Source organism: Ranitomeya imitator, chromosome 2 (assembly GCF_032444005.1).
Source record: "Ranitomeya imitator isolate aRanImi1 chromosome 2, aRanImi1.pri, whole genome shotgun sequence".
Lineage (NCBI taxonomy): Eukaryota > Metazoa > Chordata > Amphibia > Anura > Dendrobatidae > Ranitomeya > Ranitomeya imitator.
In genome coordinates, this window is record NC_091283.1 from 487,827,818 (window position 1) to 487,899,906 (window position 72,089).

The 72,089-nt window shown below is 43.8% G+C and overlaps 1 protein-coding gene across 3 annotated transcripts; it reads left to right on the top strand.

Annotated features, from left to right (window-relative positions):
- The first annotated feature begins 4,948 nt into the window (after positions 1-4,948).
- Positions 4,949-48,297, top strand: FAM171A2 (family with sequence similarity 171 member A2). Of its 3 annotated transcripts, none has more exons than XM_069751416.1 (9): positions 4,949-5,153; positions 19,098-19,325; positions 31,800-31,892; positions 37,409-37,573; positions 44,818-44,994; positions 45,091-45,207; positions 45,336-45,453; positions 45,640-47,009; positions 47,120-48,297. In XM_069751416.1, the coding sequence occupies exons 1-9, from the start codon at positions 5,030-5,032 to the stop codon at positions 47,167-47,169; spliced, it is 2,442 nt and encodes an 813-aa protein (XP_069607517.1). In that variant the 5' UTR covers positions 4,949-5,029; the 3' UTR covers positions 47,170-48,297. The 3 variants fall into 3 exon arrangements, with proteins under 3 accessions (XP_069607517.1, XP_069607516.1, XP_069607518.1); XM_069751417.1 differs by having other exon boundaries at positions 5,003-5,153; positions 19,098-19,117; XM_069751415.1 differs by having other exon boundaries at positions 45,640-47,223.
- The last annotated feature ends 23,792 nt before the right edge of the window (positions 48,298-72,089 follow it).

The window sequence follows — 72,089 nt, forward strand, 5'->3', positions numbered from 1 at the left end:
TGTCACAGCAGGATCCTGATCGCTGCTGCCTGTCAAACTGAACGATATCACTAGCCAGGACGCTGCAACGTCATGGATTGCTAGAGATATCGTTCAGTGTGAAGGTACCTTTAGTCTAATGACAGCATTACACCTCCTTGGCATTCTCTCAAGCAGATTCATCGGGTTGTCACCTTGACTGACTTTCCAACAGTGTTAAAAGATTTTCCAGATGTTCTGAGCACTTATTTGCTGCTTTGACTTCACACTAAGTCCAGCTGATTCCAAATCATCTCAGTTGGTTGAGATCGGTGATTGTGCAGAACTCCATCTATCAACTTCGTGATCTCGAACCCCTTACATAGCCTGGAGGTGTGTTTTGGTCATTGTCTTGTTGAAACACCAATGATGCTCCTACTATGTACGAAACCAGATGGGATGCTGTTTTTCCAGAATGCTTTGATAGCCATGCCAGGTAAGTGCACCTTGAATTAGAAACAAATCACCAACAGTGCCATCAGCAAAACACCATCACACCTCCCCTTCAAAGCATCAAGGTGGGCACTACACATAAGGAAACCATCCACTCATGCTCATGTTGACATGTTTGCTGGTACAGAAAAAAAATCTCAAATTTTGAATTATCAGACCACAGTACAGACTTCCACTGATATAATGTCCAGTCCTTGTATTGCTTGGCCCAAACAAGTCTCTTTGTCTTGTTTACAGTCCTCAGTAGTGGCTTCTTATAAACAGCAATTTGATCATAAAAGCTTGTTTCTCTCAGTCTCCTGTCTGTGCATCATTTATGAGGGCTGTTATGTGAGGTGCTGTCAATTTCTGTTTCTGAGGCTTGTAACTCTGATGAACTTATCCTTTGCAGCAGAAGTAGCTCTAGGTTTTCCTTTCCTGGGGCGGTCCTCAAGAGAGCCAGTTTTATCACAGCGATTGATGGCGTCTTGACTGCACTTGGGGACACCTTCAAGGTTCTAGCAATTTAAGCAATTCATGGTAACATAGTAACATAGTAACATAGTTAGTAAGGCCGAAAAAAGACATTTGTCCATCCAGTTCAACCTATATTCCATCATAATAAATCCCCAGATTTACGTCCTTCTACAGAACCTAATAATTGTATGATACAATATTGTTCTGCTCCAGGAAGACATCCAGGCCTCTCTTGAACCCCTCGACTGAGTTCGCCATCACCACCTCCTCAGGCAAGCAATTCCAGATTCTAACTGCCCTAACAGTAAAGAATCCTCTTCTATGTTGGTGGAAAAACCTTCTCTCCTCCAGACGCAAAGAATGCCCCCTTCTGCCAGTCACCTTCCTTGGTATAAACAGATCCTCAGCGAGATATTTGTATTGTCCCCTTATATACTTATACATGGTTATTAGATCGCCCCTCAGTCGTCTTTTTTCTAGACTAAATAATCCTAATTTCGCTAATCTATCTAGGTATTGTAGTTCTCCCATCCCCTTTATTAATTTTGTTGCCCTCCTTTGTACTCTCTCTAGTTCCATTATATCCTTCCTGAGCACCGGTACCCAAAACTGGACACAGTACTCCATGTGCGGTCTAACTAGGGATTTGTACAGAGGCAGTATAATGCTCTCATCATGTGTATCCAGACCTCTTTTAATGCACCCCATGATCCTGTTTGCCTTGGCAGCTGCTGCCTGGCACTGGCTGCTCCAGGTAAGTTTATCATAAACTAGGATCCCCAAGTCCTTCTACCTGTCAGATTTACCCAGTGGTTTCCCGTTCAGTGTGTAATGGTGATATTGATTCCTTCTTCCCATGTGTATAACTTTACATTTATCATTGTTAAACCTCATCTGCCACCTTTCAGCCCAAGTTTCCAACTTATCCAGATCCATCTGTAGCAGAATACTATCTTCTCTTGTATTAACTGCTTTACATAGTTTTGTATCATCTGCAAATATTGATATTTTACTGTGTAAACCTTCTACCAGATCATTAATGAATATGTTGAAGAGAACAGGTCCCAATACCGACCCCTGCGGTACCCCACTGGTCACAGCGACCCAGTTAGAGACTATACCATTTATAACCACCCTCTGCTTTCTATCACTAAGCCAGTTACTAACCCATTTACACACATTTTCCCCCAGACCAAGCATTCTCATTTTGTGTACCAACCTCTTGTGCGGCACGGTATCAAACGCTTTGGAAAAATCAAGATATACCACGTCCAATGACTCACCATGGTCCAGCCTATAGCTTACCTCTTCATAAAAACTGATTAGATTGGTTTGACAGGAGCGATTTCTCATAAACCCATGCTGATATGGAGTTAAACAGTTATTCTCATTGAGATAATCCAGAATAACATCCCTCAGAAACCCTTCAAATATTTTACCAACAATAGAGGTTAGACTTACTTGCCTATAGTTTCCAGGTTCACTTTTAGAGCCCTCTTTGAATATTGGCACCACATTTGCTATGCGCCAGTCGCTATAGACCCCGTCGCTATAGAGTCCCTAAAAATAAGAAATAATGGTTTATCTATTACATTACTTATTTCTTTTAGTACTCGTGGGTGTATGTCATCCGGACCCGGAGATTTATCTATTTTAATCTTATTTAGCCGGTTTCGCACCTCTTCTTGGGTTAGATTGGTGACCCTTAATATAGGGTTTTCATTGTTTCTTGAGATTTCACCTAGCATTTCATTTTCCACCGTGAATACCGTGGAGAAGAAGGTGTTTAATATGTTAGCTTTTTCCTCGTCATCTACAACCATTCTTTCCTCACTATTTTTTAAGGGGCCTACATTTTCAGTTTTTATTCTTTTACTATTGATATAGTTGAAGAACAGTTTGGGATTAGTTTTACTCTCCTTAGCAATGTGCTTCTCTGTTTCCTTTTTGGCAGCTTTAATTAGTTTTTTAGATAAAGTATTTTTCTCCCTATAGTTTTTTAGAGCTTCAATGGTGCCATCCTGCTTTAGTAGTGCAAATGCTTTCTTTTTACTGTTAATTGCCTGTCTTACTTCTTTGTTTAGCCACATTGGGTTTTTCCTATTTCTAGTCCTTTTATTCCCACAAGGTATAAACCGCTTACACTGCCTATTTAGGATGTTCTTAAACATTTCCCATTTATTATCTGTATTCTTATTTCTGAGGATATTGTCCCAGTCTACCAGATTAAGGGCATCTCTAAGCTGGTCAAACTTTGCCTTCCTAAAGTTCAGTGTTTTTGTGACTCCCTGACAAGTCCCCCTAGTGAAAGACAGGTGAAACTGTACAATATTGTGGTCGCTATTTCCTAGATGCCCGACCACCTGCAGATTTGTTATTCTGTCAGGTCTATTAGATAGTATTAGGTCTAAAAGTGCTGCTCCTCTGGTTGGATTCTGCACCAATTGTGAAAGATAATTTTTCTTGGTTATTAGCAGAAACCTGTTGCCTTTATGGGTTTCACAGGTTTCTGTTTCCCAGTTAATATCCGGGTAGTTAAAGTCCCCCATAACCAGGACCTCATTATGGGTTGCAGCTTCATCTATCTGCTTTAGAAGTAGACTTTCCATGGTTTCTGTTATATTTGGGGGGTTTTAACAGACCCCAATGAGAATTTTGTTACCATTTTTCCCTCCATGAATTTTCACCCATATGGACTCGACATCCTCATTCCCTTCGCTAATATCCTCCCTTAAAGTGGACTTTAGACAAGACTTTACATAGAGACAAACCCCTCCTCCTCTCCGATTTTTACGATCCTTTCTAAACAGACTGTAACCCTGTAAGTTAACTGCCCAGTCATAGCTTTCATCTAACCATGTCTCGGTTATTCCCACTATGTCAAAGTTACCTGTAGATATTTCTGCTTCTAGTTCTTCCATCTTGTTTGTCAGGCTTCTGGCGTTTGCGATCATGCAGTTTAGAGGATTTTGTTTTGTTCCAATCTCCTCGCTGTGGATTGTTTTAGAAATGTTCTTACCTCCCTTCTGAGTATGTTTTCCTGGGTCTTCTTTGTTCGAGTAATTACCTGATGAAGCCACATGAGAGGATTCCAAGGGTATGTAAAGCAGTCATCAGAATAAATGGTTGGAACTTTGAGTTTATCACATATTCTGGCTTACTTGACTCATGTTTCTTTATTCCTTTTTTCTGTTTGTGTCTTTTTGTGTTTTTTTCTGCCTTCATCCTGAATCTACAATGTGCACGCTCCAATAAGAACTAGGACAACCATTGCATGAACTTTTCATTGCACGAACAGGTGAAACTTTTTAACTGTCCAGTATACGTGCCAAAAATGGCAGCTAAAAAGGCACAACTCCTGCTGCTGCTGCTGCAAAAAAAAGATGATATACAACTTTGTGAGTCAGACGGCCCCCGACCCGAGCGTGACAACTACATAGAAATACATGATGTCACGCTCAAGTCAGGAGAGCTGACGGCCAGCATGGCGCTGCGATCCTCGCCCGAGTTTTACAGCCATCTGACAGAAAGTCATAATCTTGTTACAATCTTGAAATACAAAAAGGTTAAACGAAGGGGTTAATAAGACTCAGAAGGCTCTAAAACTATGTGCCCTATTACGGTTTTTAATCTGCTTTTCCCACATTGAAGTCTTTGTGAAATGGAGATTTTGTTGGTCATCCCAGTAGGAGGATGCTGCACCTGCTAATACTTTTTACATTTTTTCAGCGTAAATGTTAGGGTTTGACTATAGAAAAACCATCAAGGTATGAGATACATCTTGTCTGTCCAAGAAGGGCATGAGGTTTGGCACATAATAGGACAAGAGCCAATGTAGGAAGGGAGGGGGCACAGTCTTCTCTGGGGCTGAGTTGTATCTATGAGGTTTTGCCAGTGAAGCATTTTTCTGGCCTCAGTGTGTTTATCCATGTAAATCCACATCTGGCCAGCAGATGGTGCTGGTTTTCCAGTGGAAAAAGAAGGGGGAGGTGTGGCAGCAGGAGAGACAGAAAGACAGAGGGAGGGAGGGAGAAGCAGGGAATTATAAGCTGTCTGTGTATGTAGAGGAGAAGGAAGAATGGAGGGGTGATGAGTGGGAGGCATGGGGCGAGCTGTGGATTTAGGGATGTCTTCTGGGGGGCTCAGGAATCCTTGGCTGGGCCTGATGGTGATATGCTGCATAGGCTGCCATGCCAAATCACTGGTGGAGCCCCCAATGCCTCAGGGTAAGTCTGCAGGATGGGAAGACAATGAGCTGGGTGGTAGCAGGGTCAGAGGATGTGCATGGAGCTCAGCTCTGAACATTGATGCATGTTGTGACCCCGGCATGTCTGCATGTATGGCGCCCCCTGAATCAGGCGGTGATTGCGGGCTCCATTGTTAGCATTTCTGGGGTGAGGACATCACAGAATTCAGGGAGCCTGGGCTTTGATTGGAGAGGGTGGATCTGATCTCTGATAGGAGAGCCTACTCCTGATTTTTGATTGGCTCAGACAGATAAATCAGGGTGACCCCATTCTGTGGATGTAGATTAGGGTCCATTCATTCATTTGTTGGGGTGCAGTCCCTGTTGGATGGGGCTGGAGAAGTGCTGGGTTAGGTGGCATACTGTAGGACCAGTTAGGGAGGGGGTTACAGTCTCCGGGGTAATTGGAACGTGTGATGTAATGGGTGGGGATGGATTTGGGGTGTAGAAGCGGCTCTGCTGCCCTTGGATGAAGGATTGTTTATGATTGATGATACATTGTTTGTGTTCTAAGGAGAAAAAATTGTTACATTGTGATACAGAAGGCGCCGCTCTGGATATAGCAGGAAGGTGGGCACAGAAGGGGCAACATTTTACCAATCGGGCATCTTTTACACAGTGACTCACAGCTTAGTGACATATTGATGAGGTAATTCATTCTAAAAGTAGCTCAGGGGTTAATAGCCTTCATATCACATGATGTCCCCTCCTGTAGGGGCTATGCAGCGAGACCCCCTGGCACAATCACATGTGTGGGGAATGCTGGTGGATGTGATTCTCCAGGGACAATCTATTTGTAGTGATATCAGCTGTCCCGGCTCCCAGCTGTCCTCCTGGCAGACATAGTCTGCTTGCAATTCTCTCCAAGGGGCATCTGTGGCTGGTGAAATTAGGGGGTCATCATTTTAGTTATTCATAGGATTAAAGCAGTGATAATAATAATAGCATATGAAAAAATAACCTAAATAAAATAATAGACATTATAAATGCAGCGGAGACCTCCCCTCTTAAATATGGGGTGCCATGGTGCAACGGTACAAATCTGCTAGGCATCCTAGCAACCAATCAGGACGCAGCTCCTACCACTCCAGTGCCACTCGGCATTAATGAGCGCGGGGGGCCGGCGGTTGCTATGCTCTATGGTCACTCACTGACAAGTGAGGATGTTAATAGTTTGCAGATGTATCCCAATGTGTGGATGATACATGTGCACTGGGCAGCTCCGCACGCTGTATAAGTAATAGGGGCCAATGAACGGTTAGAAATCCCAAGAGCCGATGGTTAAGCAAGTGAATGCCAATCCAGAATTCTCCATATATCGAGTTATTGCCACTGATCACTGTGAACCATATGCCTCTAGGACCGTATGTGACGACAGATAAGACCTATCCTAGATTTTGTTGTACATAAAAGGGAACCCTAGGAAAACTTTAAAGCAATGGCACCATAAATGAAAGTTATCACCTACTCATCCTGATCCCAGACCCCTACAGAACCATTGACTGCTCATGGTTATCGCCTGCAGTCATCCAGGTATTCAACTGGGGCACTCCAGAGCCCCAATCACAGGATTGGTGGGGTCCCAGTGGTAAAACCCCCAGTGATCAGCAAATTATTGGTGAATGTAGAATGTAAGCCCCCAAGGACAGGGTCCTCTCCCCTCTGTACCAGTCTGTCATTGTAAATTTGTTTACCGTAAATTATATCTATAACTCTGTATTTTAACCCCTTTCTCATGTACAGCACCATGGAATTAATGATAAATAATATTAATAACTTGCATTTATAATGTTAGTTTTGGCTGCTTATGAAAATACTGCCATGTTTTATCACCCCAAGCAGAAAGGCCTAGTGTTTGTATCCTTCTACTTGTGGAATTCTTCCCCGCTGCCATTGAAGTTTCTCAGGGGAGGAGACTGCGGCACTGCACTCCTCACACGTTAGCAAAGAGCAATGACAACCAGTGATGGGCCTCTTTTTTATGTGCCTCATAGCTGCTGTATGGTTTGCCTTGAAGGGTGTATACGTCTTCGTCTCTAAGCCACGATCTTTATCATCAGAGATCTGTGCCAGGGTAGGGCGGTGAGCCTACCCACCCAAACATCTACCAGCTCTTGGTTGCTGATTGAGGCTTCATGCCTATGATTGTATGGAATTAGCAAAGGCCCGGGGGGTTCAAATCCTCACTACAGTGGAGTACCTCCTTGGGAGTGACTAGGGCCCTCCTCGACGTGGCTATGTTTGACCTGCGGACGGACCTGACACACTAATGTGCTCAGGTAGGCTGACTGGTCGGAGGGGACATGTTGTATTTTCTATGTGTGCATTGCGGGAAGTCTCCCAGGCCTTCTGCTTTGTGTTAGTTGGCATCTGGGGATCTACTTAAGTTCACAACCAGCTATGTTTCATGTGTAAGAGATGTCTGGCTCTACTGCATTATTTCTGTAAGATTTCCGCTTCTAACACACAAAGTATATATTGTGTCTAGTGTTTCTGGCCAGCTCCCAGGCTAATTGCTCATTGTATTTATCGCCTACCTTATTATTTCCTTATTCTTTTATGTTCTTTCCCCCTTTTGTTGTCTCCTTTTATATAGGTACAGATGTATGCACAGGACTGCTGAAAACTTACCATGATGTCTACAGTATAGTTTTCCACAGGAGACATTTGTGTCTTTATATGGAGTCCTTCACCCACAAAATACATTTTAAATGGGATATACGGTTTTATAGGGGACAACCATACTAGCACTGTACCTTTTACTGGTACTGTGTTACTTTGTATTTATATGCAAATTAGGAGACTTCAGTGCACCCTTGGCATGGCCAATAGTTTAGTGATCTCCATCACTGTACCTACCAGTACCAGGTACAGCGCTAGTATGATTCTTATAGGGGCCGGGTCCCTTACAATACTGTATAGCCCATTTAAAATGCATTTGGGGGTGACAGACTCCCTTTAAAGAGGAAAGCCACTTTTCATGAACATGTAATATTTTTCCGTGGTGTTAATGCCACTTTTCTCCTGAATCTGCCATTGTTTTTTCTTTTCTTCATGTGCCTCTCCATTCCTGAGCTATGGCCCCCTTTGTCTTGTGTTTAAATCTAGCCTTTTTAGCCAAGTGGGCATGACTCTAGTAAAGAAGAAAAGATAGTAAAGGATATATTCTCGAGACCTTTTGGTGCCTAATATTTTAGTAACCCCTTATGTCATGGTAGTGCTTAGGGGCATAATGATTACAGTCGCAGAGGTTGTGACCAGGCCTGTGCAGGTGAGGTGAGGGGGCTGCTGACGCCAGCGCAAACTTCAACTGGATATGCGTCCTCAGATGTACATTCAGCTGAAATGTATTGCGAGGCTAGGCTCCATATTCTGCAATACACAATGCGGGATAATCAGAAGCCAGCAGCTGACGTTGGCGTGCACGTGACTGGGGATACATGGCAGTGACGTCATGTGTTCCTGTCGCTTGCACTCTGAAGTCAGCTGCCAGCATCAGAAAAGGACAGTGGATGGGATGTGAGTAGAATATATATACCGGTATATATTTTCTAAAGAATAGCAGCAGAATGGGTGACATTTACCAGGATCGGGGATATATTTAGACCTGGATAGGGCCCAGGATAAGGGACAAATATACGGTACTAGGATGGAGAACATGTGTATCAGGATGGGGGACATATATATACCAGGATAAAGAACATACAGTGGGTATGGAAAGTATTCAGACCCCTTTACATTTTTTCACTCTTTGTTTCATTGCAGCCATTTGGTAAATTCAAAAAAGTTCATTTTTTTTTCTCATTAATGAACACTCTGCACCCCATCTCTCAAAAAAAACAGAAATGTAGAAATTTTTGCAAATTTATTAAAAAAGAAAGACAAATATCACATGGTCATAAGTATTCAGACCCTTTGCTTAGTATTAAGTAGAAGCACCCTTTTGAGCTAGTACAGCCATAAGTCTTCTTGGCAATGATGCAACAAGTTTTTCACACCTGGATTTGGGGATCCTCTGCCATTTTTCCTTGCAGATCCTCTCCAGTTCCGTCACGTTGGATGGTTAATGTTGGTGGACAGCCATTTTCAGGTCTCTCCAGAGATGCTCAATTGGGTTTAGGTCAGGGCTCTGGCTGGGCCAGTCACGAATGGTCACAAAGTTGTTCTGAAGCCACTCCTTTGTTATTTTAGCTGTGTGCTTAGGGTCATTGTCTTGTTGGAAGGTGAACCTTCGGCCAAGTCTGAAGTCCAGAGCACTCTGGAAGAGGTTTTCATCCAGGATATCTCTGTACTTGACCGCATTCATGTTTCCTTTAAAGGCACCCAGTCATCATGCCCCTGCAGCTAAAAAACACCCCCATAGCATGATGCTGCCACCATCATGTTTCACTGTTGGGATTGTATTGGGCAGATGATGAGCAGTGCCTGGTTTTCTCCACACATACCACTTAGAATTATCACTAGTGATGAGCACGCTAGGGTAGTCTCTGAGTATTTGTAACTGCTCGGAGATTTACTTTTTGTTGACACAGCTGCATGATTTACAGCTGCTAGCCAGCCTGAGTACTTGTGGGGGTTGCCTGGTTGCTAGGGAATCCCCACATGTATTCAAGCAAGTTACAAATAGTGATGAGCGAATATACTCGTTACTCGAGATTTCCCGAGCACGCCCGGGTGTCCTCCGAGTATTTTTTAGTGCTCGGAGATTTAATTTTCTTCGCCGCATCTGAATGATTTACATCTGTTAGCCAGCTTGATTACACGTGGGGATTCCCTATCAACCAGGCAACCCCCACATGTACTTTTGCTGGCTAGTAGCTGTAAATCATTCAGCTGCGGCGATGAAAACTAAATCTCCGAGCACTTAGGCTGTGTGCACATGTTGCTGATTTTTTGCGTTTTTTTCGCTATAAAAATGCTATAAAAATGCATACATTATGCATCCCATCATTTAGAATGCATTCCGCAATTTTTGTGCACATGATGTGTTTTTTCCGCGAAAAAAGAGCATTGCGGTAAAAACTGCAACATGTTCATTAATTTTGTGGATTTTTCGCGTTTTTCCCGTTATTTAATGCATTGGGAAGCTCTGGAAAAAACGTGTCAAGAATGCGCAAAAAAAAGCTTCAAAAACGAATAAAAAAAACCCATGCGGATTTCTTGCAGAAAATGTCCAGTTTTGCTCAGTAAAAATTTCTGCAAGAAATCCTGAACGTGTGCACATAGCCTTACAAATACTCGGAGGACACCCGAGCGTGCTTGGGAAATCTCGAGTAACGAGTATATTCGCTCATCACTAGTTACAAATACTCGGAGACTACCCGAGCGTGCTCAGGAAAACCCGAGCAACGAGTACACTCGCTCATCACTAATTATCACTAAAAAAGTCTAACTTCGTTTCATCAGACCAGAGAATCTTATTTCTCGTAGTCTGGGAGTCCTTCATATGTCTTTTAGCAAACTCTATGCGGGTTTTCATATATTTTGCACTGAGGAGAGGCTTCTGTCAGGCCACTCTGCCATAAAGGCCCGACTGGTGGAGGGCTGCAGTGATAGTTGACTTTGTGGAACTTTCTCCCATCTCTCTACTGTATCTCTGGAGCTCAACCACAGTGATCTTGGGGTTCTTCTTTACCTCTCTCACCAAGGCTCTTCTCGCACAATTGCTCAGTTTGGCTGGACGGCCACTGTGCTCTTAGGAACCTTGAGTACTGCAGAAATTCATATGTAACCTTGGCCAGATCTGCGCCTTGCCACAATTCTGTCTCTGATCTCCTTGGCCAGCTGCTTTGACCTCATAATTCTCATTTGGTCTGACATGCACTGTGAGCTGTGAGGTCTTATATAGACAGGTGTGTGCCTTTCCAAATAAAGTCCTAATAGTTTAATTAAACACAGCTGGACTCCAATGAAGGAGTTGAACCATCTCAAGGAGGATCACAAGGAAATGGACATCATGTGACTTAAATATGAGTGTCTGAGCAAAGGGACTGAATACGTATGACCATGTGATATTTCATTTTTTCTTTTTTAATAAATATGCAAAAATTTAAAGGGGTCTGAATACTTTCTGTACCCACTGTATACACCAGGATGGGGAACATATACACCAGGATGGAGGACATATATACCAGGATGGGGGACATATATAACAGGTTGGAGTACATATATACCAGGATCAGGGAAATATATACTAGGATGGGCCCAGGATGGGGGACATTACTACATAATGGGGTGGGCGTATATGTCCTTATAGGATTTAGAATGCTACAAGGGCCCATACATCTGACCAACACACGGGGGGTGGTTGTGCGTGTGGGGGGCCCAGGCCCAGATTTTGCATCAGGGCCCATCGGACTCTAGTTTTGCCAATGGAAGTTCTGCATCATTTCTATACAGATGCAGCAAGGATAGAGTTTGTCATCAGTCATAGATTCTTGCCTGCGCTCAGTGCGTGGACAGACCAGCCTTGTCTGTACGTCAGTGTCAGAGATCTCCTTTGGTTTGGTACTCCTGGTTCTCGGTGATGTTGTGTCTCTTCTTGCTCCTATTTTCCCCCTCCTTCATTTCTCTACCAATTTGTAAGCCCAGCGGATGTGAATGAGGTCGTTACCAGGACAACAGGAAATGTCTGCCATCCCATTCACAGCCATTGAATACTGAGAGACTGTCCCAGGACCTGTCATCTTGTCACACTTCACTTATACATAGATTTTTCTGGCTCCCACAATATACTTTTTCCTGCACAGTCACGTACCAAGCAAAAAAAGAGATGTAAAAAGGAATACAAACAGCTAGAAAGCATCAGGCATAATGTAGTATACAGTGGGTATGAAAAATATTCAGACTTCTTTAAAATTTCCACTCTTTGTTTCATTGCAGCCATTTGGTAAATTCAAAAAAGTTCATTTTTTTCTCATTAATGTACACTGCATCTCATCTTGATTCTTGACTGAAACCCTCCCCCCCCCCCATAAATGTAGACATTTTTGCATATTTATTAAAAAAAAAACCTCAAATATCACATGGGCATAAGTATTCAGACCCTTTGGTCAGACACTCATATTTAAGTCACATGCTGTCCATTTCCTTGTGATCCTCCTTGAGATGGTTCTACTTCATTGGAGGCCAGCTGTGTTTAAATCATGATAGGGCTTGATTTGGAAAGGCACACACCTGTCTATATAAGACCTCACAGCTCACAGTGTATGTCAGACCAAATGAGAATCATGAGGTCAAAGGAACTGGCCAAGGAGCTCAGAGACAGAATTGTGGCAAGGCACAGATCTGGCCAAGTTGACAACAGAATTTCTGCAGTACTCAAGGTTCCTAAGAGCGCAGTGGCCTCCATAATCCTTAAAAGGAAGAAGTTTGGGACCACCAGTAGTCTTCCTAGACCTAGCCATCCAGCCAAACTGAGCAATCATGGGAGAAGAGCCTTGGTGAGAGAGGTAAAGAAGAACCCCAAGATCACTGTGGCTGAGCTCCAGAGATGCAGTAGGGAGATGGGAGAAAGTTCCACAAAGTCAACTATCACTGCAGCCCTCCACCAGTCAGACCTTTATGGCAGAGTGGCCTGACAGAAGCCTCTCCTCAGTGCAATACATCTGAAAGCCCGTATAGGGTTTGATATGATGGACTCCCAGACTATGGTAAATAAGATTCTCTGGCATGATGAGATGAAGATAGACCTTGTTGATGATAATTCTAAGCGGTATGTGTGGAGAAAACCAGGCACTACTCATCACATGCCCAATACAATACCAACAGTGAAACATGGTGGTGGTAGCATCATGCTATGGGGGTGGTTTTCAGCTGCAAGGACAGGACAACTGGTTGCAATTGAAGGAAACATGAATGCGAGCAAGTACAGAGTTATCCTAGATGAAAACCTGGATGACCTCTGCACCTCAGTCACTGCTCATGTGCTGGGACCTCTGGAGGTGACTATCTGAGCCTGACTGTTAGTACAGCGGTTTCCTCCCTTTCTTGCTGACATTTCAATACAGAAAATGTATTTTTTTCTACTTTATTCTGAATCTGCTAGGAGATAAAAAAAAATCATAATTATGAGCCTGTCACTGATGTGATTGTAACTATTTTCTCCAGCATGGCAATTTGAGAGACTGACAGTCATTGTGTTCTTTTTTATGTGCTGTTCATATTACTCACTACTTGAAAACATATATTTCTTAAAGAAGTAGTCTAGTCTTAAACTACAAGTCTGCAGTCACTCTATGTGATTGTAGACTTGTGAATCCTGACATCGCACCCAGTGCGCACTGTGAGGATTCTCTGGTGTCAGCGTCAAGAGCGGATGGTCATGTGACCTCAAGTATGCAATATGCATACTCCCTGCCACAATCCCGGCCTTGCTCAATGGAACTGTTTTGAGCGAGGCCGGACACAATTTAGTCGAAATGTGGCCAGTATATCTTGGCACTGATGCCAGGGAATCCTCACAGCATGCATGCCTGATGTGAGGATTCACAAGTCTACAGTCACATAAAATGACTGCAGACTTGTAGTTTATGACTGGACAACCCCTTTAAGTCCCCTATGGACTAAAGTGGGCCGACCCTGCCGATATTGCTGGGATGGGGTTAACAGTCTTGTGTGTAGAGGGCATCCTAACTGTTTCTTGACAGATGATGTTGGGGGTGATAATGATCGAGCAGTTTGCATTTTTACGGTCAACCCTTTTGTTATTCAGGAGATAAGCCGCTGCCAGAAGTGTGTGGCAGAGGCTTTCTCAGCTCTCATCTTCAGACACATGAACTTTCAGCTAACCAAACTTGTGAATGGGGGGGTCAAGAGATCTAGTTGTTTGGCTGACAGCGATCCAATATGTATGAGGGCATTTAGTCATGAAGAACAGCAAAAGAAAAAACCTCTTTTTGTTCAAATACTGGCTTTCATTGTTCATTCTTTTTTAAACCTTCTTTTTTCATTTTGTTATAAACAAAAAGCTTTTTAATGTCTATTAAAGATACTATTAGATGTTAAATGTTGCATTGCCAGCTATTTTCTACAGTACCATCATGTTTTGTGGCAAGAATCCCTGAATAATCTGTATATCCTTCCTATAGATTTCCTGTTAGGGTCAAGAAATCTGAATCAAAGAAATACACTAAACACCTTGACATATCTGTAATCGATTACCGGTACATTATATGTGATGCTGGGAGTGACCTCTGTTTCCTCACAGACACATTTCCATGCGGCGCTTCATGTTTCTGAACATATCGTCAGGCCTATCAGTGGGGATAGCGGTAATCTCACGTTGGAGGGTTTCCTTCATATTGTACATAATGTGAGGCCTGTTCAATAGACTTTTCCTTTGAAGCCTGATGGTGTGAGATCCGGTGACCATCATGGCCAAAGCCCCTTTGACATTAGCCTGTTGCAGATGTCTGACACCTTACTCCGTCCTTCTGTTACCTCGTCACTCCAACGTGAAGACTTGCTGGCTTCTTCGAAGCTCCATGTACTGAGGAGCACATTACACATTGTTTGGTTCAGATTGCTTCATCCATTACAGAATATTCGGGGTCTCTTTCACGTGAATCTCCCTGTATAATACTTATTTTGAACAAACTGATAGATGGAAAATACACTATACAAATGAATATGTTCAGACAACTTGCAATTCAGATACGATGTAACGTAGATACTGCTCATAGGTGCGTACAATCTGTACAGAAGGAAGGCTGCATTGGTCCATCAGCCTGATTGTGAAGAGTGTAGAGCGGGCTATATAACTGTAGGTCTGATGAATGGTGGACGACATCAAAAAGGGAATTCTAGGAAGGTTGGGGTGCCGCAAAAATTACATTTGACAAGGTAAGAGATAGATCATGGGTAGAGAAAAGTTTACATGTCGGGTATTATTTAGAGATAAAAGGTAATTTATCCCTCCATCAGCTATTTGATTGTGCATAGATGGCTGAAGATGGGAGAACGTGAGACAAAACTAACTGGTAGACATGGCGTGGCAGGGAAATGACTGAAAGACTTTCTTATTCCCTTTTTTTTTTCTTCCCTAAGGCCGGGATCACACATGCGAGAAACACGTCCGTGTCTCGCATGTGAAATCCAAGCTCTGGCGCCGGCACTCCAGAGCGGAGCGTGCGGCCGCATAGCAACACATGGAGCCGCATGCTCCGCTCCGGAGTGCCGGCTCCAGAGCTTGGATTTCACATGCGAGACACAGACGTGTTTCTCGCATGTGTGATCCCAGCTTAACAGTGGTAGTTAACCTAGCACTTTTAGGCTATGTTCACACATTGCGGTTTTTACCGCGGAACCGCGGCGATTTTTTGTCGCTGCGGGTCCGCAGCAGTTTCCATAGCATTTACAGTAACATGTAAACCCTATGGAAACCGCAAACCGCTGTGCACATGCTGCGGGAAAAACCGCGCGGGAACGCAGTGGTTTACAACCCACAGCATGTCACTTCTTTGTGCAGAATCGCAGCGATTCTGCACCCATAGAAATGCATTGATCCGCTTACTTCCCGCATGGGGCTGTGCACACCATGCGGGAAGTAAGCGGATAATGTGCGGGTTATACCCGGGGTGGAGGAGAGGAGACTCTCCTCCAGGCCCCAGGAACCATATTTGAGTAAAAAAAAAAAGAATTAAAATAAAAAATAATGCTATACTCACCTCTGAAGTCTCAGCGCTGCACGCGGCCGTCCGGTGACGTCACGAAGGTCCTGGTCGCACAGCATCTTTGGAACCGGACCGCCGCCTGCAGCGCCGAGGAGATCGGGACGTCAGAGGGTGAGTATATCATGATTTTATTATTTTTAACATTACTATTGATGCTGCATATTGCTGCATATGCAGCATCAATAGTAGGGGTAAAATCCCGCAGCGGAACCCGCAGGACAAACCGCGATAAATCTGCAGGGATAACCGCAGCGGGTTTGCCCTGCAGATTTATCAAATCCGCTGCGGGAGAACCCGCAGGGACAGGACGCAACGTGTGAACATAGCCTTATAGACATCTCCGTTAACTGCCACATACAGTGGCATGTAAAAAGTTTGGGTTCCCTTGGTCAATATTACTGATATTGTGAACAGTTAAAGCAAGTTGAAGATGAAATGATCTCTAAAAGGACTAAAATTAAAAATGACACATTTCTTTTGCCGTTTAGGCAAACAATATATATTTTCATTTTTTACATTTCAAAAATTGCAAAAAGGAAAATGGTACAGTGCAAAAGTTTGAGTTAGTACCTAGTAGCACCCCCTTTTGAAAGTATCACAGCTTGTAACTGCTTTTGTAGCAAGTCAAGAATCTTTCAATTCTTGTTTGAGGGATTTTCATCCATTCTTCCTTGGAAAACTCTTCCTGTTCTGTGAGATTCCTGGGTCGTCTTGCATGCACTGGTATTTTCAATAGCACATATTTTCAATGATGTTCAGATCAGGGGACTGTGAGGGCCATTGTAAAACCTTCAGCTTGTGCCTTATGAGGTAGTCTATTGTGGATTTTGTTGTGTGTTTAGGATCATTATCCATTTGTAGAAGCCATCCTCTAATCAACTCAGCTTTTTTTAAAGATGGTGTTATGTTTGCATCAAGAAATTGTTGAAATTTCATTGAATCCTTTCTTCCCTCTACCTGTGAAATGTTCCCCATGCCATTGCATGAAACAGAACCCCAAAGCATGATTGATCCACCCCCTTGCTTAATGGTCGACGAAATGTTCTTTTCCTGAAATTCTGTGCCCTTTTTTCTCCACACACATACCTTTGATCATTGTGGCCAAATTGTTCTATTTTAACCACATCGGTCATTGCCCTTTCGAAATTAGGAAAGGCCAACCTGAAAATGCTTTGCATACTTCTTATAGCCTTCTCCTGCTTTGTTGCTTCCACCATTTTCATTGTTTTATTGCACAAGGTTATAAGAGGTTGGGTTTTTATAAAGCTGGGAAAGTTTGCAGGGTGTCCAAACTTTTGCATCAGGCCAGTTTCCTTTTTGTAATTTTTAAAATGTAAAAAATAACACATTTTTTGCCTAAAATACAAAGGAAATGTGTTAACTTTAGCCCTTTTAGAGATCATTTAATCTTCAGCTTGCTTAACTGTTCACAATAACAGTAATTTTGACCAGGGGTGCCCAATTTTTTACATGCTACTGTATGGTCATTGCAGAATTTGCAGTGACAGAAATCTACCTCAATAAGATGTTGATACCCACACCAAGAAAATGTGATGGTTTGATGAAAAATGGAGAGTCTATGGCTTGAAGTTGATATACAGTTGTGCTCAAAAGTTTACATACCCCTGCAGAATTTTCGCTTTCTTTGCCTTTTTTCATAGAATATGAATGATAACACCAAAACTTTTTCTCCACTCATGGTTAGTGGTTGGGTGAAGCCATTTATTGTCAAACTACTGTGTTTTCTCTTTTTAAATTATAATGACAACCCAAAACATCCAAATGGCCCTGATCAATAGTTTTTTGGAGAAAAAGTTTATCATTCATGTTCTCTGAAAAAAAGGCAAAGAAAGCAAAAATTCTGCCGGGTTATATAAACTTTTGAGCACAACTGTATTTTAGTACATAGACATTACACTGCTCCTAGCACTTGCTCTGCCACCCTATCAATATGCCAGTCACTAAAGGGCCGCTGTGCCCACCATTGCTCTGCATTGAGAAAATTATTATTTATTATTATAGCGCTATTTATTCCATGGCGCTTTACATGTGAGGAGGGGTTTACAGAATAAAAACAAGTAAAGTAATTTTAAACAATAGAATTCACAACCCTGCCCGCGAGGGCTCACAATCTACAAGGGATGGGTGAGGTTACAATAGGTGAGGGCAGAGCTGGTTGTGCAGTGATTTGGTGGATCGGTGGTTACTTCAGGTTGTAGGCTTTTCGGAAGAGGTAGGTCTTCAGGTTCTTTTTGAAGGTTTTGATGGTAGGCGAGAGTCTCATGTATTGGGGTAGAGAGTTCCAGTGTATGGGGAATGCGCGGGAGAAAGCTTGTATACGATTATGGGAAAAGGAGATAAGAGGGAAGTAGAGAAGGAGATCTTGTGAGGATCGGAGGTTGCGTGCAGGTAAGTAACGGGAGACGAGGTCACAGATGTATGGAGGACACAGGTTGTGGATGGCTTTGTAAAACATGGTTAGGGTTTTGAACTGGAGTCTTTGGGTAATGGGGAGCCAGTGCAGGGATTGATAGAGGGGAGAGGCCAGGGAACAGCGGGAGGGGGAGGGGGGGGTCAGGTGGATTAGTCGGGCAGCAGAGTTTAGAATAGATTGGAGGGGTGCGAGAGTGTTAGAGGGGAGGCCACAGAGCAGGAGGTTGCAGTAGTTAAGGCGGGAGATGATGAGGGCATGGACTAGGTTTTGCAGATTCTTGATTGAGGAATGTACGGATCCGGGAATTATTTTTGAGTTGAATGCGGCAAGAAGTGGAAAGGGCTTCGATCTGTGGTTTGAAGGAGAGATCAGTGTCAATGATTTCCCCGAGGCAGCGAGCTTGTGTCACTGGGGAGAGTGGGCAGCCATTTACTGTAATGGATAGGTCCATTGGGGGTGTCGAGTGAGATGGGGGAAAGATGATGAATTCTGTTTTGTTAATATTAAGTTTTAGAAACCTAGCCTAGAAGAAGGGTGAATTAGCAGACAGACATTGTTGGATTCTAGTTAGTAGGGAGGTGATATCTGGTCCAAAGATGTAGATTTGAGTGCCATCAGCATAGAGGTGATACTGAAAGCCGTAAGAGTCTATTAGCTGTCCCAGGCCGAAGGTGTAATATAATTGAAATATCTAACTATCATCTGATACCATGTTCTGTCTTATCCTATCCATCCCCATTTCATGAACATATTGTAATACATATCACCATGTTTCCCTTTTTGCACCCAAATGAGCCCATATCTGTGTCTTTTGCAGATGTCAACATAAAAGTCCAGGTATACGAGAATGGAGACCTGTCGCCTCTGGCATCTGCTGTGGTGGAGATATTCGGAAATCACAGTGGTCTGGCTTCTGGAGTAACCGACCAGGATGGCATGGCAGTGCTGGGCATCAGCTACAGACTGGGGACCTGGGTTCTTGTAACTGCTAGCAAGAGAGGTTACGTGACCAACTCTGTGCCCTGGCATGTGGACAAACTTCCACGTAAGGCTTGTGAAACATACTATAGATCTGTATGTAATGTTGCTCCGGTGCAAATCCAATGGGTAATATGTTACTGGGACACATACTGTTGAAAAAGCAAACCCTTTGCAGATCATTTTGGCTGGTAGTTTTATCTAACTCTCACTTGGGTTCAGAATAGTAAATGTTGGGATCATTCCGTTTTCACAGTCATTTGATTAATTAAATTAGAATGCAGAATTAAGTAAGTTACGAGGGTGGTCCAGGTAAAATTTGCATTTTGAGTGTGGGCTTAAGGTGATGTTTCATGGCGGGGTCAATCATTTACACCTTCTTGTTTCTCCATCTATCTCTGCCCTTCTCTGGCTCTATGAGACCAGAGCTGTCAGTAAAAGAAGAGGAGAGGTGGAGATAGAGGGAAAACAAGGCCATGGGAAGGTATTTTTAAATGACTGGCCCCGCCGTGATGAACCGAGTGGTGGTACTTAGTCCCTTTAAAACTATACTCCATAATTAAAGAACCCGTAAAAATGAACTACTCATATATTAAAGATATGGCCAAAGTTCGGTGCTGATTGACGTGGTTTCCAGGATATACGATTATTTTCACAGGGTTCCAACTGGTTAAAAAAAAAAAACATAACGAAAAACACTACTTACTTTCACCGAACCCCTGAAGCTGCTTTATGGATGTGATCTGGTCCTCTTGTTCCTGGTCCCATCTTGACACCGCAGAAATGGCCGCTCAGCCAATCTCTCGCTGAGGTAGGTCATCCTTGAGGCTAGTTATTTGCTGAGTGGGCATTTCTGTCCATTTTTTGTGTATTGAGATGGGACCAGGAGAACAGCAAGGACAAGGGAAGCATTGTAATTAGTGATGAGCGAGTATACTCGTTGCTTGGGTTTTCCCGAGCAAGCTCGGCTGGTCTCCGAGTATTTGTTAGTGCTCGGAGATTTCGTTTTCGTCACCGCAGCTGAATGATTTGTGGCTGCTAGACAGCTTGAATACATGTGGGGATTCCCTAGCAGCCAGGCAACCCCCACATGTATTCAGCCTGTCTATCAGCTGTAAATTATGCAGCTGCATCAACAAAAACTAAATCTCCGAGCACTTACAAATACTTGGAGACCACCCGAGCATGCTCGGGAAAGCCCGAGCGACAAGTATACTCTCTCATCACTAGTTGTAATAGCTGCTGCAGGGGATCAGTAAGAATATGTTTGATTTTTTTTTTTTTAACCACTTTGGACCGTTTAATTTTTATTTTCCAGAAAACACCTTTAATTCTATAATACAATATATAATGTATAGAGGCGTTCTATTTTTGTGACTTGATAAATCACAAAACACTGACTCCTTGAAACCACCACTAAAGGGAGCTATTTATGCGTGAATTTATTAATTGTTGGTTGTCCCGTTTTCTGATAAAACTTTGCAGTCACTCTATGTGACTGACGACTTCTGAATAATTTCAGTGTGTGGTGCACACACTGTCAAGATTCTCAGGTATTGCCCGTGAGAACAGTCAGTTACGTGACCGCAAGTCTGCGTTTTGTATACTTCCGGCTGCATTCTGCCTAAACGTGCTTGACCTCTTTCTATACAATTAAATTTAGAGAGGCTGAGCACGGTTAGTTGGCACAGCACATGATTGCTCGATTCTCTCTGACAATACTGGAGAATCCTAACAGCGTCTGCGCTACATTCTGTAAGGATTCAGAATTATGCAGTCACATAAAGCAACTGCAGACTTTTATCAAATGACCGGACATTCCCTCATTGAACATATGGGACCAATATTTATTGTAGTGAGCCACCTCCAGTGATATCTGCAGATTGGTACAACCAAGTCCCATACACTGGAGGCTCCAAACCAGTAACATCTGATATCTGACTCCATAGGTCATATGTATTCATATATATACAGTGGGGCAAAAAAGTATTTAGTCAGTCAGCAATAGTGCAAGTTCCACCACTTAAAAAGATGAGAGGCGTCTGTAATTTACATCATAGGTAGACCTCAACTATGGGAGACAAACTGAGAAAAAAAAATCCAGAAAATCACATTGTCTGTTTTTTTAACATTTTATTTGCATATTATGGTGGAAAATAAGTATTTGGTCAGAAACAAAATTTCATCTCAATACTTTGTAATATATCCTTTGTTGGCAATGACAGAGGTCAAACGTTTTCTGTAAGTCTTCACAAGGTTGCCACACACTGTTGTTGGTATGTTGGCCTATTCCTCCATGCAGATCTCCTCTAGAGCAGTGATGTTTTTGGCTTTTCGCTTGGCAACACGGACTTTCAACTCCCTCCAAAGGTTTTCTATACGGTTGAGATCTGGAGACTGGCTAGGCCACTCCAGGACCTTGAAATGCTTCTTACGAAGCCACTCCTTCTTTGCCCTGGCGGTGTGCTTTGGATCATTGTCATGTTGAAAGACCCAGCCACGTTTCATCTTCAATGCCCTTGCTGATGGAAGGAGGTTTGCACTCAAAATCTCACAATATATGGCCCCATTCATTCTTTCATGTACCCGGATCAGTCGTCCTGGCCCCTTTGCAGAGAAACAGCCCCAAAGCATGATGTTTCCACCACAATGCTTTACAGTAGGTATGGTGTTTGATGGATGCAACTCAGTATTCTTTTTCCTCCAGACACGACAAGTTGAGTTTCTACCAAACAGTTCCAGTTTGGTTTCATCAGACCATAGGACATTCTCCCAAAACTCCTCTGGATCATCCAAATGCTCTCTAGCAAACTTCAGACGGGCCCGGACATGTACTGGCTTAAGCAGTGGGACACGTCTGGCACTGCAGGATCTGAGTCCATGGTGGCGTAGTGTGTTACTTATGGTAGGCCTTGTTACATTGGTCCCAGCTCTCTGCAGTTCATTCACTAGGTCCCCCCGCGTGGTTCTGGATTTTTGCTTACCGTTCTTGTGATCATTCTGGGATTTTGCGTGGCGCCCCAGATCGAGGGAGATTATCAGTGGTCTTGTATGTCTTCCATTTTCTAATTATTGCTCCCACTGTTGATTTCTTCACTCCAAGCTGGTTGGCTATTGCAGATTCAGTCTTCCCAGCCTGGTGCAGGGCTACAATTTTGTTTCTGGTGTCCTTTGACAGCTCTTTGGTCTTCACCATAGTGGAGTTTGGAGTCAGACTATTTGAGGGTGTGCACAGGTGTCTTTTTATACTGATAACAAGTTTAAACAGGTGCCATTACTACAGGTAATGAGTGGAGGAAAGAGGAGACTCTTAAAGAAGTAGTTACAGGTCTGTGAGAGCCAGAAATCTTGATTGTTTGTTTCTGACCAAATACTTATTTTCCACCATAATATGCAAAAAAAATGATAAAAAAACAGACAATGTGATTTTCTGGATTTTTTTTTCTCAGTTTGTCTCCCATAGTTGAGGTCTACCTATGATGTAAATTACAGACGCCTCTCATCTTTTTAAGTGGTGGAACTTGCACTATTGCTGACTGACTAAATACTTTTTTGCCCCACTGTATAGATAGATGAAAAAGGTACACACTCTTTTTTGGGACCGAAACGTCGCCATATGGGCAATTAAACTGCACGTAGATTGACTTTACCATGGTGTGCTGCTACCATTTTTGTGGATATAATAGATAGATAGATAGATAGATTGATAGATGATAGATAGATGATAGATGATAGATAATATAGCAGATGGATCAAGGTATTGCAGGCCGTGAGAGATCACATACCGCTGCTTTCTTTATGGTAGGAGACGGCCACAGATACTGCATTGTCTCACACGTGAGATGTAAATACGTTTTTGGAGAAAATACTCATAATCTCATATATGGGTTATATTGAGCCAGTCATTAGAAGGAACACAGTAATGAAAGGTATTAGCCCATGTCAGAAGTGAACACCGGCTCCTGGCCTGAACTCAACACTCAATCATATACAAGACCATATGGGGCTGCTGAGTTTGGGTAAGGTGACCCGCAGATGGTCCAGACACTGAGGTCCATATTCAGACCTTGAAAGTTGGATATGTGAAACTGGACCATGCCATTGTCAGACGTTATTCCGTTTCCTACTTCTCCACTCACACATAAAGCTGTCCTCTGAATTCACCCCATGACCCTTTTAGCTCTTGTGGACTTTCTCCATAGTCCTGGATGTAGCTGGGGTTACATGATGGCATCTGCTGTTATTTTGATCTAGGAAAGCTTATTTAGCCACCTGTCCACACCGGTCAGATGCACCAACATTCCTGGCACGCCGCGGCACAGCTGTCCCCGGGAGTGGTCACAATGTTATGCTCTTGCTTCTTGGCTGTTGTATAGTTCAGCCTTATTGTAGACCTGCCAATTACAGCGGAGGCAGCATGAAACCTCTCGATTCACTGAGGTTTATTGTGCCTCAGTAATATAGTAATTCCTAATGTGTAAATTCATTTTTTGCACATGGCTGCTTCTCCTGTGTGCAGGTAGTCCAGTGAACTGTGAATGTTCCCAGTTCCTCCATCATAGCCTCGTAGTCATCTATTTCCTTCTGTCTTGCTGAGAAGGCCCTTTTGGACACTTTTATGTTGAATATTGTCATTGTCGCATTGTTTGCTGCTTTCTTTTCCTCCCCCGGTCTGTCAGGATGTATCTTGTTTCCTGTCTTCTATCCAAGGTCACAAAAAGAAAGAAATTATCATTTTTGTCACAGTTTTCTTTCATCCATCTCCCTGGTTTTCAGAAAGTTCTCCTCGTCTTTCTGTACACCGCATTCTCCATAACATCTCGGAATAATGGAAATACATCCGGTGGCGAAGATTGTGGTCAATTCCTCTAAGTAGATTTCTCAAATTTAGTCTCTATAGACAAACATTAACGCCAACACATGGAGGAATTCAGTCACTTTTGTCACTGGATGCCATCGGTCCCACAAGTCAGTATTGCGAAGGGAGAACCCCACTGACAGGAAATGCCACAGAATGAGACCACCGATCAGACACCTTCTGGTCCTGTCTGCTCCTAGAAGCACATTACAGGTCTCCATGAACGTTGTATCTAGGCTTTCCATGACTGAAAACCTGCACACAAGCCCACCATGTGCAATGCCAGCTGGCAGGCGGGGGGCTATCAAGCATACCACATTACGGCAAACGCGCTTTTACTTACCTTTTGGTAGTCTGATTGATGAAGCTGGTTTTAATAGATGACAGCAAAAAAATTGCTTATTAATACCTGGTAGCAGCTACGCCATATTGTGGTGTAGACTGGGCCCTGTGCTTTCATTGAAGAGAAATGTTAATACCATGTACTGTACATGTGTCCTTCATTATCTTTCCTCTCCAAATATCCCCAGATAAATGCTACGACATCACGGCTTTCAGGAAAAAAAAAGACTTTGCCTTCAGTCCAATAATTCAGGAGCGAGTGCTCGTAGGAATGACTATCCCGGCTATCAGCCCTTCTAAACTGGCCAGCATAGCCTGACAATTGAGCAAATGCTCGATGATTTTTAAGCAGGGTTAAAACCATCAATTTTGTCAGCACGCAGTCAGATGTTAACAAGACGTGCTGCAGATAAGTGCAGAGAAAGATCATATTAAAGGGGTTATCCAGGACGAAATTATTTTTTTTATATGAGCCAATAAAACTGACAGACTGATAGTTTCTAACTAGTTATCAACTACCTGTCTGTTCAATCCGGTGCCAGCTCAGAGTGGTCACTGTCAGCTCCTGCTGGCGATTTAACTGCTTCTCCTCAGCAGAGGAGCTTTTCTTCTTCCGGGCAGTTCTGTCAGTGGGGTGGTACTGTCAATGTCACAGTGAGCCGGCTGTCAATCAGCATTACGTTGGCAAACACGTCTCGTCAACATAGCAGAGCGGAAGAGAAGCGGCTGCTCCGTCGAAATAACATCAGTGGACGCTGCAGAATCAGGCTGGTTTCACACTTGCGGTTTTTTTTTGCGTTCTTGCGCTAAAAAACGCAAAAAAAGCATGCGTTTTTTTCCCTATACTTAACATTAAATACGCATGCGTTTTTTTGCATGCGTTTTGATGCGTTTTTGCAATGCATGCGTTTTTTTCTCTGCATGCGTTGTATTGCAGAAATGCAACATGTAGTAATATTAGCGGCGTTTTTTTGCCGCAAAAAAACGCATGCTTTTTTTGCGGCAAAAAAACGTATTGATGTCTATGTAAATGCATGCGTTTTTAAGCACATGCGTTTGCATGCGTTTTTATAGAAAAACACAAGAATACACACTGATAAGCCACCCCCAAACCCTAACCCTAAGGGATCCTAACCCTAACCCTAAGGGTTAGGATCCCTAGGGTTAGGGTTAGAGTTTGGGTTAGGGTTTGTGTTAGGGTTAGAGTTTGTGTTTTAGGGTTAGGGATAGAGTTTGTGTTTTAGGGTTAGGGTTAGAGTTTGTGTTTTAGGGTGAGGGTTAGAGTTTGTGTTTTAGGGTTAGGGTTAGAGTTTGTGTTTTAGGGTTAGGGTTTGTGTTAGAGTTTGTTAGAGTTTGTGTTTTAGGGTTAGAGTTTGGGTTAGGGTTAGAGTTTGTGTTTAAGGGTTAGAGTTTGTGTTTTAGGGTTAGGGTTAGAGTTTGTGTTTTAGGGTTAGGGTTAGAGTTTGTGTTAGAGTTTGTTAGAGTTTGTGTTAGGGTTAGGGTTAGAGTTTGGGTTAGGGTTAGAGTTTGTGTTTTAGGGTTAGAGTTTGTGTTTTAGGGTTAGGGTTAGAGTTTGTGTTTTAGGGTTAGGGTTAGAGTTTGTGTTTTAGGGTTAGGGTTAGAGTTTGTGTTTTAGGGTTAGGGTTTGTGTTAGAGTTTGTTAGAGTTTGTGTTTTAGGGTTAGAGTTTGGGTTAGGGTTAGAGTTTGTGTTTTAGGGTTAGAGTTTGTGTTTTAGGGTTAGGGTTAGAGTTTGTGTTTTAGGGTTAGGGTTAGAGTTTGTGTTAGAGTTTGTTAGAGTTTGTGTTAGGGTTAGAGTTTGGGTTAGGGTTAGAGTTTGTGTTTTAGGGTTAGGGTTAGAGTTTGTGTTTTAGGGTTAGGGTTAGAGTTTGTGTTAGAGTTTGTTAGAGTTTGTGTTAGGGTTAGTGTTAGAGTTTGGGTTAGGGTTAGAGTTTGTGTTAGAGTTTGTTAGAGTTTGTGTTAGGGTTAGAGTTTGGGTTAGGGTTAGAGTTTGGGTTAGGGTTAGGGTTAGAGTTTGTTTTTTAGGGTTAGGGTTAGGGTTAGAGTTTGTGTTTTAGGGTTAGGGTTAGGATCCCTAGGGTTACTAGGGATCCTAACCCTAACCCTAGGTATTTCTGTTTATAGTGGGTTTTCTAGTTGATTTTGATGATTGGCAGCTGTCACACACTTCTCATCATGCGTTTCAAAAACGCAAACGCAGGAAAAAACGCTTGTAAACGCGTCAAAATGCCGCGCTTGCGTTAAAACATGCAAAAACGCATGCGCCTTAAAAACGCAGCGTTTAAACGCGTTTAAATGCGTTTTTGCACCAAATGCGTTTAAATGCGTTTGCGTTTAAAACGCTGCAAATCAAAACGCAAGTGTGAAACCAGCCTTAGTGCCTGCTTTATGCCAGTAGAAATCTGCGCTGGGCAAAACAGGCAGGTGCTTAGCAACTACCTGCCTGTTAGTTTTTAGACCCATAGTAAAATGTTTATATAGTCCTAAATAATTAAAGTTTAAACAATTGTTCTGTACCCATGAGGTTGTGGTTAACATGTCTAAAAAGGCTACTAAACGAACACCTTGCATGTAGCCGATCGGTAGTTGTTTAACGGCTGCGTCTGGTACTTCTGGCACTTCTAAACCCAGCACTCTTATGCTGAGATAATAGAGTTCTTAGGGGAATTCCATCAATAAGGCAAGGGAGGCTATGCTTGCATGTATATATATATATATATATATATATATATATATATATATATGTGTGTATACATATATATATCTATATATATATACTAGATGGTGGCCCGATTCTAACGCATCGGGTATTCTAGAATATGCATGTCCTCGTAGTATATTGCCCAGTCACATAGTATATTGCCCAGTCACATAGTATATTGCCCAGTCACATAGTATATTGCCCAGCCACGTACTATATTGCCCAGCCACGTACTATATTGCCCAGCCACGTACTATATTGCCAAGCCACATACTATATTGCCCAGCCACGTACTATATTGCCCAGTCACGTAGTATATTGCCCAGCCAGGTAAAATATTGCCCAGCCACGTAGTATATTGCCCAGCCACGTAGTATATTGCCCAGCCACGTAGTATATTGCCCAGCCACGTAGTATATTGCCCAGCCACGTAGTATATTGCCCAGTCACGTAGTATATTTCCCAGCCAAGTAGAATATTGCCCAGCCACGTAGAATATTGCCCAGCCACGTAGGATATTGCTCAGCCACGTAGAATATTGCCCAGCCACGTAGTATATTGCCCAGACAGGTAGAATATTGCCCAGACACGTAGAATATTGCCCAGCCACGTAGAATATTGCCCAGCCACGTAGTATATTGCCCAGCCACGTAGTATATTGCCCAGTCACGTAGTATATTGCACAGCCACGTAATATACAGCACAGAGCCACGTAGTATATTGCCCAGCCACATAGTATATTGCACAGCGACGTAGTATATTGCCCAGCCACGTAGTATATTGCCCAGTCACATAGTATATTGCCCAGTCACGTAGTATATTGCAAAGCCACGAAATATACAGCACAGAGCCACGTAGTATATTGCCCAGCCACGTAGTATATTGCACAGCGACGTAGTATATTACACAGCGACATAGTATACAGCACAGAGCCACGTAGTATATTGCCCAGTCACGTAGTATACAGCACAGACACGTAGTATATTGCCCAGTCACATATGTAACAGGTTAAAAAATAAAAAAGAAACATACTCACCATCCGAAGAGCCCGGTTTAGTTCCGGAGCTTGTGTGCGGTGTCCGGTCCCAGGATTGGTATGAGTGCAGGACCTTCCATGACGTCGCGGTCACATGACCGTGACGTCGCGGTCACATGACCATGACGTCATGGAAGGTCCTTCTCCCTAGTAAATAGAGCGGGGGTACCATAGAAGGAACAGGGATCCAACCTGGTCTATATTAGAATGAACCATAAACAGACAACACAAGCAATAGACCAAAAAAGGGGATCACCCAAGGCAATGGATTACATGTAAAAAAAATACAAATTTTGTTGATAAACACCAATGGACACAGAAAAAACCTCATGGAGCACACAATTAAAAACATTTAAAATTGGTCACACATGTGACCTACACACAATAACAAGTGGCCCATAATGGAGCCCTCCCCCTCAACACAAACACTCCCCAGACAAAATACAAAGGCTAGTTTTAATGAGCACAGTAGAGATGTCTGCATGAACAGCAGTCCTGAGCTATCAGGTGACGTGTCACTGCCTTGAAGATATAGTTATATCTGTTAAATATCAGTACATGAATGATTATCACTGGCAGGCTTAACTAAATACCATAGCAGATCAAATATAAGCAACCAAAACCTATTGCAATCAAGCCTGACAAAAAAAAAAAAAAGCTTGTGGGAACCCATATACTGTGTTAGATTGAATTCCCTTCAGACCAGCAAAAATAACAAGTAATGGTACCTTCACACATAACGATATCGTTAACGATATCGTTGCTATTTGTGACGTAGCAACGATATCGTTAATGAAATCGTTCTGTGTGACAGCGACCAACGATCAGGCCCCTGCTGGGAGATCGTTGGTCGCTGAATAAAGTCCAGAACTTTATTTCGTCGCTGGACTCCCTGGAGACATCGCTGGATCGGCGTGTGTGACACCGATCCAGCGATGTCTTCACTGGTAACCAGGGTAAACATCGGGTAACTAAGCGCAGGGCCGCGCTTAGTAACCCGATGTTTACCCTGGTTACCATCCTAAAAGTAAAAAAAAAAAAACAGTACATACTTACCTACCGCTGTCTGTCCTCCAGCGCTGTGCTCTGCACTCCTCCTGTACTGGCTGTGAGGCGGAAAGCAGAGCGGTGACGTCACCGCTCTGCTTTCCGGCTCCCAGACAGTACAGGAGGAGAGCAGAGAAGCAGAGCGCAGCGCTGGAGGACAGACGGCTGTAGGTAAGTATCTAGTGTTTGTTTTTTTTTACTTTTAGCATGGTAACCAGGGTAAACATCGGGTTACTAAGCGCGGCCCTGCGCTTAGTTACCCGATGTTTACCCTGGTTACCGGCATCGTTGGTCGCTGGAGAGCGGTCTGTGTGACAGCTCTCCAGCGACCAAACAGCGACGCTGCAGCGATCCGGATCGTTGTCGGTATCGCTGCAGCGTCGCTAAATGTGAAGGGGCCTTAAGTGTGCTCTCAGAAGGTACACAATGACATATTATGCTGGTTTGATCAAATAAAGGTTCCACTAAGCTAGTTAAACAGGGTATAGAAACCATTGTGCTACAATACAGAGAATCCCCATGATGAGGAGTATATAAGAGACCTGCTGAGGAGTGAAAACCCAGGTTACCATATGACCAAATCTAGGATGCAAACCTAGGTGCTGTTCCCAGCCTGTGCTGAGCCCTGGGGAGTGTTGGCAGGAGGAGCAGAGACCCAACGCGTGTCGCCACAGCAGTGGCTTCGTCAGGGGTCATGGAAGGTCCTTCTCCCATAGCATCTTTGGAAGCGGAACCTGTCGCTTGCAGTGCCGAGGAGAGGACGCGAAGGCGGAAGGTGAGAATAAGGTTTTTTCTTTTAATTATTATTATTTTTAACATTAGATCGTTTTACTATTGATGCTGCATACGCAGCATCAATAGTAAAAAGTTGGGGACACACAGGGTTAATAGCGGCGGTAACGGAGTGCGTTACCTGCGGCATAACGCGGTCCGTTACCGCCGGCATTAACCCTGTGTTAGCGGTGACCGGAGGGGAGTATGCGGGCGACAGGCACTGACTGCAGGGAGTAAGGAGCGGCCATATTCTTCCGGACTGTGCCCGTCGCTGATTGGTCGCGGCAGCCATGACAGGCAGCTGCCGAGACCAATCAGCGAATGAATAACCGTGACAGACAGAAGGACAGACAGACAGACGGAAGTGACCCTTAGACAATTATATAGTAGATATATATATATATATATATATATATATATATATATATATATATATATAAAATTTAGAGGAAACACCTTGAGAAATGCTTCCTTTTTCATGCCTACTACATAGAGAACGAGGTACAGTATATAAAAATGTCTTTTTAGGTTTGAAGAACATGACTGACCCTAGGCTAAAACTTTAAGGCCGGCGTCACACTGGCGTTATAAACAGCCGAGTGCAATGCGATAAAAAATCGCATTACACTCGGACCAATGTTAACATATGGTGCCGCTCCCAGCAGCCGACTTTTTGTCGGCCGTTTTCCTCGGTCCGAGACAATTGCAGCATGCTACGATTGTCTCGGACTGAGGAAAACTCGCGGCTCACTCGCACCCATATAAGCCTATGGGTGCGAGTGAGACAGCGCACATCGGATAACATCTGAGTGATGTGCGCTATAAGCGGACCCCAGCAATGGAGGAGATGGAGAAATTCATTTCTCCGCCTCCTCCGCAGCTGTGCTCCGATCCTCCCTGTGCGAGAGAATCGGAGCACAGACGCATGACACTCGGCTCCTGCTCTGCTGCGAGCAGGAGCCGAGTGTCATTAGCATATCGCATCCGATGCTCTCGCATCCGATGCGATACGCCAGTGTGACGCCGGCCTAAAGGGAACCTCTGAATGTGAGAATGGTGTCGGATCTGCAGGCAGGATGTTATAGAGGAGGAGCTGACCAGATTGATATTTATTTTTGTGAGAAATTTTTCAGTAAGGCAGGGGCAAACAACAACATTTGCTCAGCCAAAGTTCGCTAGGTGTCGCTGCGCAATACAACCCACTGCGACCTAGAGGATACTGCAACTGTGACAAGCAAGTCTCAACTAATCTGGTGTGGTTGGAATTATTGAGACTTGCTTGTTGCAGTACCTGGTCACAATGTGGTCCCATGTGTTGTGCTGCAATGTAGTATGCCAACATTTCCACGTACTTTTAGCCTAAAACTTGTATTTTAGTCATTGAAATCTCTGGTACTTTTATGTATTTGAGTCCAGTGGGCGGTCCTACTAGTGATTGACCGTCTTCCCTGTGACTGTGCATGCAGTATAGCTATCAATCACTAGTAGGACCGCCCACTGGACTCCTATACATACAAACGCCACTGATTTCAATGAATAAAATACAAGTTATACTGAACATTTTCCAACAATCTATCTAGCATTCTGCTCAGCTTCTCCTTCTCTTTACTATGCCGTCCACAGATTGGACTCCATGTACAACATGACAAGTTCCCTTTAAGAGAAGAGTTTCCCATTAGACCCTTACAAGAAGCCATTGGGTCCCATTCATATCTTTCCTTTTCAGTCTCTCGCTCACATAATGTTATTTTTATTTCCTTGCAGTGTACGCCTCTGTTAGCCTGTACCTGGTTCCTGAGCGGCCGGCCACACTCATCCTCTATGAAGACGTTGTGCAGATCCTGCTGGGATCGCCAGGTACTTCTTACATATCAGGAAGAATTGCATAAGAAGCAGAAGCAGCTTACATGGTGTGTCCCTCCTGCCGTGGGGTGACCATCCATACATGACCTTGTGACCTGCCTGATTTAGTGACACAGAACCTGGAAAGCCTGTACCAAGAGCACAACTGTAATCCCTGTGTCTAGAAATTGTGGCTTACACTGTCCTGTCCGCCCACGTAGTGCCGGGGCTTGTGAGGATGTATAGAGAGCGGCCTAAACACTGTACAAACCGGCTTATGGCCTCTTCCCTCTACGGCATTATCATTATTGGGTCTGCAGTGAGAGCTTTTCTTGTCTGTAGACCCAATGTGGCCCTGTTCACATTTTGCAATACATTTTATCACCAGACACTAATGAAGGGACTATTTTGGAGCTGACATGAGCGGCACTTGGCTCGGGCCTTCCAAAAATTGGTAGTTTTGAGGTAAACTGGACTAAATGGCACCACTGGCGGAGACAGCGGGGTCACACATTACACCACTGCTCCCATAGAAGTAGATAGAGCGGGGTCACACATCACACCACTGCTCCCATAGGAGTAGACAGAGCGGGGTCACACATTACACCACTGCTCCTATAGAAATAGACAGAGCGGGGTCACACATTACACCACTGCTCCCATAGCAGTGGACAGAGCCGGGTCACACATTACACCACTGCTCCCATAGAAGTGGACAGAGCGGGGTCACACATTACACCACTGCTCCCATAGCAGTGGACATAGCCGGGTCACACATTACACCACTGCTCCCATGGAAGTAGACAGCGGGGTCACACATTACACCACTGCTCCCATAGCAGTGGACAGAGCGACGTCACACCTTACACCACTGCTCCCATAGAAGTAGACAGCGGGGTCACACATTACACCACTGCTCCCATAGCAGTGGACAGAGCGACGTCACACCTTACACCACTGCTCCCATAGAAGTAGACAGCGGGGTCACACATTACACCACTGCTCCCATAGCAGTGGACAGAGCGACGTCACACCTTACACCACTGCTCCCATAGAAGTGGACAGAGCGACGTCACACATTACACCACTGCTCCTATAGAAATAGACAGAGCGGGGTCACACATTACACCACTGCTCCCATAGCAGTGGACAGAGCCGGGTCACACATTACACCACTGCTCCCATAGAAGTGGACAGAGCGGGGTCACACATTACACCACTGCTCCCATAGCAATGGACATAGCCGGGTCACACATTACACCACTGCTCCCATGGAAGTAGACAGCGGGGTCACACATTACACCACTGCTCCCATAGCAGTGGACAGAGCGACGTCACACCTTACACCACTGCTCCCATAGAAGTAGACAGCGGGGTCACACATTACACCACTGCTCCCATAGCAGTGGACAGAGCGACGTCACACCTTACACCACTGCTCCCATAGAAGTGGACAGAGCGACGTCACACATTACACCACTGCTCCCATAGAAGTGGACAGAGCGGGGTCACACATTACACCACTGCTCCCATAGAAGTGGACATAGCCGGGTCACACATTACACCACTGCTCCCATGGAAGTAGACAGCGGGGTCAGACATTACACCACTGCTCCCATAGCAGTGGACAGAGCGACGTCACACCTTACACCACTGCTCCCATAGAAGTGGACAGAGCAACGTCACACCTTACACCACTGCTCCCATAGAAGTAGACAGCGGGGTCACACATTACATACATTACTGTATAAACTGTGTATCTAATCCCACCAAGTGTGATACACTCCGCTGAGCCCTATATCTAATCCCATCATGTGATATACTACCCTGAGCCCTGTGTCTAATCCCAGCATGTCTTACTCTAAGCATATCTAATCGCAGCACGTTTTACACTCCCCGCATCTAACCCCAACTTATGATACAGCGAGAAGCACGAACTAACAGAATCGGTGCTGCCGGCCGTCCTCAGTGACACTGTCTACGGGCTCCTTTCCACTTGCGAGATAAACGTCCGTGTCTCGCATGTGAAAGCCAAGTTGTGGCGCCGGCACTTGGGAGCGGAGCGTGCGGCTCCATGTGTTGCTATGCAGCCGCACTCTCCGCTCTGGAGTGCCGGCGCCACAACTTGGTTTTCACATGTGAGACACGGACGTTTATCTCGCAAGTGGAAAGGAGCCCTACTTGTCAGTATCTCGCTGAGGATCTGTTTATGCCAAGGAAGGTGACGGGCACAAGGGGGCATTCTTTGCGTCTGGAGGAGAGAAGGTTTTTCCACCAACATAGAAGAGGATTCTTTACTGTTAGGGCAGTGAGAATCTGGAATTGCTTGCCTGAGGAGGTGGTGATGGCGAACTCAGTCGAGGGGTTCAAGAGAGGCCTGGATGTCTTCCTGGAGCAGAACAATATTGTATCATACAATTATTAGGTTCTGTAGAAGGACGTAAATCTGGGGATTTATTATGATGGAATATAGGCTGAACTGGATGGACAAATGTCTTTTTTCGGCCTTACTAACTATGTTACTATGTTACTATGTCAGTATCAATGGCAGTCAGCAACAAAATGGCTCTGCCCTGTGATCCTAAACTTCATCCTCTGTTATCTTTTTACAAACACCCAGGAGAGGAGTGATGTCACACATGTCTGAGCAGATCCCGCCCCCCTTTACAGCAGTCACAATGTGAGCTAGCAGTACATTAGGTTTTCATGGCAAATTTCAGCAACTGCTCCCCCTAGTGTTTAAAAGTGGAAGCCATCAAACTTTTTAAAATTATTTTTCAGATTTTACTCCATTAAAAACAAATGATAATATTTTTTTGTAAATTAGAACAGTAATACTTTACGGTTTTTCAATTCTTTAAAACATTTTTTATGGCGTCTTCCCTTTAAGGAAACAGCAAAACATAGGACATCCCTCATACAAAATGACGGAGAGAGACATATTCACACATTTATGCACAACCTTCTCTTCTTTGGGAGTACTGAACAGAGAGGAGTCCCAAATATGGTGGTGCTGGGGGCCAAACAGAATGACATCACAGGTTGTGCACCCCTGGTCCTGAGTTCAGGCATGGGACACCAGGGCAGCAGACAGATCTCAGAGAACTTCTGCTCCTTTATACAAGACTTCATTCGCGTTAATAAGTCCATGTACAGTGGATAACAAAGTCTATACTCGCCTGTTAAAAAAAACAATTTTTGTCATGTAAAAAAAATCTCCACTTTTAATGGCACCCATAATTTGTACAATTTACTAAAAAAAAATATACTGAAATATTTTTGGGTGGAAAAATAAAAATAAAGAACTAAAACAATGTGGTTCATAAATATGAACACCCTTAAAGGGACACTGTCACCTGAATTTGGAGGGAACAATCTTCAGCCATGGAGGCGGGGTTTTTGGGTTTTTGATTCACCCTTTCCTTACCCGCTGGCTGCAATATTGGATTGAAGTTCATTCTCTGTCCTCCATAGTACACGCCTGCACAAGACATGATTGCACCTTGTGCAGGCGTGCACTATGGAGGACAGAGAATGAACTTCAATCCAATATTGCAGCCAGCATGCAGCCAGCGGGTAAGGAAAGGGTGAATCAAAAACCCAAAAACCCCGCCTCCATGGCTGAAGATTGTTCCCTCCAAATTCAGGTGACAGTGTCCCTTTAAACTAATACTTTGTTGAAGTACCCTTTTGAATTTATGAGAGCATTCAGTCTTTTTAGGTAAATGGGTAAGAGTCTCTCAGCATGGTATATCTAGAACTGGCAACCTTTGCTCACTCTTCCTTCCAAATCTGTCAGATTGTGAGGGCATCTCCTGGGTACAGCGCCTTCTTTAGGTCAACACAGATTTTCAATTGGAGTCAAGTCGGGGCTCTGGCTTAGCCATTCCAAAACTTTGATCTTCTTCTGGGGAAATCATTCTTTTGTTGATTTGGAGGTATGCTTAGTGTTGTTGAAGTCCTGAAATTCTTCTTCATCTACAGCTTTTTAGGAGAGGCCTGAACGTTTTGTTGTAGAATTGACTGGTATTTAGAACTGTTCATAATTCCCTTCACCTTGACTATAACTCAAGTTCCAATTGTCAAAAAAATGCCCTAAAGCATAATACTGCCTACACTATGCTTCACTGTGGGTCTGGTGTTTAGTGATGCGCATTGTTGGCTTTGAGACAAACATACCTTTTGGAATTGTGGCCAAAAACTTTTGTCATACCCGATGAAGGTTCTGGCAAGACATAGCCAATTGTTGGTGACCATCTTCACAGTGTTCCATGGTATGTCTAATGCCTTGTAAAATTTTGTACCTTTCTCCTCAACTTTCAACTGTGATTTCCCTTTGCTGTGTTATAAGCTGTTTACGGACCATGACTTTTGTTGTAACATAATACTGAGAAAATATCTGGAAAATCCTTCTAGGACAGCTAAACTTTATATGGGGTTAATTAGAATCACTGTAAATGACGGCAACTGTTTACTGACTACTATTTCACATGGGATTCAATGCGATTGGCTAGTTCTGAACACAATCACGTCCCCAATTATATGAGGTTGTTCACACTTATGCAACCGCATTATATATATTTCCTTTCTCAAAATAATTTCAGTTTGTTTTTCAATGGATTTGTACAGATCGTGATGTTAGAGATGAAAAAAAAGTTCTGAAATGACGTCTATTGGTACTGTATGATTATTTTACATGACCAAAACCTGGTCGTTTAACAGAGGTGTGTAGACTTTTTACACACACACTGTGTACACCGATCTCAGAAATTTCACATAATTCACTATAAAAGATTTAAAAGGAACCAAAGCAGTGTCGAGCTTAAAAAAAATCATATTTAGATGCTTCCCTAATCTGAATTCATAGAATTTACTAATACTTTTGGTGCTAACATCTTCAGGTATCATCCCGATTCCTCTATCATGGCAGCTGTACTTCCAGGATTTGCTTTATGATAATTTCAGCAATATTGTAATTAAAGGGGCTGCACATTTCATTAGCTAAGCCAGCCCCATTTCTTTATCATTCTTGATTTATAAAGGGCTTGATTCATTGTTGAAAAGAGCAGTCAGCCAGCCCCCTTCATACAAAACCTGAAATGGAGCTTCTGGACCAAGGATGATGGCTGAAATAAAAATGTGTTAGTAATTCTATATATTTAGGAATAGATCTAAAATATATATATATATATATATATATATATATATATATATATACATATATATATATATATATATATATATATATATATATTGATTTTTAAATGGACAACCCCATATATGCTTGACATGCATAGCTCATACCATGTTTTAGTGGTAAAATACACTATTCTATGTTATCGTTGGTGCAAACCCAACCTAAACCAATGCGAGAACATGGTGGAGATAGGGTAATCACATAAAAAGCTCTGCCTCCGACATTGTACACAGAACCTCGTATGTATGTAATGTTTAATATAATGTGAGTATATAGTGTGATATATCATGTCAATATATTGTGTACTCAGCTTTTTCCTTATCTGGTTTTACAGGCGTCCGCAGTCAGCCCTTGGTTCAGTTCCTGAGAAAGTCTGCCCGCTTACCCCGATCTTCCACATATAACCAAATGTCCTCTTCACTCACCACTGCCAACAATCTCCATCAAATGAGAGGATTCCCAGCGTTTATTGGAGCCGACCCTGATTCCAGCAATGGGGGTAGGGACAGGGGGTGTATGGGTGCTGCTATGATTCTAAAATATTAGCTTTCAGGTTGCCTAAACCATGATATAAAGGGTCATTTTCAACAATGTTTTCTACTTTGGGAAACTTGATGTCTGGACATGAGTTCTCTTGTCACCATGCTATAAATAGTGGGGGCTTCCTATTGTTGAGAACAGCTGATATTTTGGGGGCAGCTGCCATATTGCTGTGCAGTTGTAGGTGATTGACAGCCTTCCCTGTGTAAACGTGTTATACAGAAATAGCTGTCAATCACCAAATAGCCCCCTGGACCCGACCCTGTGAATCGGCAGAGTTATAAATGAATGCAATACTAAAGATTTCCCTGCAAAACTATACATCAATCTGCTGTATAATATTTTTGAAGATTTAAAGGGAAGGTGCCATCAACATTTTTTTTCCAGCGATTGAAAAAGTCTAAAGAATTAATGTGTAAATTTTCTTAAAAAATATTATCATTTGTTTATAATTTAGAAAATATGAAAAATAATTTTAAAAGGTTTGGCATTTCCACTTTTAAACACTAGGGGGAGCAGCTAATGAAATTTGACAAAAACCTAGTGTACAACTAGCTCACATTACTGCACTGCAGTAATTATGGGCCGAGTCTGCTGACGTGTGTGAGTGTGTGTGTGTGTGTGTGTGTGTGTGTGTGATGTCTCCTCCTCTCCTGGGTGTTTTCTAAGGGATTAGAGGATGATATTCAGGAACCCAGTGAGCAGCCATTTTGTTGGTGACTGCAGAGTAAGGCCGGGATCACACATATGCGAGATACAGCTGAGTCTCACAGGTGAAAACTGAGCTCTGGCGCCGACACTCCGGAGCGGAGCGTGCGGCCGCACAGCAATACATGGAGCCGCACACTCCTCTCCGGAGTTCCGGCGCCAGAGCTGGGTTTTCACCTGTGAGACTCAGCTGTATCTTGCGTATGTGTGATCCCGGCCTTATACTGACAAGTAGACAGTCACAGAAGATGGCAGGCAGCAAGGATTCTGGGAGATATATGGCGGTGGGAGCAGGGTGACAGCAGCACAGAGTATTTCAGGAGAGCCGTGTGCTGGTGTATGGAGGCACCATGTTTGGTGCGGGGAGCAGCCAGGATTCTATGCTGTCTTTTATACACATGGATGGACCGTCTGCTCCACAGAAATCCAGGAAACATTTCTGCAGTTGACGGCCTGTTCTGATCCAGACATTGCTAAGACCCCATTCCCCTCCTCAGACCCTGTCCTGGCGATGTGTGAAAGCGAGGCGACAGGCGCAGTCCAGGGTGACGCTGAGGGGAAATGTAGCCATATAGTAATGATAAAAATGAGACCCCTCTCTTCAGCTGCCTCACCAACCTTCCCCTGACTGCACCTAACTGGAGGTCATGCTGCCCCCTCTATCACCCTCTATTACCCCAGACCCGTGTGCAGCTACTCAACCAGAACCACCCTAGATTGGGTCCCCTTTCTGAAGATAATACTGCCATAGTGTTCTCACATAATACCGCCATATAGATTACACATAATACTGTCCTATAGTTCTCACATAATACCATCATATAGATCGCAAATAACGCCATAGTGTTCTCACATAATACCGACATACAGAGCACACATAATACCGCCATATAGAGCACACATAATGACGCCATATAGATCTCACATAATACCGCCAGTGTTCTCACATAATACCACCATATAGATCACACATAATACTGTCCTATAGTTCTCACATAATACCATCATATAGATTGCAAATAACGCCATAGTGTTATCACATAATACCGACATATAGATCACACATAACACTGTCCTATAGTTCTCACATAATACCACCATATAGATCACACATTATACTGTCCTATAGTTCTCACATAATACCATCATATAGATCGCAAATAACGACGCCATAGTGTTCTCACATAATACCGACATATAGAGCACACATAATACCGCCATATACTTCTCACATAATACCGCCATATACTTCACACATAATGACGCCATATACTTCTCACATAATACCGCCATATACTTCTCACATAATACCGCCATATAGATCACACATAACAGGGTGGAGAAAGGAGTGCATAGGAGAGGATTAGATATATGGCCCCTCAGCAGACTGTATCACACAGGAGAGGATTAGATACACGGCTCAGCAGACAGTATCACACAGGAGAGGATTAGATACACGGCTCAGCAGACAGTATCACACAGGATAGGTTTAGATACACGGCTCGGCAGACATTATCACACAGGGTAGGATTAGATACACGGCTCAGCAGATAGTATCACACAGGATAGGTTTAGATACACGGCTCAGCAGACAGTATCACACAGGATAGGTTTAGATACACGGCTCAGCAGACAGTAACACACAGGAGAGGATTAGATACACAGCTCAGCAGACAGTATCACACAGGATAGGTTTAGATACACGGCTCGGCAGACATTATCACACAGGGTAGGATTAGATACACGGCTCAGCAGATAGTATCACACAGGATAGGTTTAGATACACGGCTCAGCAGACAGTATCACACAGGATAGGTTTAGATACACGGCTCGGCAGACATTATCACACAGGGTAGGATTAGATACACGGCTCAGCAGATGGTATCAAACAAGCTGATTTTTATACACGGCTCAGCAGACTATCACACAGGAGAGTATTTGATACACGGGGTCGGCAGACTGTATCACACAGAATAGGATTAGGTACATGGGTCAGCAGACAGTGTCACACAGGAGAGGATTAGATACACGGCTCAGCAGACAGCATCACACGGTGTAGGAATAGATACATGGCTCATCACAGTATCACACAGAATAGGTTTAGATACATGGGTTAGAAGTCAGTATCACAGTATAGGATTAGATACTCGGCTCAGCACAGTATCACACAGAATAGGTTTAGATACATGGCTCAGCACAGTGCAGGAATAGAAACACCACGGTCTGATGTCCTGATGAGGAGCTACAGTGAAAGGCAGGACAGGAGCAGCACAGAGCCTCCCCCTCCCCCCTCTGTTACCTCTGCAGCTCATAATAACGACATCAGCCAGCAGCACTTCATACTCTCTAGAGATTACAGCCAGCGCAGCAGGCAGCATAGAAGAGGACAGGGAATGCCCGCTGATAGTGTGAAGGGGGAGACAGATAGAGCTGGCCCTCCAGCAGCGCAGCTCTCACGTTGAGCTCACAGATACACAGCAATCACATCTCCAGAAAGATGGCACCGATCTCCTGCCTCTGCTGTGGTGTGGACGGCCCAGGGGGCGTAGCCAGATCACAGCAGGGAGCAGCTCAATGATAGGTATGGGGTCGGCATCCGACCGCAGATGTCTATGCCCAGGGCTGCCGTGTTTGCAGAATGTAAGTGTCGTGCTGGGCCTCTTACACTCCTGCAAAGCAAAATGGCGGCGCCCAGTGGCTGAAAAAAAAATTAATAATAAAAAAGATATAAAAGTAAAAAAAAATTATTTTGTATTATAAATAATTGTTATATAAACACTCATTTTTAATGCAAAAAAAATTGCGGCACCTTCCTTTTAAGTTAAAAGGGTGTTCCCATCTCCAAGATCCTATGCCAATATGTAGTAGGTGTAATCAGGCTCGGACTGGTCCACAGCTGAACAGGAGAATCCTCCGGTGGGCCACCACCCTCCTATATGAGCTGTGCATTGCACAGTACAATTGTTTCACTATGTACAGACAAAAGCAGCATCTTTTTTATTCAACAATCAACCCATTTTATTGCTATGTAAATTTGTGAATGAGGATAAAGTCATATTTGCTGAAATGTGGCGTCCTGGAGTTGATGTTGCTGGTGGGCCCTTGGCTACCCCAGTCTGACATTGTGTGTAAAAATAATAATATTAGCATATACCTCAAACTAGAAATGCAGTGTATATCTTCATATTTTTTATGTCGCTTACCCCATGTGCAGGGCATTGCAGTAGTTTAGGTAACCATGGTTACAACCACTAAGAGCTGTCTAACTAACTAACTGTCTATATGAGTTGTCAGAACCATGGATACCTAAGCTACTGCAATGTCCTGCACATGGGGTAAACTATATAGCAAATCAGGAGAACTATACTACATTTCTAATTGGAGGTATTTGCTAATATTATTAATATTACACCTATTACATATTGGGATGGGATCTGGGAATATCCTTATAAATCTGCTAGGTCACCCATTACTGAAAATGGTTATTTTTTAATTCATTTTGTGATTTTGTGCTGAATAAAGATTTATGTTAGAGATGAGCAAAACACATTTGCTGGACTGCCATCCACTTTAAACCCTCAATAGGTTGCAAAGGCTGAGCAATCACAAGTGGTGCCCAACATGTCAGCAATCGAATACCGGCCAAGTAAGTTCCACCTACCCTGGTCCGACTGCCATGGAGTACCAAAGTGGACGCTGGACTAGGGTAGGGTGAATCATTTTCCTCATCTATTCGTGGGGAAGGGTGGGGAGCTATATATAGACATGTCAAGGTGTAACGCGACAAAAGAAGGGATGCAATACTAGTAGAGTGTGGGTTTTCTGTGCACTACTCTGCACAAATACATACTGTATATACATACATACAGTGGGTACGGAAAGTATTCAGACCCATTTAAATTTTTCACTCTTTCATTGCAGCCATTTGGTAAATTCAAAAAAGTTCATTTTTTTCTCATTAATATACACTCTGCACCTCATCTTGACTGGAAAAAACAGAAATGTAGAAATTTTTTGCAAATTTATTAAAACAGAAAAACTGAAATATCTCATGGTCATAAGTATTCAGACCCTTTGCTCAGTATTGAGTAGAAGCACCTTTTTGAGCTAGTACAGCCATGATTCTTCTTGGGAATGATGCAACAAGTTTTTCACACCTGGATTTGGGGATCCTCTGCCATTCTTCCTCGCAGATCCTCTCCAGTTCCGTTAGGTTGGATGGTGAACGTTGGTGGACAGCCATTTTCAGGTCTCTCCAGAGATGCTCCATTGGGTTTAGGTCAGGGCTCTGGCTGGGCCAGTCAAGAATTGTCACAGAGTTGTTCTGAAGCCACTCCTTTGTTATTTTAGCTGTGTGCTTAGGGTCATTGTCTTGTTGGAAGGTGAACCTTCGGTCAAGTCTGAGGTCCAGAGAACCCTGGAAGAGGTTTTCATGCAGGATAAATCTGTACTTGGTCGCATTCATGTTTCCTTCAATGACAACCAGTCGTCCTTCCCTGCTGCTGAAAAAACACCCCAATAGCATGATGCTGTCACCACCATGTTTCACTGTTGGGATTGTATTGGGCAGGTGATGAGCAGTGCCTGGTTTTCTCCACACATACCGCTTAGAATTATAACCAAAAAGGTCTATCTTTGTCCCATCAGACCAGAGAATCTTAGTTTTTTTAGCAAATTCTATGCGGGCTTTCATATGTCTTGCACTAGGGAGAGGCTTCCATCGGGCCACTCTGCCATAAAGGCCTTCTTGTGGAGGGCTGCAGGGATAGTTGACTTTGTGGAACTTTCTCCCATCTCCCTACTGCATCTCTGGAGCTCTGCCAGAGTGATGTTGGGGTTCTTCTTTACCTCTCTCACCAAGGCTCTTCTCCCACGAATGCTCAGTTTGGCTGGACTACCTGGTCTAGGAAGACTTCAGGTGGTCGCAAACGTCTTCCATTTAAGGATTATGGAGGCCACTGTGCTCTTAGGAACCTTGAGTACTGCAGAAATTCTGTTATAATCTTGGCCATATTTGGGCCTTGCCACAATTCTGTTTCTGAGCTCCTTGGCCAGTTCCTTTGACCTCATGATTCTCATTTGGTCTGACATGCACTGTGAGCGGTGAGGTCTTATATAGACAGCTGTGTGCCTTTCCAAATCAAGTACTATCCATTTACCGTAATTTAACACAGCTGGACTCGAATGAATGAGTAGAACCATCTCAAGAAGGATCACAAGGAAATGGACAGCATGTGAGTTAAATATGAGTGTCTGAGCAAAGGGTCTGAATACTTATGACCATGTGAGATTTCAGTTTTTCTTTTTATTAAATTTGCAAAAATTACTACATTTCTGGTTTTTTTCAGTCGAGATGGGGTGCAGAGTATACAGTAATGTGAAAAAAAATGAACTTTTTTGAATTTACCAAATGGCTGCAATGAAACAGAGTGAAAAATGTAAAGGGGTCTGAATACTTTCCGTACCATTGTATATGAAAGTAGACTATGGTTAGTAGAATCCCTCTCTACACTCCTCATAGAAAACCCATACCCTGCCAGGATTGTGTCCCTTCTTGTGTTGTGTTACACATGCACGTGGCTATGTATAGCCTCTCACCCTATGAAGCTTGTCCTGGGAATGACATTTACAATGCTGCTTATGAAAAACCTACTTTGAGTCAAGGGAGATGCTTTAATGTTCACATTCTCAATTATTTATGGTGTCTTCTAATGTGCAGCAGTCGAAAAGTAATAATTGCAGCATAATCCCAATCACATGCTGAAACCTTCCTGTCTACAGGGAGTCTTGGAAGCAGCAGAAATGGTTATCTCCCCAGTTATTGAGCCCATATATTCAGGTTCACATAGACATTACATTGACATAAAAGATTTTCTTTTTTTTTTAATGTATTTATTAAAATTTTGACATAAGTGAAATAATGAATAGAAAAAACAGACTATAAGAAAATATCAAGAGGGATTCGGGAAATACATTTCTAGTAATGTAGAAATTCATTAGAATGGACATCTGAAGTAAGTTCCATACATTCAGAGAAAACCATTGTCTAGAACTTACCCTCTACACCTTGTTAAAGTGAGTTCGTATACATTTAGGAAGTAAATTAACCACATAGATGTATTATATATATATATATATATATATACACACACACACTGGTATATGTATATATATATATATATATTACCATGTACTGTTGTCTGATATCCAACTTAAAATGACCTATTGGTGTACTATCTGTCAATGGCACTCAGCCAAACAGGATTTCTCCCTGCAATTCTGGTTGGTTGAGAGCAGCTGCTTGTGCTCCTCCCAAGTGTTCTTTTCATCTGGATGCCAGGCAGCCATATATCCCTTCCTAAACTCGATTAAACTTCAGATTTTCAGAGATCAACGTTGTTGCACATGCTAATTTTGTTATTATTGGCTACTTATGGTCTACATTCTTCCTTCAATTGGCCTTTGTTTTCTTCTCTTTATTGTACTTATAACCAGGTAACTCCAGCTGGTTGGAGCTGCTGCCCATTGCCGCAGTGAGCGTCCATCTATTTACAGGGAATGGCTCTGAAGTCCATCTGACGGGCCCTGCTCAGCTGTATCTTCCCCTCCCCTCAGACAGTGGTCTGCTACCTTCTAGCAGCATACCTGCCTGGAAATTTGAGCCAAAGACCGGTAGGTGAACAGCTAGGTGAAAACTTGCATATTTTTAATATCCTTTGGCGCTTGTTGTCTTTACTAGCCTGGCTTCTTCTCTTTTTGTGCTTTAAGGTCGGTGGCTGCGTGCTGGCATGGGGGTAGTGCGGAAAGATGGACAACAGTTATATTGGTCATTTTCCTACCCCAAACTGGGTTACTGGGCAGCAGCAATCCCATCTACTGGTCGTGGTTAGTTTTTTTTATTGTACTTATTTTTTATATATAATTTAACTTCTTTAATTATTGGTATTTTCTCACAAGCTTCATACTTGTAGGACTGGATCTAATAGATTACTTACACTGTGGTCTGTTCTCAGGTATGCTGTCACTTATGAGCGACATTGCTGGGTACCATACTATCTTCCTGCTCTCCATTCTGGGCGCTCTTGCACTCCTGGTCCTCATCCTACTGTGCCTATTAATATATTACTGCAGGTAATAGCTTCTTTATGCCAATTACAGTTTTTCAGTGTAACATTGCTTGAGCCTTCTCTTGAGCCTTGGATTTGCATATTTGCACAGTTGTGTGTTTCCTTTTATAATCTAACCACAATTTTGACTATTTCTATCACATAGACTTCAGTCTTATCGCAGTTTTCTTACAATCTATTTTTTTGGCAGAAGGCGATGCCTAAAACCAAGACAACAGCATCACAAGCTGCAGCTCTCCGGCCTTAACGAGCCCAAACGAGACCAGGCAACCTCGACCTCCCACCTTAACCTTATTAGTACCAGCCACTTAGACTCCACCTCCACAGCTGACAGTGACCTTCGGACTCCAGTTTTGCGCTCTGCCTTTTCTTCTCGAGAGGACTTTTGTAAGTCTGGTGGACGTTCTATTCAGCATTCTACAGATACGCTCCCATTAAGACCAGGTCCTCGAGATGAATATCCATTAAAATCGGCCCGCTCTGGTGACTTGCTGGATTCTGATGATATGAAAAGAAGCTATGGAACTGGTGGAAAGGGGCAGAGGAGGAGAGGAAGGGGTGGAGCTAGGGATCCTCCTCCATCTCCTCCTCCACTTCCGCCACCTTTCAAGCATGTTATTGGGGACTCAAAGCCACCTGATTATTTGATGACGCAGTCTGCAGATCCATTGTCACGTCCTACGTCTTTGACACAGCCTGGTCAACTTATATTTTGCGGATCCATTGATCACATGAAGGAAGGAGCCTACAGACATGCTATGCCTACACTGGTCATTCCAGCTCATTATGTGAGATTATCAGAAGAAAATCCCAGTGGACAAGGTGAAGAGGTGACAGAAAGTGAATTGGGATCCACACAGATTTCACATGCTCATCATTTTGCACCTCAAGATTATGCCCAACGCCAGCAATTACTTCAACAAGTTCATAACTACCAACAAGGGGCATCTACTGGACCCTCACAGGACCAAGATGGCAAAAGCTGGGGCAACCACTCTTCACAAATGAGCGGTTCTGTCACCATTCCTGTAGTTTTCAATGAATCCACGATGGCACAACTGAATGGAGAGCTTCAAGCATTGACCGAGAAGAAGCTTTTAGAACTTGGAGTGAAGCCTCATCCACGAGCATGGTTTGTGTCACTAGATGGACGCTCTAATGCACAGGTGCGTCATTCTTATATTGACCTGCAGGCTGGAGACAAGACACGTAGCAATGATGCCAGTCTGGACTCGGGTGTGGATGTCAATGAGATTAAAATAAAACCTGGGTCAGAGGAAGGGAGAGGTGGGAGGTCACAGCATCAGCCTTCTAGCTTGACCTACTCCAAATTGGTCTTTGCTGAAGAAGGCGAACAGAGCCTAAGTGAGAGTCGGACTGCTGGTGGCTGCTCCCCAGAAGACAGCTCACTCACACCACTTCTCGATGAGGCCTCTGAGTCTTGCCCAGTAATGAACAGGAGAGGGCGCAGCAGAGGCGACAGTTCCCGCAGCAGCACCAGTGAGCTAAGAAGGGATTCTATGACCAGCCCAGATGAGGACCTTAATGACCAATCTGAAGGTGGGGATGACCAAGATAAGAAGAGCCCCTGGCAAAAGAGAGAGGAGAGACCACTGATGGTGTTTAATGTGAAATAATGAGGGATTTCTCAATTCTCATTCTGTGTATAGGATATACCCCTCAAAGGACTTCGGGGAGAAAACGCAGGGATATCCCTTGAATCCGAAGCCTGGGGCTTGGAGAGTGACAACACCCTGCCCCCAACTCTCCCCTATCTTCGAGGCACAGCCCCAGCATTGGAGAGACTCCTGTGTGTAAGGCCAGAGGCACCATGATATGATACCTACAGACACCATGTACATACACATTTACACATTATATACGCATGCATACACACACACACACACATACATACATACATACACAAGAAAGCAGTACACACTCAGATACAGCATACGAACGTAGTAGTCCCTCTGTGAACTGGGAGTCTATGACACTGCACAGTGAGACTCTCAGCGGGACCAGTCCCCTCATGTTGGGTGGGACAAGATTTTTGGATTGGATATGTACTCTTGATTCTTCTCTTCATTCCTGTTAACATAGTGATACAAGGACAGCAGGTGCAGGTTCGGTCGGTTCGGAATTGACGTTGGCTCAGTCATTATCATCATTGCTGCGGAGATGGTCTCAGCACCTGTGCAGCAGGGTATGCATAATCCGGTAGAAACATGACATCTCCCAGTAGCTTGAACATTGTGGTCCTAGTGTTTTATTTGTGTAAGGTGTGTGAAACATCATAGCTTGCAATGCATTCTGGTCCTTCAAGTTCTGATGTAGGGAGCCATGCAAATCCTACAGATTTTTCTACTTCAATGGCTCCACTCTTCATTGCATTGTGGTTCCATTTTCCCCCGTACCATGGAGACCACGGCTACCGACCATGATGCACTAAGATCCTTGTAGATCTCAGTCCTATAACATGCCTGGCAATGCATTGTACTCATTGTAACCCTGCCCCACCCCACTACATCTCAATATTAGCCGATAATGTGTAATGCATTCTGGTCAACATAGTATTAATATATTATAGGAATACCATGTTCCTGCCTTTTTGCAATGCATTATGGTCTTTGGAACCAGTTGTTTCTAAGGGTATTCAGACTTATTTCATCAAGCATTCCGGCACGTGCGGTTACGTTCCTTCACAGGGAAGCGATTTGTATTGCAAGAAGCCAATCCCTTGAAATTTCCCAAGGAGAACAGCACAAGAAAAGTGTATTTGTCATGTTGAACTATTACTGCCGTTTCCTACAAACATTACTAATAAAACATAAAAGTAAAAAAAAAATTCAGTGCAAATTAGTGAAATTATAATATTCAAGTACTGACTATGGGGATTAGTGCAGAATCTCGGGACTAGGACCCAACGCCTGCAGCTCTCACATCTGATACCAGAGTGAACTTAGTTCTTCTGATACAGAGCTCCAGATACCTTACATAGGCCGGGGTCACACTTGCGAGAAATTAGCACGAGTCTCGCGACTCAGTACTCGGCACTGCCGCCTGCACTCTAACCGGAGCGCTCAGCTGCATAGAAATACATGCAGCCGCACGCTCCGGTCCCGAGTGCTGGCGGCAGTGCCGAGTATTGAGACGTGAGACTCGTGCAAGTTTCTCAAAAGTGTGACCCCGGCCCTAGAGACAGAATAGTAGTGGTAGTAGGAAGGTCAACCTCTGATTATACAGAAAAACATACATAGTATCGGAGACCTCACAAAAATGATTTCTCCAAACCACTTTATATTACAGATCATGCTCTCATCTGAGCAGCATCAACGACTTGTCGTCCATGACATCTCCTAGGTCTTCATCTCCAGTGCTGTAGAATGCAGCGTAAATGTACAGTACTATAGAGCCTAAGTGACAGTACAGGTCAAAATCTGTATTGAAAGGGATTTAGAAAAAATATTATAGTGCAGGTACCAAGCTACTGTGTGATTTTTTTTTTTCCTAAGTTGGGGTACACTTTGAAGTTGCACTCCAGCAATTTTTATCCATATTGTACAGCACAAAAGGACTGTTTAATCCAAGTACAGGCACTTGGTACATCGTGGGGTGGCCAAACATTTAACTGCACCTTCCAACCTCTCAGCCCTTCTCGGGCTCTCTCAAGGCAGAGTTTTCAATCAACGAAGAGGAGGGAAAACAAGCAGGTGGGAACGAGTATATAAATGATTGGGCCCGCCGTGATGCAGAACAATTATTGTGCTGACAGAATCCCTTTAAAAAATAATGTAGAGGCTCGTTTGTGCCTGTCTTAGTTGAGGCACAATTTCCCAAGTGTGTGCAATTTTAAATTCCTTCTTCCCTGCCATATGGTTCCCCTAATGCAGACTACATTTCCCATTATACCTCTGACTTTACATAGTGTCATCACACTGCACTTGCTTTGCCTGGAGTCCTATTTAAAGGCAGCAGTTATAGATCACTGACATACAGTAGAACTGCTATCCTCTAACTCACAATGCAGTCTCAGTGTATTGTATGTGGTACAATTTCAGCATGATTTGCTTGTGATAAGAACTCACATGGAGAAACCTATTGCAAGCAGGAGACAGACTGAAACTACATCTCATTAGATACACTGGAGATTCTACACACACCAGTTACACATAGTATAGACAGGGTACCCTACACCTAATTATTGTATTGACTCCTCTACGCTATATTACTGTCTGAATCTTGGCCAGCTGAAGATATAATTTTATGTAAGAGAGCAGAGAAATCTGGAGGGTCGAGCTGTCTGAGACCAACTAGGAGGGATTTGATGGGTGATGTAATCTAGTAATACATAGGAAGTTAGAGACTAACCTTACCATGTACTAGACGGGCAGTGAAAATGGCGAGAACATGACCCAGCAGCTCCTAATAGAGCATAAACTATATGACACAGAGCTAGAATTAAATAAATTACACCTCTAGAATGGTGACAAAGCAATACATGTGCTAAAGTAATTTGTAGGAATGCTGCTTTAAAAGATAGCATGATGGCTGCAGGCAGCCGGATCTAGAGGTAACAGAGAATATGGTTTTACATTGAACTCAATAATACAGTATGCAGTTAGCTACATCTAGTAGCATTTGCTGGACATTTGTCCCCCAAGTGTGGGATAATTACCCATGGCCTCATAAATCTGTACTTTGGACATCAAGCCATTCTGAGTCCTATTCTGCGCAATGAATCAATGAGGCTGGGATGACAGCATCCAGCCAGAAGACAACTTTGCATTTTTGGAGTTTAGAACAGCTTATGATGTTGTGTCCCTGCTCATGGCACTTTAAGTCAATATGGGTGTTATAAGGGAACAGTCATCTGTTGACTCAAGCTGCTGCACCTTCACCATTTCAAGAAACTCATTTGTATACATCAAGTACGGTTTTCAAAGTACATCTTTTCAAGAATGCAGGTATTGATTAGAGTCAGAAAAAAATATGCAGGATCCTGGCCCATTGGCCACGATGATAGTTTAAGTTCTGGACCAGAGCCCTGTGAACTTCCTCCTCCATGTTAGTATTTCCAAGGTCTCTTGTGATTTATTGGCTTGCGACAATGTCATACGTGCATCATACTGCAACAAGGTAGATGGAGGATCTCAGAGCTCTGGTCTGATGAATCTTTTTGATCAAATCAAGTAATATGTATATATGTATTACACACAGAATGCAAACATTTGAAGTAGGCGTGAAAAAATGCTGCAAAGTAAGAATGTTTTCATAAATAGGAGTGTTATTTGCATTTTGTTAATTAATCCAAATAAGCTAAGAGAATGAACAAAAGAGAAATTTGAATCAAATCAATGTTTGGTGTTACCACTTTCACTTTTTTAAAGGAACTCAGCAGGGAAGTTGCCAAAAACATTTTGAAAACTGAACCACAAATCTTCTGTGGATGTAGGTCTGCGTAAATCATTCTGTATTTTCTTGTAATCCCAGATAGTCTTGATTATGTTTGAGATCAGGGCTCTGTTAGGGCCATATCATCACTTCCGGGCTTCTTGTTCTCCATTACACTGAAGATAATTCTTAATGACACTTACTGCCAGAGCCAGACGCCTCAGTGATAGCGAACCTATGGCACGCGTGCCACAGGGGGCACACAGAGCCCTCTCTGTGGGCACGCATGCCAGTTCTGCCACCGCAAACACCCCACTCCCTTCCGATGTTCAAATGTATTTGCATCTTTTAGACGCTAATACATTTAAACCGGAGGCAGAGAACGGCGGGCAGGTCACCAGAGTCAGCAATGTGCATGGTAGGCAGCGTTCATTACAGACCGCTGCCTGCACATGAATGATTATGTCATCGGGGTGGGCGGGGCTAGCACCCAATGCTCTCCCATCATCCTTTCCCAGAAGAGGAGCTGATGCCAGAGTCCAGAGCGATCTGTGTGCTGGTGGTTTCTGTGCCTGCAGCTCTGTGCCTTTCTGCTGATCTGTTCCCCTGAGCTATATGGCCCCTGTGATCTCTGTGGCCCAGTGTGATCTGTGGCCCCATCTATCTGCCGCCCTGTGATCTCTGTTCCCCGTGATCTCTCTGTCCCCAGCTATATGCTCCCCTGTGATTTCTGTGCCCTCCAGCTATATACCCACATGTGATCTCTGTGCCCCCCAGCTATGTGAACCCCTGTAATCTCTGTGGCTACCAGCTTTGTGCCCCGTGTCCCACTGCTATGTACACCCCATGATATCTGTGCTCCCATGTGACCTCTGTGATCTTCGTGCCAACCCCCGGTGATCTATGTGCCTCCCTGGCGATGCTGTCAGCCCCAGGTCCAACGTGCAACATTGCTGCCGGGGCCAAAGAGGCGTAAAGACAGTGTGGACGTGCACTGGTTACAGCTCCAGCAGGAGCTGGACATTAAATGTATTAAGCTTAGTTTTAAGTGAGATGGGTATGGCCGGGCTGCTTCATTCAGAGGAAGCGTGTGTTTGTATATATTTTGCAGGGGGGCAGTGTGTGTGTGTGAGTGTAAATATTTTGCAGAAAGGTAGTGTGTGTGTGTATATGTTACATATCTTGCATAGGGGTAGTGTGTGTGTGTGTGTATATATATATATATATATATATATATATATATATATATATAGGGCCGGGGTCACACTAGTGTAGAATACGGAAGAGTGCTTATGCGCTAAAACATCACATAACACTCGGACCACTGTTAATCTATGGAGCAGCTCGCATCTCCATTTTTTTTCTCGGGCGTATTCAGAATGTATGCAAAATCACAGCATGCTGCGATCGTACGCGTATATCGCCTGAGTCTTGCCAATGCAAGTCTATGGGTGCGAGAAAAAGATTAAAAAAATCGGACACCACACAGACCATCAGTGTGACTGAGAAATAACACACATTTTCCCAATTTCAGCCCATTGAGCCATTAAATTCAATGGTGAAAAGCAGTGAGAAATGTAAAGTCATACGCATGTTATACAGATGTCATACGGATACATAGGTGCGAGAAAATTGCATCATCGCATTGCAAACTCATCACACACGGATGACCATATGGAGAACACTGGTGCGACTCTCGGCAGGGAGACTCGGACCGATTTTCAATATGGTAAGTGTGATCCCGGCCTAAGGGGGAGTATTTTGCAGGTCTTCTGTGATGTGATGTTAAATTGCCGTATCGGCACTTTCTGATAAATAAGTGGGTTTTGGGTTGCCGTTTTGGCACTCGATCTCTAAAAAGTTCACCATCACTGGTATAGTGGATATGTATCTGCCTGTATTTCTCAGCATTAAGGACACCATTAGTCCTTTATTAAATTTTTTTACATTTTTTCCTTTTTCAAACAAACTTTATAAAAAAAAATTACAACACCATTAGTCCTGACCAAATCTCCAACTCCATTTGCTGAAATGCAGCTCAAACTTGTAAGGAGGCTTCAACATGCTTCACCATTGTCTGCAGACACTCATTGTATTGCTCTTTAGCCCCTTTAGGGAAACAAACTGCCTTCTGTTACAGCCAAATATTTCACATTTTATCTCATCAGTCCAGTGCACCAGCTGCCATTTTCCTGCGCCACAGTTCCTATGCTGAGTCGCTGGTCCTTGTATCCATGTCAAAAGGTATGGCTTCCGGCAAGTCTTCTCCAAACACTAAATAGGTGTAGGTGGGTCCCACTTGTTACTACTCGATCTGAGCAGATGTTGCTGTTTGATATATCCTGATTTTTAAGGGAAGCATGATGTGCCTTTCATCTGCTGTACTAACTTTCCATGGCCAACCACTATGTTAATGGTCCTTAACGTTGCCCATTTCTTCGTCCAACTTCAAAAGCTCTTTACCAGCACATCTTGAAACCCCAGTCTGCTCTGAAATCTTTGCCAGGGGGAGACCTTGTTGATGCAGTGCCTTGTTCCTGTGCTTAGTCTTGCTATGATATATGGCAGAGGTGTAGCTAAGGTTGGTTCAGGGGAGGCAAAACTGAGTGGGTCCCTAACCAAGTAACCTTGATTACAACTGTGTGGCGCCTCCTAATAATTCATGTAGAAGAACCTCAGCAGATGACCGCGCTGTTGCTGAAAATAATCTCTATACAAAGACCAATATTGATATTAGTGCCATATGGTCAGTGGTAGATACCAGTCCTACAGAACATATAAGAGATCACAGTACACGTTACACATATTAACTTACAGCTGACGTTCTTTCTGATGGAATAGATCACTTTTTCTGTCTGGCCCAGACCGACAAAACTTCTCCAGCCAAGTTTTGGCTGCAGAGATTACAACAAAGACACATTTCACTTCTCATATTTCCAGCACTGTCACCAGTGGGACTATTCCCAACCTGCACAAACTCCTCATCCTGCTGATACCCCAATGTGGAGCCGCTGCTGCCATATGTGTCCCTATTACTGCCCCTGCTCTGTGGAACAGTGTGCCTCTAGATCAGTGGTCCCCAACTCCAGGCCTCGAGGGCCGCCAACAGTGCAGGTTTTCAGGATTTCCTTAGTATTGCATAGGGGTTGGAATCATCACCTGTGCAGATGATCACATTACCACCGATGCAATACTAAAGAAATCCTGAAAACCTGCACTGTTGACGGCCCTCGAGGCCTGGAGTTGGGGACCCCTGCTCTAGATAGTAAAACAAACCTCTAGAATATAGTCATGTCGTGTGCAAGTGCCCTAGAAAACAGTGCCCACATTTTGCCCCATAGAAACCTAGAAGGTAATAATGCCCTGTATCCCCTTTTGACAGTCACAGTAACCTGAGTTCCCCTTTAACAATAAGTGCACACTTTACATTTAACCCCTTCATGACCCAGCCTATTTTGACCTTAATGACCTGGCCGTTTTTTTGCAATTCTGACCAGTGTCCCTTTGGGAGGTAATAACTCGGAAACGCTTCAACGGATCGTAACGGTTCTGAGATTGTTTTTTCGAGACATATTGGGCTTCATGTCAGTAGTAAATTTAGGTCAATAATTTTTGCATTTATTTGTGAAAAAAATGGAAATTTGGCTAAAATTTTGAAAATTTCGCAATTTTCAAATTTTGAATTTTTATTCTGTTAAACCAGAGAGTTATGTGACACAAAATAGTTAATAAATAACATTTCCCACATGTCTACTTTATATCAGCACAATTTTGAAAACAAAGAAGCAACATTTTTTTTTGCTAGGAAGTTATAAGGGTTAAAATTTGACCAGCGATTTCTCATTTTTACAACGAAATTTACAAAACCATTTTTTTTAGGGACCACCTCACATTTGAAGTCAGTTTGAGGGGTCTGTATGGCTGAAAATACCCAAAAGTGACACCATTCTAAAAACTGCACCCCTCAAGGTACTCAAAACCACATTCAAGAAGTTTATTAACCCTTCAGGTACTTCACAGCAGCAGAAGCAACATGGAAGTAAATGAACATTTAACTTTTTAGTCACAAAAATGATGTTTTAGCAACAATTTTTTTATTTTCCCAAGGGTAAAAAGAGAAACCGGACCCCAAAACTTATTGTACAATTTGCCCTGAGTACGCCGATACCTCATATGTGGGGGGGAACCACTGTCTGGGCGCACGACAGGGCTCTGAAGGGAAGGAGCGCCATTTGACTTTTTTAATAAAAAATTGGCTCCAATCTTTAGCGGACACCATGTCGCGTTTGGAGAGCCCCTGTGTGCCTAAACATTGGAGCTCCCCCACAAGTGACCCCATTTTTGAAACTAGACCCCCCAAGGAGCTCATCTAGATACATAGTGAGCACTTTGAACCCCCAGGTGCCTCACAAATTGATCCTTAAAAATGAAAAAGTACTTTTTTTTTCACAAAAAAATTATTTTAGCCTCAATTTTTTCATTTTCACATGGGCAACAGGATAAAATAGATCCTAAAATGTGTTGGGCAATTTCTCATGAGTACACTGATACCCCATATGTGATCACAAACCACTGTTTGTGCACACGGCAAGGCTCGGAAGGGCAGGAGCGCCATTTGACTTTTGAATGAAAAATTAGCTCCAATCGTTAGCGGACACAATGTCGCGTTTGAAGAGCCCCTGTGTGCCTAAACATTGGAGCTCCCCCACATGTGACCCCATTTTCGAAATTAGACCCCCCAAGGAACTTATCTAGATGCATAGTGAACACTTTGAACCCCCAGATGCTTCATAAATTGATCCGAACAAAATGAAAAAGAACTTTTTTTTTCACAAAAAATTTCATTTAGCCTCAATTTGTTCATTTCCACATGGGCAACAGGATAAAATGGATCCTAAAATGTATTGGGCAATTTCTCCTGAGTACACCGATACCTCACATGTGGGGGTAAACCACTGTTTCGGCACGAGGCAGGGCTCGGAAGGGAAGGAGCACCATTTGACTTTTTGAATGAAAAATTAGCTCCAATTGTTAGCGGACACCATGTCGCGTTTGGAGAGCCCCTGTGTGCCTAAACATTGGCGCTCCCCACATGTGACCCCATTTTGGAAACTAGACCTCCCATGGAACTAATCTAGATGTGTGGTGACCACTTTAAACCCCCAAGTGCTTCATAGAAGTTTATAATGCAGAGCCGTGAAAATAAAAAATCATTTTTCTTTCCTCAAAAATTATTTTTTAGCCTGCAATTTTTATTTTCACAAGAGTAACAGGAGAAATTGGACCCCAAGAGTTGTTGTCCAGTTTGTCCTGAGTACGCTGATGCCCCATATGTGGGGGGGAACCACTGTTTGGGCACACGTCGGGGCTCAGAAGGGAAGTAGTGACTTTTTAAATGCAGACTTTGATGGAATGGTCTGCGGGCATCACGTTGCATTTGCAGAGCCCCTGATGTGCCTAAACAGTAGAAACCCCCCCACATGTGACCCCATTTTGGAAACTAGAGCCCCCCCAAGGAACTTATCTAGATGTGTGGTGAGCACTTTCCAGCCCCAAGTGCTTCACAGAAGTTTATAATGCAGAGCCGTGAAAATAAAATATAATTTTTCTTTCCTCAAAAATTATGTTTTAGCAAGCAATTTTTTATTTTCGCAAGGGTAACAGGACAAACTGGGCAACAACTATTTGGGTCCAATTTCTCCTGAGTACGCTGGTACCCCATATGTGGGGGTAAACCACTGTTTGGGCGCACGTTCGGGCTCGGAAGGGAGGGAGCACCATTTGACTTTTTGAACGCAAGATTGGCTGGAATCAATGGTGGCGCCATGTTGCGTTTGGAGACCCCTGATGTGCCTAAACAGTGGAAACCCCTCAATTCTAACTTCAACACTAACCCCAACACACCCCTAATCCCAACTGTAGCCATACCCCTAACCACAACCCTAACCCCAACACACCCCTAACCCTAATTGCAACCCTAACCCTAATCCCAACCCTAACCACACCCCTAACCCCCACACACCCCTAACCATAACCCTAACCACAAGCCTAATCTTAACCCTATTTCCAACCCTAGCCCTAATTCCAACCCTAAGGCTATGTGCCCATGTTGCGGATTCGTGTGAGATTTTTCCGCACGATTTTTGAAAAATATGCAGGTAAAAAGCACTGCGTTTTACAGCGGATTTCCAGTGTTTTTTTGTGCGGATTTCACCTGCAGATTCCTATTGAGGAACAGGTGTAAAACGCTGCGGAATCTGCACAAAATTGACATGCTGCGGAAAATACAACGCAGCGTTTCCGTGCGGTATTTTCCGCACCATGGGCACAGCGGATTTGGTTTTCTATAGGTTTACATGGTACTGTAAACCTGATGGAAAACTGCTACGAATTCGCAGCGGCCAATCCACTACGGATCCGCGGCCAATCCGCTGCGGATCCGTAGCCAAATCCGCACCGTGTGCACATACACTAACCCTAACCCTAGTGAAAAAAAAATATATATATATTTTCTTTATTTTATTATTGTCCCTACCCTATAAAGGGGGGAGGGGGTTCATTTACTATTTTTTTTATTTTGATCACTGTGATAGGTTATATCACAGTGATCAAAATATACCTGGAACGAATCTGCCGGCCGGCAGATTCAGCGGGCGCACTGCGCATGCGCCCGCTATTTTGGAAGATGGTGGCGCCCATGGAGAAGACAAATGGACATCGGGAGGCTTGGTAAGTATGAGGGGGGGATTGGAGCATGGGGGGGATCGGAGGACAGGGGGTGGCATCGGAGCACAGGCGGAGCGGGCAGGAGGACAGGGGAGCAGACAGGATGACGGAGGGGAGCGGAGCACAGGACAGAGGACTGTGGAGGAGATCAGTGGCGTTGGGGCGGGGCACATCAAGGTTTCCAGCCATGGCCGATGATATTGCAGTATCGGCCATGGCTGGATTGTAATATTTCACCAGTTTTTATAGGTGAAACATTACAAATCGCTCTGATTGGCAGTTTCACTTTTAACAGCCAATCAGAGCGATCGTAGCCACAGGGGGGTGAAGCCACCCCCCCTGGGCTGAAGTACCACTCCCCCTGTCCCTGCAGATCAGGTGAAATTGGAGTTAACCCTTTCACCCGATCTGCAGGGACGCGATCCCTCCACGACACCACAGGTTGGATTGGCACCGACTTTCATGACGTTGGGAAGGGGTTAATAATGTCCCGAGTCTCCCCGTGTACAGCTCTCCTTTACACAGTATAATGACCCCACGCTGCATAGTACCATCCATAGTATTCTAACCGCTTAGTAGCCCCCAAACTGAATGATGGCCCTCTCAAAGTAATCTCCACACTGTATGATGACCCCTAGATAGACTCCATATAGTGTAATGCAGCAAATAGTTCTCAATATAGTATAATGCACTCCCCCTTAACCTCTATAGTATAATGCACTCCCCATTAACCTCTATAGTATAATGCACTCCCCATGGGCAGACCCTCTTTCGTACAATGCACTCCCCATGGGCAGACTCTATAGTAAAAAACCTACAAGAGAAAAAAAATGAGCAAAAACCCTGCTGTAACTAAGTAATAAAAATCAAAAAGTGCATTTAAATAACAGAGTTTTTTAGTAATACTATTTCTGATCAAAAATAGCATAAAAGCCAGGTAACTCTGATCGGGACTGCCCTACACTGTTTAATATTAAAATCTTATCATGTGTCAATGTTGACCTCAGTGTGAATAAGGGCAGACAAAAGGACAGGGCCCAACCAGTGAAACACCAGTCTGGGAAAGCCTTATATACAATCTCTAGCTCAGAAAAGGGAGGCCACACCCCGGCTTGCACAGAATGCAATAATACAAAGAAAAAAAACCACAAAAATTGAGCTTCATTTGAGTTGGTACACATGCAGCTAATACTCTATAGTATAATGCACCCCCCATAGGCAGAATCTATTGTATAATGCACCCCCCATAGGCAGACTCTATTGAAATCAAAACTCAATGTAAGCCTAGCAAACTCTAGAGTCAGTCGGCAGGCCACAACCTGCAGATGACAACCAAAGCGGAACCAATATCTGATGAAGGTGGAGGCTGGTGAGTGTAATGTTATGGGCAGGAAACTTACATTAGTGATACCACTCTAGCGGTAAAATAAAAAACCGTTGCTGTGGTGCTTTAATGTGTATGAAATGAGCTCCCTGAGAATCGGCCTCCAGAGTTTATTTTAAAGGGAACCTGTCACCTGAATTCGGCAGGACCGGTTTTCGGTCATATAGGTGGAGTTTTCAGGTGTTTGATTCACCCTTTCCTTACCCTCTGGCTGCATGCTGGCCGCAATATTGGATTGAAGTTCATTCTCTGTCCTCCGTAGTACATGCCTGCACAAGGCAATCTAGGAGACTGGCTAGGCCTTACCAGGACATTGAAATGCTTCTTATGGAGCCACTCCTTAGTTGCCTGGCTGTGTGTTTCAGGTAATTCTCATGCTGGAATTTATATATATATCGTAGGCACTACTAGGAAGTGGTGCCCAAGCCGTGATACTAGCAACGATAAACTTGGCACACCCAAATATGTAGATGCAGTGAAGAGATTTAATGAGGTATCGTACATGCAGTGACGTTTCAGTCTATATACAAGACCTTCATCAATGTACTGAAAATAAAATACAGAGAACATAATGAAAAGGAAATATATACAAAATGGGTCCAATGTACTAACAATTAATTGTAACATTTAGCGCAATTAATTTACGACAGAGTTGCCAAAGAGGTAGGTTTAGACAATGAAGTTCATAAAAATAAATGGTTGAATACATCATAAACATCATAGCAAAACCTGTTGATAACTATTGTAATATCGACCTAGTGAGGAATGCAGTAGCGCGGTTAGTATATTGGACCCATTTTGTATATCCTTCCTTTTCATTATGTTCTCTGTATTTTATTTTCAGTACATTGATGAAGGTCTTGTATATAGACTGAAACGTCACTGTATGTAAGATACCTCATTAAATCTCTATTCACTGCATCTACATATTTGTGTGTGCCAAGTTTATCGTTACTATTGTCATGCTGGAAGACACAGCCATGACCCATCTTCAATCCTTACTGAGGGAAGGAGGTTGTTGGCCAAAACCTCACGATACATATCCCCATCCATCCTGCTTTCAATGCAGTGCAGTCATCCTGTCCCCTTTGCAGAAAGCACCCTCAAAGTGTTGTTTCCCCCACCATGTTTCACGGTCGGGACAGTGTTCTTGTGGCTGTTCTCATCATTCTTCCTCCAAACACAGCGAGTGGAGTCATTGTCAATAAGTTTCATTTTGGTCTCATCAGACTACATGACCTTCTCCAATGCCTCCTCTGGATCATCAGGATGGTCATTGATGAACTTCAAATGGGCCTGGATATGTGCCGACGCGAACAGGGGGACTATGTATGCCCTGCAGGACTTTAATCCATGACAGCGTAGTGTGTACCAACAGTAATGTTTGAGACTGTAGTCCTAAGTCTTTTCAGGTCATTGATCAGGTCCTCCCGTGTAGTTCTGGACTGATTCCTGACCTTTATCAGAATCATCCTTACCCCACATGGGGAGATGCTGTATGGAGTCAGAGACCGAGGAAAATTGATAGTCATCTTGTCTTCCTTACATTTTGTAATAATTGTGCCAACAGTTGTTGCCGTGTCACCCAAGTTGCTTGCCTAATGCTTTGTAGCCTATCCTAGCTTTGCGCAGGTCTACAACTTTGTCCCTGGTGGCCTTGGACAGCTCTTTAGTCTTGGCCATGGTGGAGAGGTTGAAGAGTGATTGATTGAGTGTGTTAATAGGTGTCTTTTATACCGTTAACGAGTTAAAGGGAACCTGTCACCCCGTTTTTTGAGATATAAATACTGTTAAATAGGGCCTGCGCTGTGTGTTACTATAGTGTATGTAGTGTACCCCGATTCCCCACCTATGCTGAGAAATACATTACCAAAGTCGCCGTTTTCGCCTGTCAATCAGGCTGGTCAGGTCGGGTGGGCGTGGTGACATCGCTCTTTTCTTCCCCAGCTTTCCGTTGGTGGCGTAGTGGTGTGCGCATGTCCAGAGTTCCGAATCCCCTGCGCGCACGTGAAGCAAAAGCGCGCGTTCTGCGGTATTGCCCCTGTCATCGGTGGGGGCGGCCATCTTCCTGGGGCCGCGCGTGCGCAGATCGAGTGCTCTGCTGCACGGGGCTTCAGGAAAATGGCCGCGGGATGCCGCGCGTGCGCATTAGAGATCGCGGCGGCCATTTTCCCAAAGCCGAGATGCAAACTCGGCTTTGGGAAAATGGCCGCCGCGATCTCTAATGCGCACGCGCGGCATCCCGCGGCCATTTTCCTGAAGCCCCGTGCAGCAGAGCACTCGATCTGCGCACGCGCGGCCCCAGGAAGATGGTCGCCCCCACCGATGACAGGGGCAATAGCGCAGAACGCGCGCTTTTGCTTCACGTGCGCGCAGGGGATTCGGAACTCTGGACATGCGCACACCTCTACGCCACCAACGGAAAGCTGGGGAAGAAAAGAGCGATGTCACCACGCCCACCCGACCTGACCAGCCTGATTGACAGGCGAAAACGGCGACTTTGGTAATGTATTTCTCAGCATAGGTGGGGAATCAGGGTACACTACATACACTATAGTAACACACAGCGCAGGCCCTATTTAACAGTATTTATATCTCAATCTCAAAAAACGGGGTGACAGGTTCCCTTTAAAACAGGTACAATTAATATAGAGAATGAGTGCAGAGTAGGAGGGCTTTTTAAAGAAAAAACAAAAACGTCTGTGAGAGCCACAATTCTTGCTAGTTGGTAGGTGATCAAATACTTATTTCATGCGATAAATCTATATATATAATTGTCTAAGGGTTTTTCCGTCTGTCTGTCTGTTTGTCCTGGAAATCCCGGCTCTCTGATTGGTCGAGGCCGCCAGGCCTCGACCAATCAGAGAGCGGCACAGCATCGACGTAGAAATCCCGCGTTTCTGATTGGTCGAGGCCGCCAGGCCTCGACCAATCAGCAACGGGCACAGCGACGATGATGTCATAATGGTTGCCATGGCGACGATAAAGGTTGCCTCAACCAATCAGCGACGGGCACAGTCTGCCGCGAATTCTGGAATCATCATTGTCCATATACTACGGGGACATGCATATTCTAGAATACCCGATGCGTTAGAATCGGGCCACAATCTAGTTGCAATATAATTATTTAAAAATCCTACAATGTTATTTTCTGATTTTTGTTTTTAAGATTCTGCCTTACAGACCTCTCCCATTCTCTGTAAGTGGGAAAACTTATAAAATCATCAGTGTATCAAATACTTATTTTCCCCACTGTACAAAGTTCTACAGCATGCAAAACTCCAAATAAGCAAAAGTATCATCCAAATAATTACTATATTGTACATGGCAGCAAAACTGACCCCAGATTGCTGAGCGTCGCCCAGTGGTCAGCGCTCATTGCAAATGAGCATTTCTGCTACCCACAGACGATCTGATCAATGCCTGTGTGTAGCAGAGGCAATCGAAGTACTACAGCTTCTAGTCTCTCACCACGCTTTCACCCCATTAAAAATAAACAATTAAAAAAATTGACCAATCTAGCAATTTTAAAAAATAAATAAAAATTAAGCCGATCGCTAATCGGGGTAACGAGAAAAAAATTAAAAAAACTCAAAGACACCAGAATTACGTGTTTTTTTTTGGTTGCCGCAACATTGCATGAAAATTCAACAACGGGCGTATCTGCAACAAAATAGTATCATTAAAAACGTCAGCTTGGCATACAAAAAAAGAAGCTCTCACCCAAACCCAGATAACGAAAAATGGAGACGCTACAGGTATTGGAAAATGGCACTTTTTTTTTAAAATTTTATACAAATTTTGGATTTTTTTTACCACTTAGATAAAAAAGAATCTAGACATGTTTGGTGTCCTTGAACTCGTAATGACCTGGAGAATCATAATGTTAGGTCAGTTTTAGCACTTAGTGAACATGGTTAAAAAAAACCCCCAAAAACTGGAATTACTTTTTTTTGCTATTTCACCGCACTTGGAATTTTTTCCCCAATTTTCCAGTACATGATATAGTGAAACCAATGGTGTCCTTGAAAAGTACACCTTGTCCCACCAAAAAACAAGCCCTCACATGGCCATTTTGACCAAAAAATAAAATAGTTATGGCTCTGGGAAAAAGGGCTGCGGCGTGAAAGGTTTAAAGCAGGGGTGTCAAACTGCATTCCTCAAGGGCTGCAAACAGGTCATGTTTTCAGGATTTCCTTGTACTGCACAGGTGATAATTTAATCACCTACACACATAATGATTACAGCACCTTGTGCAAAGCTAAGGAAATCTTGAAAACACGCATGGTTTGCGGCCCTCGAGGAATGCAGTTTGACACCCCTGGTTTAAAGGAAACCAGTCACCATATTGCAGCACAAGCCAGAGGGTTGCATAAATCAGAGGCTGACTTCATGAGTATAGTCAGGTACATTTTTCTATAAAGCTCTCCTGGCCAGGACCATAGCTGGATATGAGACTAGTCCGACATCACCACCACCTGCAGGATTCCCCCTCCATTACCTCAGGTGATTGACAGGTCTCTCCCTTATCTGTTCCAAGGGTGGGATTCCAATATTATTCTGCTGAATAGCTTTATTGTCATTGTAACATTCATAAAAACCAAATGCCAATAAAGATGGTGTTCGAATAGAATAAAAAACTGCAGATTTGAACCACAGATAATGTTAAACTTACTGGCAAGTGTCATAATCTCGTAAGTAACTCAGACCCAGAGACATTTTGCAGACAGATCATGTGCAATGATCCTATCACTTTTGATGGGGGCATCTGTTGTCGTTTGCAGGAAACATTCTCTTCCTTCTGCATACTTCTAAAGAAATTTACTCACCCTCTTACCAATACATTTCAATACAAAGAATTTAGCAGTACTTATTCTGTGGTCCTCCGACCACTAACGAGCGGCAAGTGACCCTCTTCAGATTTAGCACAATGTAACAGACTTTGGCTACAAGGCATCTAAAAGTCACCGTACCCTATAGTTGGCATGTAGCCCATGCCCAGCTGTAAGTGTATTGAGGCAACCCTTGCCTTGGCTGAACCACCCTTGATTTACCAAACCATTGTGGGAACGTATTAGACACCAACTTTTAGTGTTGTTCCATGGAGGAGAAGCCTTCAACAAGTGAAGTGCAACCAGAACTAGAAATTCTGGGGTGCGCCATTACAGCAGTCGTCAACATATATACTGCCTATGGCAATGCTTGGCAAAAAGAACTGCTGTGGACAAGAGTGGCACCCAGACCCCTAAGTTAAATGCTATTTTCTATTCTTTTAGCAGTCTTACTGTGGTGAGAGACAACACAGGCATGGTTGTGCCATCCTGACAGGATAGGATGACCCTAGGCACTACTCCTGCTGCGGTCAAGGAGGAACAGATTTGGCACTCTTCTGCATCAGAGAAGTAACAGGAAGTAAACCACTAATGGTTTTCATTAAAAACATGAATATTCATGCCCATATTTGTTGCAATGACACCTTCTACCCATAGACACGATTTAGCTACAAGTGGGCGTTATCTGTACTGTAAAGACAGTCTTTGTTGGCCACAGAAACCAATCAGAACTCATCTTTCATTTTATAAGTACCTCTGCATTGCATTTCCATACAAATGTCTCCTCCTGTCTGCTCAGCCTGTATTAAACCACTACTAGTGTTTTTTTTTTGTTTTTTTATTGTAGAGCTGGAGTGGTATCAGTAATGTAAGTTCTCTGTCCCCAGTATTATACTCACCAGCCGCATCCTTCTTCGTCTGTTCTTTGCACGGCTCCGGTCGTCTTCTGCAGGTTGTGATCTGCTACATCGCTCCAGTCTTTGCAAGGTGAGACAAAGTCACAAGTAAATGAGAGCCAGAACAAGGATCTCAGACTTAGGCTGCCATCACACTAGCAGTATTTGGTCAGTATTTTACATCAGTATTTGTGAGCCAAAACCAGGAGTGGGTGATAAATACAGAAGTGGTGCATATGTTTCTATTATACTTTTCCTCTAATTGTTCCACTCGCTGCCGTCACACTAGCAGTATTTGGTCAGTATTTTACATCAGTATTTCTCAGCCAAAACCAGGAGTGGGTGATAAATGCAGAAGTGGTGCACATGTTTCTATTATACTGTTCCTCTAATTGTTCCACTCCTGGTTTTGGCTTACAAATACTGATGTAAAATACTGACCAAATACTGCTAGTGTGACGGCAGCCTTACACTGTGTGCAGAATTATTAGGCAAGTTGTATTTTGATCACATGATACTTTTTATACATGTTGTCCTACTCCAAGCTGTTCAGGCTTGAGAGCCAACTACCAATTAAGTAAATCAGGAGATGTGCATCTCTGTAATGAGGAGGGGTGTTGTCTAATGACATCAAAACCCTATATAAGGTGTGCTTAATTATTAGGCAACTTCCTTTTCTTTGGCAAAATGGGTCAGAAGAGAGATTTGACTGGCTCTGAAAAGTCCAAAATTGTGAGATGTCTTGCAGAGGGATGCAGCAGTCTTGAAATTGCCACACTTTTGAAGTGTGATCACCGAACACTCAAGCGTTTCATGGCACATAGCCAACAGGGTCGCAAGAGGCGTGTTGAGTAAAAAAGGCGCAAAAAAACTGCCCATTAATTGAGGAAAATCAAGCGTGAAGTTGCCAAGATGCCATTTTCCACCAGTTTTGCCATATTTCAGAGCTGCAATGTTACTGGAGTAACAAAAAGCTCAAGGTGTGCAATACTCAGGGACATGGCCAAGGTAAGGAAAGCTGAAAACGACCACCTTTGAACAAGAAACATAAGATAAAAATGTCAAGACTGGGCCAAGAAATATCTTAAGACTGACTTTTCACAGGTTTTATGGACTGATGAAATGAGAGTTACTCTTGATGGGCCAGATGGATGGGCCAGAGGCTGGATCAGTAAAGGGCAGAGAGCTCCACTCCGACTCAGACGCCAGCAAGGTGGAAGTGGGGCACTGGTATGGGCTGGAATCATCAAAGATGAACTTGTGGGACCTTTTCAGGTTGAGTTTGGAGTGAAGCTCAACTCCCAGACCTACTGCCAGTTTCTGGAAGACAACTTCTTCAAGCAGTGGTACAGGACGAAGTTATCGTTCAAGAAAAACATGATTTTCATGCAGGACAATGCTCCATCACATGCGTCCAACTACTCCACAGCGTGGCTGGCCAATAAAGGTCTCAAAGAAGAAAAAATAATGACATGGCCCCCCTTGTTCACCTGATATGAACCCCATAGAGAACCTGTGGTCCCTCATAAAATGTGAGATCTACAGGGAGGGAAAACAGTACACCTCTCAGAACAGTGTCTGGGAGGCTGTGGTGGCTGCTGCATGCAATGTTGATCGTGAACAGATCAAGGAACTGACAGAACCTATGGATGGAAGGCTGTTGAGTGTCATTATAAAGAAAGGTGGCTATATTGTCACTAATTTTTGGGGTTTTGGTTTTGCATGTCAGAAATGTTTATTTCTAAATTTTGTGCAGTGATATGTGTTTACCTGGTGAAAATAAACCAGTGAGATGGGAATATACTTGGTTTTTATCAAGTTGCCTAATAATTCTGCACAGTAATTATTACCTGCACAAATAAATATCCTCCTAAGATAGCCAAATCTAAAAACACCCACTCCAACTTCCAAAAAACATTAAGCTTTGATATTTGAGTCTTTTGGGTTGATTGAGAACATAGTAGTTGATCAATAATAAAAATAATCCTCTAAAATACAACTTACCTAATAATTCTGCACACAGTGTACATTGAGAGGTTGTGACCATTACCTCCGACTTCTGGTCAGGCAGAAGTTACAGACACAAGATGGTGGAACGGGACAAGATGAAGACGGTGGCTGAGAAGTATAAGACTCGGGGCAGCTAACTTAGATTAGTAACACCACTCTAGTGCTGAAATAAAAATCCTGCTGGAGTGGTGCTTTAATAGATCACAGGAGATTGTAGGCATTGCTACTATAATACAGCTAACAGAGTGCAGGGAGCCAGAAGATGGGTACTTGCGAGTGACTAAATTACTTACCAGTAATAGGATTTTCCAGAGCCCACGACAGCACCACACGAGAGAGGAGACCTGGCCATCAAGGACACAAACAAGCTGAATAGAAGGGCAGAACCTCTCCCTTGCATCAGTTGGGTTACAGAGCATGAGAGGACCTCAAAGACAGTTATATATACATACTGTCACCAGACTAACTACAAAACCCAACTCTACACCTAAATCTTTTAGTGTACACCAAAATTCCATAACTGGTAAGTAATTTAGTCTTTTCGTTTCCCTCATGACAGCACCACTTGGGAAATTTACAGAGAAACCAAACCCAACTAAGGGAGAGACAACCGCTTGTAGAAACCTTCAGCAGAGGAGGTCAGATCAAGCCCATTGTGCATATAGAAGGTTGAAGGAGACAACCATGTTGCTGCCTTACATGTCTGATCGATAGACACCTTTGCCTTCTCTGCCCAAGAGGTTGTGACACCCAGAGTAGAATGAGCTTTTATACTCTCTAGGACAAATACCACAAGAGGAGTAGGCTAACCTACTGGCTTTCGAAATCCATCTAGTTAGGGTACCCCTTAAGACTTTGGCCTTTCTTAGCACCCTGGAAGGAAACAATGACTGAAACTTCCTGCATTGTTTCATTACGGACATGTCATCTTGGATAATATGTTATCCAAGTATTTTGTATCTTGGGCATGCTCGAATAATATGTTCGAGGTCCTGCAGCTCCAGGTTTTGCAGCTGTTACACAGCCTCAACATGTGGGGATTCCCTAACAGTTTTGAATCATGCAGCCGTGGGGACTCAAGCATTATTTGAACATGCCCAAAATACTCAGATAACACATTATCTGACCAACTTCGCTCATCACTTGTAATTTATTAAAGCCCTCCTAACAACCAGTGTGTGGAATTTTCCCTCCTTTGCATTCCTAGGATTAATACTAAAAGGAGGGAAGAATAATCTCCTGACTCTTATGAAAATTTCATATCTACTTTTGGAAGGCAGGCTGGAGCTGGTAACCCTCATCTTCCAAAAATCTGTGTAAATGGGGGATTGACTGAAGGCTTTCATATCACTGACCGTACGGGCTGAAGTCAGTGCTAACAGAATTAATGTCTTTAATATAAGATGGCATGCACGTGGTTGTGGAACCACCATTCCACAGTCCAGGGAGAGACTGAAGTGGCATAACTAAGCAAGCACCTGGTTCTTCACTAGAGCCCCTGACAGTGTGACTAAACTTGAACCCTGGTGGACGCCATGCACCACTCCAGGACAGACCCCAGAGCCGCAGCAGCTGACCCTCTAAAAGGGTGCAGGGGAGAAGGGATGGACTTCCAGAGTCAAGATGCGTAACGCATGACTTGTAGACAAGATGGGAACTGGAACACAGGAACAGATGGGGCAGGTACAGTAACACAGGACTTTGTTCAGACTAGGCAGATGAGGAAGGCAGTGACAGGTGAGGACCAGGCGTGTCAGGAGCAGGGTCAGACAGGACAGATTGGAGCAGGATCAGGGAGCATGGGTACAGGGAGTGAACTATTTAGACTGGCGTGTACAACACTAATGGACTAGAGTGTAACTAAAGCAACTCCCTATAGGGGTGGGTGCAAAAAGGTGTGTGCACACGTTGCGGATTTTGCTGCGGATCTGCAGCAGTTTCTCATGAGTTTACAGTACAATGTAAACTTATGGGAAACCAAAAACAATGTGCCCATGCTGCGGAAAAAGCCGCGTGGAAACGAAGCGGATTATTTTCCGCAGCATGTCAATTCTTTGTGCGGAATCCGCAGCGGCTTTTCATCTGCTCCAATAGAAAAATGCAGATGGAAAACTGCAGCAGAATCCGCATTAAAAACCGTGATAAATCTGCAGTAAAAACCGCAGCGGTTTTGCACTGCTTATTTATCAAATCCGCAGCGGATTTTTTTACGTGTGCACATAGCCTAAGGGTATGTGCACACGCTGCGGATTTTGCTGCGGATCCGCAGCGGTTTCCCATGAGTTTACAGTACTATGTTAACCCATGGGAAACGAAATACGCAGTGCACATGCTGCGGAAAAAACGCGCGGAAACGCAGCGGATTACATTCCGCAGCATGTCAATTCTTTGTGCGGATTCCGCTGCGGTTTTACACCTGCTCCAATAGAAAACTGCAGGTGTAAAGCCGCAGCGGAAGATCGCAGTAGAAACCGCGATAAATCCGCAGGAAAAACCGCAGCGGTTTAGCACTGCGGTCTTTCCAAATCCGCAGTCCTCCAGAATACGCGTGCACATACCCTTAAAGGGAATCTGTCACCCCAAAATTCGCCTATAAGCTAAGCCCACCGGCATCAGGGCCTTATCTACAGCATTCTGTAATGCTGTAGATAAGCCCCTGATGGCACCTGAAAGATAAGAAAAACAGGTTATATTATACTCACCCAGGGGCAGTCCCGTCCTATGGGCATCATGGTCCGGGTCCAGCACCTCCCATCTTCATACGATGACGTCCTCTTCTTTGCTTCCGGCCGCGGCTCCTGCGCAGGCGTACTTTATCTGTCCTGTTGAGGGCAGCGTAAAGTACTGCAGTGCGCAGGGCCTCTCTGACCTTTCCCGGCGCCTGCGCACTGCAGAACTTTGCAGATAAAGTACGCCTGCACAGGAGCCGTGACAGGAAGCAAAGAAGATGATGTCATCGTATGAAGTTGGGAGGCGCTGGACCCGGACCGCGATGCCTATCGGACCGGACCCCATCGCCCCTGGGCGAGTATAATATAACCTGTTTTTCTTATCTTTCAGGTGACATCGGGGGCTTATCTACAGCATTACAGAATGCTGTAGATAAGCCCTTGATGCCAGTGGCCTTAGCTTATAGTCAAATTTTATGACAGATTCCCTTTAAATACCTGATGTCTCCCAGCCATTGGATGGGTTTTCTGAAACACAAGCTGCCCCTTTAAAAAGCAGGGAGTGCATGCATCCCAAGAGACCTGCGTGCCTGGGAGGAAGCAGACGCGGCAGAAACTGAAGCAGCGCAGGAGGGTAGGTGAACACACCAATTTCCCTGTCAAAAAGGAGGAAGGGGAGTTGTGCAGCCCCAACAAGATTTTTATCAAGGCGGAATCTTTTGACTGGGGATTGGCTTAGGCCTGTCACATGCTTTAATAAACTTCGTTATTCATATATTGCCTCCCAAATCACAGTTATACAAATGCCCGTAGGGCAGAGATCTGCACTTTTAGGCTAGGTTCACATTGCGTTAATGGGTTAACGCTAACACTCCGTTGCACGGCGAAATTGTCGCAATTAACGCCATGCAATGGGTCAGTTAGCGCACCCATTGACGGCAATGTGATTTTTATCTGTAGGGCATCGCTAGCGCATGCCATTTTCGGCACGTGCTAGCGATGTGCCGTTATTTTGTGACAGACCTCGGACGCTGCTCGGACGCTGCTTGCTTGATCGGAGATCTGTGCTAGCGGGATCGGCAAACGCGATCCCTCTAAAGACATTGCGTTAGCACAATCTACTAGCGCAATGCACTTAAAGGGAAGGTGCCATCAAAAAATTTTTTTTTCAGAAATTGTAAAAAATTAATGATTACATTTTCTTAAAAAAATATCATTTGTTTATAATTTAGTAAAATATGAAAAATAATTTGAAACGTTTTGGAATTTCCACTTTTCAACACTAGGGGGAGCAGCTGCTGAAATTTCAGAAAAACCTAGTGTACAAATAGCTCACATTACAGCACTGCAGTAAATATGGGCGGAGTCTGCTGACGTGTGTGATGTCTCCTCTCCTCCCCTTATGGGTGTTTGCTAAGGGATTAGAGAGGATGATATTCAGGAACCCAGTGAGCAGCCATTTTGTTGGTGACTGCAGAGTATGGCTGCCGTCACACTATCAGTATTTGGTCAGTATTTTACCTCAGTATTTGTAAGCAAAAACCAGGAGTGGAACAAATAGAGGAAAAGTATAATAGAAACACATGCACCACTTCTGTATTTATCACCCACTCCTGGTTTTGGCTTACAAATACTGAGGTAAACAACAAACCAAATACTGCTAGTGTGACGGCAGCCTTATACTGACAAGTAGACAGTCACCAAGGATGGCAGGCAGCAAAAGGATTCTGGGAGATATGTGGTGGAGGGAGCAGTGTGACAGCAGCACAGAGTATTTCAGGAGAGCAGTGTGCTGGTCTATAGGGGCCCCCTGTTTGGTGCGCGGAGCAGCCAGGGATTGTACATAGAGCGCTGTCTTTTATACACATGGATGGACCGTCTGCTTCACAGAAATCCAGGAAACATTTCTGCGGATTGATGGCCTGGTCTGATCCAGACTTTGCATGCAGACCCCATTCCCCTCCTCAGATCCTGTCTTCTCCATCCTGTCAATGTGTGAAAGCGAGGCGACAGGCGCATTCCGGGGTGACGCTGGGAAGGAAATGTAGCCATATAGTAACGATAAAAATGAGACCCCTCTCTTCAGCTGCCTCACCAGCCCTGACTGCACCTAACTGGAGGTCATGCTTTACCCTCTATTACCCCAGACCCGCGTGCAGGTGCTCAGCCAGAACCACCATAGAATGGGTCCGCGTTCTGAAGATAATACTGCCATAGTGTTCTCACATAATACTGCCATATAGATCACACACAATACTATCAAATAGATCACACAATACTGTCATACAGTTCTCACATAATACCACCATATAGATCACACATAATACCGCCAGTGTTCTCACATACCGCCATATAGATCACACATAATACCGCCAGTGTTCTCACATACCACCATATGCTTCTCACATAATACCGCCATATAGATCACCCATAATGCCGCCACATAGATCTCACATGTATTGTAAATAAAGACTCGGCCAGAATAAAGTCCTTTATTAATCTTTTTTATACCATACCGAACGCATAATCCTCGACTCCCTCATCTCCCACAACAAAAATAATAAACCACAATGGGGAAAGACACGCAGGGGGGGAGAGGAGTGCATAGGAGAGGATTAGATACTGACTGCTGAGCCGTGTATCTAATCCTGTCCTGTGTGATACTGTGCTGCGCCGTGTATCTAGTCCTATCTTGTGTGATACTGTACACAGGACAGGATTAGCTACAC

Excerpts from the sequence above, each read along its gene's own strand:
- FAM171A2 (XM_069751415.1), top strand. The coding sequence starts at position 5,030 with ATGGGGCGAGCTGTGGATTTAGGGATGTCTTCTGGGGGGCTCAGGAAT. Across the intron at positions 5,154-19,097 it reads GGAGCCCCCAATGCCTCAGG|ATGTCAACATAAAAGTCCAG; the intron begins GTAAGTCTGCAG and ends TGTCTTTTGCAG. Across the intron at positions 31,893-37,408 it reads GATCCTGCTGGGATCGCCAG|GCGTCCGCAGTCAGCCCTTG; the intron begins GTACTTCTTACA and ends CTGGTTTTACAG.